General features: G+C 44.9%; 1 protein-coding gene across 3 annotated transcripts; it reads left to right on the top strand.

Moving 5' to 3' along the window:
- The first annotated feature begins 18,290 nt into the window (after positions 1 to 18,290).
- plekhh2 (pleckstrin homology domain containing, family H (with MyTH4 domain) member 2) lies at positions 18,291 to 70,096 on the top strand. 3 transcript variants are annotated; one of them, XR_005950380.1, is made up of 31 exons: positions 18,291 to 18,471; positions 24,880 to 25,013; positions 43,773 to 43,835; positions 45,602 to 45,751; positions 46,037 to 46,117; positions 47,043 to 47,124; positions 47,394 to 47,576; positions 48,362 to 49,266; positions 49,645 to 49,720; positions 50,086 to 50,180; positions 50,473 to 50,617; positions 51,934 to 52,070; positions 53,005 to 53,115; positions 54,082 to 54,168; positions 55,674 to 55,832; positions 56,367 to 56,447; positions 56,993 to 57,172; positions 57,405 to 57,513; positions 57,682 to 57,794; positions 58,455 to 58,634; positions 59,268 to 59,365; positions 60,877 to 61,054; positions 62,318 to 62,473; positions 62,968 to 63,065; positions 64,590 to 64,731; positions 65,203 to 65,348; positions 65,605 to 65,734; positions 66,097 to 66,183; positions 68,557 to 68,706; positions 69,263 to 69,640; positions 70,043 to 70,096. XR_005950380.1 is itself a non-coding variant. In XM_041251429.1 (30 exons), exons 2-30 carry the CDS (start codon positions 24,891 to 24,893, stop codon positions 69,446 to 69,448), a joined length of 4,434 nt encoding a protein of 1,477 aa, XP_041107363.1. In that variant the 5' UTR covers positions 18,291 to 18,471; positions 24,880 to 24,890; the 3' UTR covers positions 69,449 to 69,703. The 3 variants fall into 3 exon arrangements, 1 of the variants encoding a protein (XP_041107363.1); XR_005950379.1 differs by having other exon boundaries at positions 46,034 to 46,117; XM_041251429.1 differs by lacking the exon at positions 70,043 to 70,096 and having other exon boundaries at positions 46,034 to 46,117; positions 69,263 to 69,703.
- The last annotated feature ends 1,993 nt before the right edge of the window (positions 70,097 to 72,089 follow it).

The raw sequence follows: 72,089 nt of genomic DNA, 5'->3' as shown, positions 1-72,089 counted from the left end.
CCCTGTAGTTCCTGACTGTGCAGGTCTGTCTACATTGCTGCTGGAGAATACAGTGCTGGCCAGGGTCCACTCCCACAGCCCAGTGTCTGCTAACACCATCTATTAGAAGCCATCTCACCTGGAAGCCCAGTGCTGAGGGGGCAGATTGCTGAGCAGGTCATAGGCCAGTCTTTTGATCGCCTCAAAGCCACATGTGATGCACTCCAGCACAGCCTGAACTCGGGCAGGACTTAGGGTCTCCCCCAGCTGGAACAGGGAGTCACTGGGGCCTGCTCCCAGCATACAGAAAAGAAAGCCTCGCAATCAAACTGCAGCGTTACTTACTAACAGTCATTGCATCACAATGTCAAGCTTATGACTATAAAGTAAAAATCAAGATTTAGAAAAACACACAATACTGTATCGCTCCAGCATAGCAAATCTCTTTGCAAGTTCCTTAGTATTCTGCTACAGATTTTATTTTTGCATTGAATCGGTGAAGTCCATTTATGCTGCTGCCACATCCCTGTGCACCTGACATCACCTTAAGTTTCAGGTGGGGTCCTAATATCTTGCACTGGGAGTAGCTGCAGCAGTTTTAAAAAAGGCTTGATCTTACACATTGTTTAGAATATGCCATGTGTTTTACATGTGCAGTGCTGCCACCAGCAGGAAGAAATCTTCTTAAGCAAATGTATTTCCAATAAAGGCAGGATAGAATTATCTGGTGTGTTACTTTATCTGGTCAGTTTAATGTTTTCCTAACGAAGGTTGCTTTAATGTTTTCCTAACGAAAGGTTATATATCTATATATATATATATATATTATATATATCTATACTATATATCATACAGTGTAGACGTGTGGCGGACACCAGGTAACAAAATACGTAACCCTATCGTTGTTATTTCAGAGTGGAGTGGGCTGTACTGTTGTTGTATATATATATATAGATATCTAAAATATAAAATGCACTTAGAGAGTCTCACCACTCCTGACACCCTGGTCATTGTTATTCTCACACACCCAGCATGAACAACACAGTAATGTTTTGATCAGCACATCAGCAGAGTCTCACACACCCAGACATGAACAACACAGGGAATCAGCACTGCTAGAGAGTCTCACACACCCAGACATGAACAACACAGGGAATCAGCACTGCTAGAGAGTCTCACACACCCAGACATGAACAACACAGGGAATCAGCACTGCTAGAGAGTCTCACACACCCAGACATGAACAACACAGGGAATCAGCACTGCTAGAGAGTCTCACACACCCAGACATGAACAACACAGGGAATCAGCACTGCTAGAGAGTCTCACACACCCAGACATGAACAACACAGGGAATCAGCACAGCTAGAGAGTCTCACACACCCAGACATGAACAACACAGGAGATCAGCACTGCTAGAGAGTCTCACACACCCAGACATGAACAACACAGGGAATCAGCACTGCTAGAGAGTCTCACACACCCAGACATGAACAACACAGGGAATCAGCACTGCTAGAGAGTCTCACACACCCAGACATGAACAACACAGGAGATCAGCACAGCTAGAGAGTCTCACACACCCAGACATGAACAACACAGGGAATCAGCACTGCTAGAGAGTCTCACACACCCAGCACATGAACAACACAGGGAATCAGCACAGCTAGAGAGTCTCACACACCCAGACATGAACAACACAGGAGATCAGCACAGCTAGAGAGTCTCACACACCCAGACATGAACAACACAGGGAATCAGCACAGCTAGAGAGTCTCACACACCCAGACATGAACAACACAGGGAATCAGCACTGCTAGAGAGTCTCACACACCCAGCACATGAACAACACAGGGAATCAGCACTGCTAGAGAGTCTCACACACCCAGACATGAACAACACAGGAGATCAGCACTGCTAGAGAGTCTCACACACCCAGACATGAACAACACAGGGAATCAGCACAGCTAGAGAGTCTCACACACCCAGACATGAACAGGGAATCAGCACAGCTGAACAACACAGGAACAACACAGGAAATCAGCACTGCTAGAGAGTCTCACACACCCAGACATGAACAACACAGGGAATCAGCACTGCTAGAGAGTCTCACACACCCAGACATGAACAACACAGGAGATCAGCACTGCTAGAGAGTCTCACACACCCAGACATGAACAACACAGGAAATCAGCACAGCTAGAGAGTCTCACACACCCAGACATGAACAACACAGGAGATCAGCACTGCTAGAGAGTCTCACACACCCAGACATGAACAACACAGGGAATCAGCACTGCTAGAGAGTCTCACACACCCAGACATGAACAACACAGGGAATCAGCACTGCTAGAGAGTCTCACACACCCAGACATGAACAACACAGGAGATCAGCACTGCTAGAGAGTCTCACACACCCAGCACATGAACAACACAGGAGATCAGCACAGCTAGAGAGTCTCACACATCCAGCACATGAACAACACTGTGAAGCAGAGCCAGAAGCTCACACCAGCCCTGCACACAGTCCTGGGTTTCAGAACTTCCCTGTTCAAGTATACTACTGAAATGACCCAGTGGCAAGAGTTTGAGCAATTAGACTGATCACAGCACAAAGTGACACCTGAGTCTGTAGGGTTACTAAGGGTTACTCTCTGCTCCACCGGTGGGTTGCTCTATTCTAATCTCTTCTGAAGCAGCTTTTAGAATGACCTCTTCTGAACAGTCTGTGATAGGGGCACACTTTCGATTTCTAGTTCCGGAACTTTTAGAACAACGACTTTTAAACTGTTTATTATAGGGGAACACTCCGAGTTCTCATTCTGGAACTTTTAGAATTCAATTCAAACATCAGCTGCACCAGGAAGGTGGATTATTCACAGTAAAAGCTGGCTTGTAACACAATTCAAGAACTTAAGGTTTTACAGATCCTGCATGTTCTGTACTGCTAGCTGCACTGTGAGTTCACATATCCTGCATGCTGTACTGTACTGCTAGCTGTACTGTGAGTTCACATATCCTGCATGCTGTACTGTACTGCTAGCTGTACTGTGAGTTCACATATCCTACATGTACTGTACTGCTAGCTGTACTGTGAGTTCACATATCCTGCATGCTGTACTGTACTGCTAGCTGTACTGTGAGTTCACATATCCTACATGCTGTACTGTACTGCTAGCTGTACTGTGAGTTCACATATCCTACATGCTGTACTGTACTGATAGCTGTACTGTGAGTTCACATATCCTGCATGCTGTACTGTACTGCTAGCTGTACTGTGAGTTCACATATCCTGCATGCTGTACTGTACTGCTAGCTGTACTGTGAGTTCACATATCCTACATGCTGTACTGTACTGCTAGCTGTACTGTGAGTTCACATATCCTGCATGCTGTACTGTACTGCTAGCTGTACTGTGAGTTCACATATCCTACATGTACTGTACTGCTAGCTGTACTGTGAGTTCACATATCCTGCATGCTGTACTGTACTGCTAGATGTACTGTGAGTTCACATATCCTACATGCTGTACTGTACTGCTAGCTGTACTGTGAGTTCACATATCCTGCATGCTGTACTGTACTGCTAGATGTACTGTGAGTTCACATATCCTGGCCATGGCTCTTTTCAAGGGGTTTTTGGAAGCTGACATGCTGTACTGTCTCACTGCTAAGCTGCTGTACTGTGAGTTCAGGGGTCCTTTGGATGCAGCACACTGTACTGATAGCTGTACTGTGAGTTCACATATCCTGGCATGCTGTACTGTACTGATAGCTGTACTGTGAGTTCACATATCCTGGGGTTGCTGTACTGCTGATGCAGCACAGTACCTGGCCAGGGCTACTGTGAGTACCTGGCAGGGCTCTTTTCATTTTTGGAAGCTGATGCAGCACAGTACCTGGCCAGGGCTCTTTTCAAGGGGTTTTTGGAAGCTGATGCAGCACAGTACCTGGCCAGGGCTCTTTTCAGGGGGTTTTTGGAAGCTGATGCAGCACAGTACCTGGCCAGGGCTCTTTTCAGGGGGTTTTTGGAAGCTGATGCAGCACAGTACCTGGCCAGGGCTCTTTTCAAGGGGTTTTTGGAAGCTGATGCAGCACAGTACCTGGCCAGGGCTCTTTTCAAGGGGTTTTTGGAAGCTGATGCAGCACAGTACCTGGCAGGCCTCTTTTCAAGGGGTTTTTGGAAGCTGATGCAGCACAGTACAGGGCTCTTTTCAAGCTGATGCAGCACAGTACCTGGCCAGGGCTCTTTTCAAGGGGTTTTTGGAAGCTGATGCAGCACAGTACCTGGCCAGGGCTCTTTTCAAGTGGAGTTCAGCACAGTACCTAGGGCTCTTTTCAAGGGGTTTTTGGAAGCTGATGCAGCACAGTACCTGGCCAGGGCTCTTTTCAAGGGGTTTTTGGAAGCTGATGCAGCACAGTACCTGGCCAGGGCTCTTTTCAAGGGGTTTTTGGAAGCTGATGCAGCACAGTACCTGGCCAGGGCTCTTTTGTGAGTTTTTTTCAGGGGGTTTTTGGCTGATGCAGCACAGTACCTGGCCAGGGCTCTTTTCAAGGGGTTTTTGGAAGCTGATGCAGCACAGTACCTGGCTCTTTTCAAGGGGTTTTTGGAAGCTGATGCAGCACAGTACCTGGCCAGGGCTCTTTTCAAGGGGTTTTTGGAAGCTGATGCAGCACAGTACCTGGCAGGCTCTTTTCAAGGGGTTTTTGGAAGCTGATGCAGCACAGTACCTGGCCAGGGCTCTTTTCAAGGGGTTTTTGGAAGCTGATGCAGCACAGTACCTGGCCAGGGCTCTTTTCAAGGGGTTTTTGGAAGCTGATGCAGCACAGTACCTGGCCAGGGCTCTTTTCAAGGGGTTTTTGGAAGCTGATGCAGCACAGTACCTGGCCAGGGCTCTTTTCAAGGGGTTTTTGGAAGCTGATGCAGCACAGTACCTGGCCAGGGCTCTTTTCAGGGGGTTTTTGGAAGCTGATGCAGCACAGTACCTGGCTGGGGTTTTTGGAAGCTGATGCCACAGGGCTCTTTTCAAGGGGTTTTTGGAAGCTGATGCAGCACAGTACCTGGCCAGGGCTCTTTTCAAGGGGTTTTTGGAAGCTGATGCAGCACAGTACCTGGCCGGCTCTTTTCAAGGGGTTTTTGGAAGCTGATGCAGCACAGTACCTGGCCAGGGCTCTTTTCAAGGGGTTTTTGGAAGCTGATGCAGCACAGTACCTGGCCAGGGCTCTTTTCAAGGGGTTTTTGGAAGCTGATGCAGCACAGTACCTGGCCAGGGCTCTTTTCAAGGGGTTTTTGGAAGCTGATGCAGCACAGTACCTGGCCAGGGCTCTTTTCAAGGGGTTTTTGGAAGCTGATGCAGCACAGTACCTGGCCAGGGCTCTTTTCAAGGGGTTTTTGGAAGCTGATGCAGCACAGTACCTGGCCAGGGCTCTTTTCAAGGGGTTTTTGGAAGCTGATGCAGCACAGTACCTGGCCAGGGCTCTTTTCAAGGGGTTTTTGGAAGCTGATGCAGCACAGTACCTGGCCAGGGCTCTTTTCAAGGGGTTTTTGGAAGCTGATGCAGCACAGTACCTGGCCAGGGCTCTTTTCAAGGGGTTTTTGGAAGCTGATGCAGCACAGTACCTGGCCAGGGCTCTTTTCAAGGGGTTTTTGGAAGCTGATGCAGCACAGTACCTGGCCAGGGCTCTTTTCAAGGGGTTTTTGGAAGCTGATGCAGCACAGTACCTGGCCAGGGCTCTTTTCAAGGGGTTTTTGGAAGCTGATGCAGCACAGTACCTGGCCAGGGCTCTTTTCAAGGGGTTTTTGGAAGCTGATGCAGCACAGTACCTGGCCAGGGCTCTTTTCAAGGGGTTTTTGGAAGCTGATGCAGCACAGTACCTGGCCAGGGCTCTTTTCAAGGGGTTTTTGGAAGCTGATGCAGCACAGTACCTGGCCAGGGCTCTTTTCAAGGGGTTTTTGGAAGCTGATGCAGCACAGTACCTGGCCAGGGCTCTTTTCAAGGGGTTTTTGGAAGCTGATGCAGCACAGTACCTGGCCAGGGCTCTTTTCAAGGGGTTTTTGGAAGCTGATGCAGCACAGTACCTGGCCAGGGCTCTTTTCAAGGGGTTTTTGGAAGCTGATGCAGCACAGTACCTGGCCAGGGCTCTTTTCAAGGGGTTTTTGGAAGCTGATGCAGCACAGTACCTGGCCAGGGCTCTTTTCAAGGGGTTTTTGGAAGCTGATGCAGCACAGTACCTGGCCAGGGCTCTTTTCAAGGGGTTTTTGGAAGCTGATGCAGCACAGTACCTGGCCAGGGCTCTTTTCAAGGGGTTTTTGGAAGCTGATGCAGCACAGTACCTGGCCAGGGCTCTTTTCAAGGGGTTTTTGGAAGCTGATGCAGCACAGTACCTGGCCAGGGCTCTTTTCAAGGGGTTTTTGGAAGCTGATGCAGCACAGTACCTGGCCAGGGCTCTTTTCAAGGGGTTTTTGGAAGCTGATGCAGCACAGTACCTGGCCAGGGCTCTTTTCAAGGGGTTTTTGGAAGCTGATGCAGCACAGTACCTGGCCAGGGCTCTTTTCAAGGGGTTTTTGGAAGCTGATGCAGCACAGTACCTGGCCAGGGCTCTTTTCAAGGGGTTTTTGGAAGCTGATGCAGCACAGTACCTGGCCAGGGCTCTTTTCAAGGGGTTTTTGGAAGCTGATGCAGCACAGTACCTGGCCAGGGCTCTTTTCAAGGGGTTTTTGGAAGCTGATGCAGCACAGTACCTGGCCAGGGCTCTTTTCAAGGGGTTTTTGGAAGCTGATGCAGCACAGTACCTGGCCAGGGCTCTTTTCAAGGGGTTTTTGGAAGCTGATGCAGCACAGTACCTGGCCAGGGCTCTTTTCAAGGGGTTTTTGGAAGCTGATGCAGCACAGTACCTGGCCAGGGCTCTTTTCAAGGGGTTTTTGGAAGCTGATGCAGCACAGTACCTGGCCAGGGCTCTTTTCAAGGGGTTTTTGGAAGCTGATGCAGCACAGTACCTGGCCAGGGCTCTTTTCAAGGGGTTTTTGGAAGCTGATGCAGCACAGTACCTGGCCAGGGCTCTTTTCAAGGGGTTTTTGGAAGCTGATGCAGCACAGTACCTGGCCAGGGCTCTTTTCAAGGGGTTTTTGGAAGCTGATGCAGCACAGTACCTGGCCAGGGCTCTTTTCAAGGGGTTTTTGGAAGCTGATGCAGCACAGTACCTGGCCAGGGCTCTTTTCAAGGGGTTTTTGGAAGCTGATGCAGCACAGTACCTGGCCAGGGCTCTTTTCAAGGGGTTTTTGGAAGCTGATGCAGCACAGTACCTGGCCAGGGCTCTTTTCAAGGGGTTTTTGGAAGCTGATGCAGCACAGTACCTGGCCAGGGCTCTTTTCAAGGGGTTTTTGGAAGCTGATGCAGCACAGTACCTGGCCAGGGCTCTTTTCAAGGGGTTTTTGGAAGCTGATGCAGCACAGTACCTGGCCAGGGCTCTTTTCAAGGGGTTTTTGGAAGCTGATGCAGCACAGTACCTGGCCAGGGCTCTTTTCAAGGGGTTTTTGGAAGCTGATGCAGCACAGTACCTGGCCAGGGCTCTTTTCAAGGGGTTTTTGGAAGCTGATGCAGCACAGTACCTGGCCAGGGCTCTTTTCAAGGGGTTTTTGGAAGCTGATGCAGCACAGTACCTGGCCAGGGCTCTTTTCAAGGGGTTTTTGGAAGCTGATGCAGCACAGTACCTGGCCAGGGCTCTTTTCAAGGGGTTTTTGGAAGCTGATGCAGCACAGTACCTGGCCAGGGCTCTTTTCAAGGGGTTTTTGGAAGCTGATGCAGCACAGTACCTGGCCAGGGCTCTTTTCAAGGGGTTTTTGGAAGCTGATGCAGCACAGTACCTGGCCAGGGCTCTTTTCAAGGGGTTTTTGGAAGCTGATGCAGCACAGTACCTGGCCAGGGCTCTTTTCAAGGGGTTTTTGGAAGCTGATGCAGCACAGTACCTGGCCAGGGCTCTTTTCAAGGGGTTTTTGGAAGCTGATGCAGCACAGTACCTGGCCAGGGCTCTTTTCAAGGGGTTTTTGGAAGCTGATGCAGCACAGTACCTGGCCAGGGCTCTTTTCAAGGGGTTTTTGGAAGCTGATGCAGCACAGTACCTGGCCAGGGCTCTTTTCAAGGGGTTTTTGGAAGCTGATGCAGCACAGTACCTGGCCAGGGCTCTTTTCAAGGGGTTTTTGGAAGCTGATGCAGCACAGTACCTGGCCAGGGCTCTTTTCAAGGGGTTTTTGGAAGCTGATGCAGCACAGTACCTGGCCAGGGCTCTTTTCAAGGGGTTTTTGGAAGCTGATGCAGCACAGTACCTGGCCAGGGCTCTTTTCAAGGGGTTTTTGGAAGCTGATGGCAGCACAGTACCTGGCCAGGGCTCTTTTCAAGCACAGTACCTGGCCAGGGCTCTTTTCAAGGGGTTTTTGGAAGCTGATGCAGCACAGTACCTGGCCAGGGCTCTTTTCAAGGGGTTTTTGGAAGCTGATGCAGCACAGTACCTGGCCAGGGCTCTTTTCAAGGGGTTTTTGGAAGCTGATGCAGCACAGTACCTGGCCAGGGCTCTTTTCAAGGGGTTTTTGGAAGCTGATGCAGCACAGTACCTGGCCAGGGCTCTTTTCAAGGGGTTTTTGGAAGCTGATGCAGCACAGTACCTGGCCAGGGCTTTTTTCAAGGGGTTTTTGGAAGCTGATGCAGCACAGTACCTGGCCAGGGCTCTTTTCAAGGGGTTTTTGGAAGCTGATGCAGCACAGTACCTGGCCAGGGCTCTTTTCAAGGGGTTTTTGGAAGCTGATGCAGCACAGTACCTGGCCAGGGCTCTTTTCAAGGGGTTTTTGGAAGCTGATGCAGCACAGTACCTGGCCAGGGCTCTTTTCAAGGGGTTTTTGGAAGCCAGGGCTCTTTTCAAGGGGTTTTTGGAAGCTGATGCAGCACAGTACCTGGCCAGGGCTCTTTTCAAGGGGTTTTTGGAAGCTGATGCAGCACAGTACCTGGCCAGGGCTCTTTTCAAGGGGTTTTTGGAAGCTGATGCAGCACAGTACCTGGCCAGGGCTCTTTTCAAGGGGTTTTTGGAAGCTGATGCAGCACAGTACCTGGCCAGGGCTCTTTTCAAGGGGTTTTTGGAAGCTGATGCAGCAAGTACCTGGCCAGGGCTCTTTTCAAGGGGTTTACCTGGCCAGGGCTCTTTTCAAGGGGTTTTTGGAAGCTGATGCAGCACAGTACCTGGCCAGGGCTCTTTTCAAGGGGTTTTTGGAAGCTGATGCAGCACAGTACCTGGCCAGGGCTCTTTTCAAGGGGTTTTTGGAAGCTGATGCAGCACAGTACCTGGCCAGGGCTCTTTTCAAGGGGTTTTTGGAAGCTGATGCAGCACAGTACCTGGCCAGGGCTCTTTTCAAGGGGTTTTTGGAAGCTGATGCAGCACAGTACCTGGCCAGGGCTCTTTTCAAGGGGTTTTTGGAAGCTGATGCAGCACAGTACCTGGCCAGGGCTCTTTTCAAGGGGTTTTTGGAAGCTGATGCAGCACAGTACCTGGCCAGGGCTCTTTTCAAGGGGTTTTTGGAAGCTGATGCAGCACAGTACCTGGCCAGGGCTCTTTTCAAGGGGTTTTTGGAAGCTGATGCAGCACAGTACCTGGCCAGGGCTCTTTTCAAGGGGTTTTTGGAAGCTGATGCAGCACAGTACCTGGCCAGGGCTCTTTTCAAGGGGTTTTTGGAAGCTGATGCAGCACAGTACCTGGCCAGGGCTCTTTTCAAGGGGTTTTTGGAAGCTGATGCAGCACAGTACCTGGCCAGGGCTCTTTTCAAGGGGTTTTTGGAAGCTGATGCAGCACAGTACCTGGCCAGGGCTCTTTTCAAGGGGTTTTTGGAAGCTGATGCAGCACAGTACCTGGCCTCTTTTCAGGGCTCTTTTCAAGGGGCCAGGGCTTTTTTTGGAAGCTGATGCAGCACAGTACCTGGCCAGGGCTCTTTTCAGGGGGTGGAAGCTGATGCAGCACAGTACCTGGCCAGGGCTCTTTTCAAGGGGTTTTTGGAAGCTGATGCAGCACAGTACCTGGCCAGGGCTCTTTTCAAGGGGTTTTTGGAAGCTGATGCAGCACAGTACCTGGCCAGGGCTCTTTTCAAGGGGTTTTTGGAAGCTGATGCAGCACAGTACCTGGCCAGGGCTCTTTTCAAGGGGTTTTTGGAAGCTGATGCAGCACAGTACCTGGCCAGGGCTCTTTTCAAGGGGTTTTTGGAAGCTGATGCAGCACAGTACCTGGCCAGGGCTCTTTTCAAGGGGTTTTTGGAAGCTGATGCAGCACAGTACCTGGCCAGGGCTCTTTTCAAGGGGTTTTTGGAAGCTGATGCAGCACAGTACCTGGCCAGGGCTCTTTTCAAGGGGTTTTTGGAAGCTGATGCAGCACAGTACCTGGCCAGGGCTCTTTTCAAGGGGTTTTTGGAAGCTGATGCAGCACAGTACCTGGCCAGGGCTCTTTTCAAGGGGTTTTTGGAAGCTGATGCAGCACAGTACCTGGCCAGGGCTCTTTTCAAGGGGTTTTTGGAAGCTGATGCAGCACAGTACCTGGCCAGGGCTCTTTTCAAGGGGTTTTTGGAAGCTGATGCAGCACAGTACCTGGCCAGGGCTCTTTTCAAGGGGTTTTTGGAAGCTGATGCAGCACAGTACCTGGCCAGGGCTCTTTTCAAGGGGTTTTTGGAAGCTGATGCAGCACAGTACCTGGCCAGGGCTCTTTTCAAGGGGTTTTTGGAAGCTGATGCAGCACAGTACCTGGCCAGGGCTCTTTTCAAGGGGTTTTTGGAAGCTGATGCAGCACAGTACCTGGCCAGGGCTCTTTTCAAGGGGTTTTTGGAAGCTGATGCAGCACAGTACCTGGCCAGGGCTCTTTTCAAGGGGTTTTTGGAAGCTGATGCAGCACAGTACCTGGCCAGGGCTCTTTTCAAGGGGTTTTTGGAAGCTGATGCAGCACAGTACCTGGCCAGGGCTCTTTTCAAGGGGTTTTTGGAAGCTGATGCAGCACAGTACCTGGCCAGGGCTCTTTTCAAGGGGTTTTTGGAAGCTGATGCAGCACAGTACCTGGCCAGGGCTCTTTTCAAGGGGTTTTTGGAAGCTGATGCAGCACAGTACCTGGCCAGGGCTCTTTTCAAGGGGTTTTTGGAAGCTGATGCAGCACAGTACCTGGCCAGGGCTCTTTTCAAGGGGTTTTTGGAAGCTGATGCAGCACAGTACCTGGCCAGGGCTCTTTTCAAGGGGTTTTTGGAAGCTGATGCAGCACAGTACCTGGCCAGGGCTCTTTTCAAGGGGTTTTTGGAAGCTGATGCAGCACAGTACCTGGCCAGGGCTCTTTTCAAGGGGTTTTTGGAAGCTGATGCAGCACAGTACCTGGCCAGGGCTCTTTTCAAGGGGTTTTTGGAAGCTGATGCAGCACAGTACCTGGCCAGGGCTCTTTTCAAGGGGTTTTTGGAAGCTGATGCAGCACAGTACCTGGCCAGGGCTCTTTTCAAGGGGTTTTTGGAAGCTGATGCAGCACAGTACCTGGCCAGGGCTCTTTTCAAGGGGTTTTTGGAAGCTGATGCAGCACAGTACCTGGCCAGGGCTCTTTTCAAGGGGTTTTTGGAAGCTGATGCAGCACAGTACCTGGCCAGGGCTCTTTTCAAGGGGTTTTTGGAAGCTGATGCAGCACAGTACCTGGCCAGGGCTCTTTTCAAGGGGTTTTTGGAAGCTGATGCAGCACAGTACCTGGCCAGGGCTCTTTTCAAGGGGTTTTTGGAAGCTGATGCAGCACAGTACCTGGCCAGGGCTCTTTTCAAGGGGTTTTTGGAAGCTGATGCAGCACAGTACCTGGCCAGGGCTCTTTTCAAGGGGTTTTTGGAAGCTGATGCAGCACAGTACCTGGCCAGGGCTCTTTTCAAGGGGTTTTTGGAAGCTGATGCAGCACAGTACCTGGCCAGGGCTCTTTTCAAGGGGTTTTTGGAAGCTGATGCAGCACAGTACCTGGCCAGGGCTCTTTTCAAGGGGTTTTTGGAAGCTGATGCAGCACAGTACCTGGCCAGGGCTCTTTTCAAGGGGTTTTTGGAAGCTGATGCAGCACAGTACCTGGCCAGGGCTCTTTTCAAGGGGTTTTTGGAAGCTGATGCAGCACAGTACCTGGCCAGGGCTCTTTTCAAGGGGTTTTTGGAAGCTGATGCAGCACAGTACCTGGCCAGGGCTCTTTTCAAGGGGTTTTTGGAAGCTGATGCAGCACAGTACCTGGCCAGGGCTCTTTTCAAGGGGTTTTTGGAAGCTGATGCAGCACAGTACCTGGCCAGGGCTCTTTTCAAGGGGTTTTTGGAAGCTGATGCAGCACAGTACCTGGCCAGGGCTCTTTTCAAGGGGTTTTTGGAAGCTGATGCAGCACAGTACCTGGCCAGGGCTCTTTTCAAGGGGTTTTTGGAAGCTGATGCAGCACAGTACCTGGCCAGGGCTCTTTTCAAGGGGTTTTTGGAAGCTGATGCAGCACAGTACCTGGCCAGGGCTCTTTTCAAGGGGTTTTTGGAAGCTGATGCAGCACAGTACCTGGCCAGGGCTCTTTTCAAGGGGTTTTTGGAAGCTGATGCAGCACAGTACCTGGCCAGGGCTCTTTTCAAGGGGTTTTTGGAAGCTGATGCAGCACAGTACCTGGCCAGGGCTCTTTTCAAGGGGTTTTTGGAAGCTGATGCAGCACAGTACCTGGCCAGGGCTCTTTTCAAGGGGTTTTTGGAAGCTGATGCAGCACAGTACCTGGCCAGGGCTCTTTTCAAGGGGTTTTTGGAAGCTGATGCAGCACAGTACCTGGCCAGGGCTCTTTTCAAGGGGTTTTTGGAAGCTGATGCAGCACAGTACCTGGCCAGGGCTCTTTTCAAGGGGTTTTTGGAAGCTGATGCAGCACAGTACCTGGCCAGGGCTCTTTTCAAGGGGTTTTTGGAAGCTGATGCAGCACAGTACCTGGCCAGGGCTCTTTTCAAGGGGTTTTTGGAAGCTGATGCAGCACAGTACCTGGCCAGGGCTCTTTTCAAGGGGTTTTTGGAAGCTGATGCAGCACAGTACCTGGCCAGGGCTCTTTTCAAGGGGTTTTTGGAAGCTGATGCAGCACAGTACCTGGCCAGGGCTCTTTTCAAGGGGTTTTTGGAAGCTGATGCAGCACAGTACCTGGCCAGGGCTCTTTTCAAGGGGTTTTTGGAAGCTGATGCAGCACAGTACCTGGCCAGGGCTCTTTTCAAGGGGTTTTTGGAAGCTGATGCAGCACAGTACCTGGCCAGGGCTCTTTTCAAGGGGTTTTTGGAAGCTGATGCAGCACAGTACCTGGCCAGGGCTCTTTTCAAGGGGTTTTTGGAAGCTGATGCAGCACAGTACCTGGCCAGGGCTCTTTTCAAGGGGTTTTTGGAAGCTGATGCAGCACAGTACCTGGCCAGGGCTCTTTTCAAGGGGTTTTTGGAAGCTGATGCAGCACAGTACCTGGCCAGGGCTCTTTTCAAGGGGTTTTTGGAAGCTGATGCAGCACAGTACCTGGCCAGGGCTCTTTTCAAGGGGTTTTTGGAAGCTGATGCAGCACAGTACCTGGCCAGGGCTCTTTTCAAGGGGTTTTTGGAAGCTGATGCAGCACAGTACCTGGCCAGGGCTCTTTTCAAGGGGTTTTTGGAAGCTGATGCAGCACAGTACCTGGCCAGGGCTCTTTTCAAGGGGTTTTTGGAAGCTGATGCAGCACAGTACCTGGCCAGGGCTCTTTTCAAGGGGTTTTTGGAAGCTGATGCAGCACAGTACCTGGCCAGGGCTCTTTTCAAGGGGTTTTTGGAAGCTGATGCAGCACAGTACCTGGCCAGGGCTCTTTTCAAGGGGTTTTTGGAAGCTGATGCAGCACAGTACCTGGCCAGGGCTCTTTTCAAGGGGTTTTTGGAAGCTGATGCAGCACAGTACCTGGCCAGGGCTCTTTTCAAGGGGTTTTTGGAAGCTGATGCAGCACAGTACCTGGCCAGGGCTCTTTTCAAGGGGTTTTTGGAAGCTGATGCAGCACAGTACCTGGCCAGGGCTCTTTTCAAGGGGTTTTTGGAAGCTGATGCAGCACAGTACCTGGCCAGGGCTCTTTTCAAGGGGTTTTTGGAAGCTGATGCAGCACAGTACCTGGCCAGGGCTCTTTTCAAGGGGTTTTTGGAAGCTGATGCAGCACAGTACCTGGCCAGGGCTCTTTTCAAGGGGTTTTTGGAAGCTGATGCAGCACAGTACCTGGCCAGGGCTCTTTTCAAGGGGTTTTTGGAAGCTGATGCAGCACAGTACCTGGCCAGGGCTCTTTTCAAGGGGTTTTTGGAAGCTGATGCAGCACAGTACCTGGCCAGGGCTCTTTTCAAGGGGTTTTTGGAAGCTGATGCAGCACAGTACCTGGCCAGGGCTCTTTTCAAGGGGTTTTTGGAAGCTGATGCAGCACAGTACCTGGCCAGGGCTCTTTTCAAGGGGTTTTTGGAAGCTGATGCAGCACAGTACCTGGCCAGGGCTCTTTTCAAGGGGTTTTTGGAAGCTGATGCAGCACAGTACCTGGCCAGGGCTCTTTTCAAGGGGTTTTTGGAAGCTGATGCAGCACAGTACCTGGCCAGGGCTCTTTTCAAGGGGTTTTTGGAAGCTGATGCAGCACAGTACCTGGCCAGGGCTCTTTTCAAGGGGTTTTTGGAAGCTGATGCAGCACAGTACCTGGCCAGGGCTCTTTTCAAGGGGTTTTTGGAAGCTGATGCAGCACAGTACCTGGCCAGGGCTCTTTTCAAGGGGTTTTTGGAAGCTGATGCAGCACAGTACCTGGCCAGGGCTCTTTTCAAGGGGTTTTTGGAAGCTGATGCAGCACAGTACCTGGCCAGGGCTCTTTTCAAGGGGTTTTTGGAAGCTGATGCAGCACAGTACCTGGCCAGGGCTCTTTTCAAGGGGTTTTTGGAAGCTGATGCAGCACAGTACCTGGCCAGGGCTCTTTTCAAGGGGTTTTTGGAAGCTGATGCAGCACAGTACCTGGCCAGGGCTCTTTTCAAGGGGTTTTTGGAAGCTGATGCAGCACAGTACCTGGCCAGGGCTCTTTTCAAGGGGTTTTTGGAAGCTGATGCAGCACAGTACCTGGCCTCTTTTCAGGGCTCTTTTCAAGGGGTTTTTGGAAGCTGATGCAGCACAGTACCTGGCCAGGGCTCTTTTCAAGGGGTTTTTGGAAGCTGATGCAGCACAGTACCTGGCCAGGGCTCTTTTCAAGGGGTTTTTGGAAGCTGATGCAGCACAGTACCTGGCCAGGGCTCTTTTCAAGGGGTTTTTGGAAGCTGATGCAGCACAGTACCTGGCCAGGGCTCTTTTCAAGGGGTTTTTGGAAGCTGATGCAGCACAGTACCTGGCCAGGGCTCTTTTCAAGGGGTTTTTGGAAGCTGATGCAGCACAGTACCTGGCCAGGGCTCTTTTCAAGGGGTTTTTGGAAGCTGATGCAGCACAGTACCTGGCCAGGGCTCTTTTCAAGGGGTTTTTGGAAGCTGATGCAGCACAGTACCTGGCCAGGGCTCTTTTCAAGGGGTTTTTGGAAGCTGATGCAGCACAGTACCTGGCCAGGGCTCTTTTCAAGGGGTTTTTGGAAGCTGATGCAGCACAGTACCTGGCAGTCTCTTTTCAAGGGGTTTTTTGGACAGTGAGAAGTAGATCCATGCTAATCTCTCAAGGCAGCCATGTCTCCTTTTAATCCATCTCCTCGAGCAGGGCGCCCTTCTAAAATCAGAAGCCCACAACGTTACCTACATGCATGGAGACTGACATGAAACACTTACACAGCGCTCACTCCTGATCTCAAGGGGATTCATATGGAGATTATAGGCAGGACTTACGAAATAACGTTTATAGGCTGGATTCAGAAATCCAATTAGATAGCCCAATATTATCTAAAGCTGGGTCATAATGGAATAGCCATAATGAGACAAAAAGTTTTGGGAGCATAATTGAAGTATCCTGCATTTTGAAAGAAGAAAAAACAAGGTTTAATTAGAACCATTTGAAGGTTTCTTAAGCATTCAAGTTCTTTCTCATTGTGTAACATTACAGTACCATGGAATTCTGCAGTAAATTAAGGGCTGGAAAAAAATCCTCCCTGATCTTAAACGGGACTCAGTTGACCCAAACCAGGGAGCGAAATATAACCCCTACTAACTATGCCTGCAACCATGTCCCTTTGCAACCACTGGGTGTACTTTGAAACATGACCACCAGGGGGTGTGCAGCTGCAATTCCCCTGAAGCTGTGTTTCATATGGAGATTTTCAATGTACTAACTCACAGGTGCCACAGGGTACCAGAGGGGGCACTCATTACAGCGGTGCACCCGCAGCGGTCATTCAGTTTTTAGCAGTCTTTCAGGAGAATCAGACCATGTGGTTGCACAGTTACTAAGCCTGGTAACTCTTCATTCAAGCAGACACAATTATATAAAAGGACCAGTGCATAACACCCACATTTTGAAGGAGGACACCAATAACCAAAATGAGACAGATGGGTTAAGAACAATTGCAGTTAAATAATGATAGATAGCTGTGATGATTAAACACAAAACTGGAGGTCCTTCACTTTTCAAAAAATAAACTCAAGTTTTTCATGGGGGATTTAAAAAAAAACCCTATCCCTGAAGGACAGTTTGATGAACAAATCCTGCAACGCGGCAGAGTGAGGGAAGAACATTAAGCATGAGCGAGACCCTAAGGGCTCGGGAGGGCTATTTATAGTCAGGTCAATCTGCACTTAGCTCTGTGTTCAAGCTCTAGCAGGAGAAGGAATTGAGTACTTAGGCTGTAGTGTGTTTTACTGGAAACAGTAAAACACTGGGAGCCATTCCCCAACACAGGTGTGTAACACGAGGATCTGGAAACAGTAAAACACTGGGAGCCATTCCCCATCACAGGTGTGTAACACGAGGATCTGGAAACAGTAAAACACTGGGAGCCATTCCCCATCACAGGTGTGTAACACGAGGATCTGGAAACAGTAAAACACTGGGAGCCACTCCCCATCACAGGTGTGTAACACGAGGATCTGGAAACAGTAAAACACTGGGAGCCAATCACAGGTGTGTAACAAGGATCTGGAAACAGTAAAACACTGGGAGCCACTCCCCATCACAGGTGTGTAACACGAGGATCTGGAAACAGTAAAACACTGGGAGCCAATCACAGGTGTGTAACAAGGATCTGGAAACAGTAAAACACTGGGAGCCATTCCCCATCACAGGTGTGTAACACGAGGATCTGGAAACAGTAAAACACTGGGAGCCACTCCCCATCACAGGTGTGTAACAGGAGGATCTGGAAACAGTAAAACACTGGGAGCCACTCCCCATCACAGGTGTGTAACAGGAGGATCTGGAAACAGTAAAACACTGGGAGCCACTCCCCATCACAGGTGTGTAACAGGAGGATCTGGAAACAGTAAAAATAAGAGACAATTTCCAGAGAATGTGAGAGACCAGAAGAGAGGGAAACCTGGTTCTAAGCCTTTGAGAAACAGCACTGCGTAATAAAACCAAGCAGCGACACTGTCCAGATCCTTCTTTATCAGCTGTATCAGCTGGAGACACTCCTGCAGGACACGGGCCAGCTGCTGTGCGAGGAAATATAACACAACACTGGAGTCAGGAGCTAAGCAGATAACGAATACTGCCTTCAGAGGAAAAGACTCCTGTGAAACACACATGCAAGTGCACTTTAAAATATCTTATTCAAGCTTTTCAGTGATGGATCTGACAGTTTACTGAAAACATATCACTCACAAAAGCACATAACTCAGCCTATACACACAGAAACAGACACGCACCAGCATACACAATACCTGTGTTTTATTAAACTAATAGTTAATTTCGGATTCAAACGTTGCAAAGTCAAACTTTTCCTAAACGGTTTTCATTCTTGCAAACGTGTATTATGCAACCCCTTAGAAAAATATCTATACAAAAAACAAACAAACATACGGTTAACCACCCGCCTAGTTTTGCTAATTTAGATTTTATGCGTTTTAAAATGACTGTAACTTAAAAAGAAATGAAAGCGTTCGCCGCATACTTCCCTACAGTGCGGTACTCTAACGCCAATTCCGGGTATTGGAAACCCTCCTTCTAAATATATTCATGCGCCCACTGCACCCAGTCTCCCCGCCCCCTCCATACTAGACCCTCTCTTATTCGCCTTTCCCAACCTCAGTCTTACAGTGCCCCTCCTCCTGGTAATCTGCAGAGCCACGCCTTGCACTGCGGTGATAGGACAGACGGGAGTGTGTTGGCACGCCCCTTCACAGCCACCCCAGTTCCGAAGTGAGACACATTGCTGAAATTGGAAACTTTGGGAAAAGTGTGGAATTCCTACCCGTTCTGTTTTACAATGGGAATGACAGAATGAGAATAGGAGAAAAACATGAAAGAAGGGACTGAGCTCAAATACAATATCTTTTTTGGATTATCTGCGTGCAGAACTCTGTAATTCGTATTATTTACTGGTAAGTTACATAGCATTTACACTAAAGCCTGCGATGAGCTTCTTTGAGTAATCAGGCGTGAAAAAAACAACTAGCTCTCTATTCCTTCGCCTTCCAGATGTTGTGTGTGTGCGTGTCTTTTTTGGGTTTTTTTGTTTGTTTTTTTTTTGTTTTTTTTTTGGTGAAGTATTTTGTTTTTACATTATTTTGACCCTAGTTTGGTAAACCAAACAATGGATAAAACTAGTAAAAGTCAAAGTATAAAAATGAAATACACATAATAAATAAATATAATTCGTTTGTCTGGTATTGGTAAGAGGTGAGGGAGAAAAAAAGAAAAAGATCTATCTATCTATCTATCTATCTATCTATCTATCTATCTATATATACATATATATATATATATATATATATATATATATATATATATATTATATAATTATTTATATATATATAATTCATAATATAATATATATATATATATATATATATATATATATATATATATATATATATTTAAACAACTGAAATGATGCTGTGTGTATATTCTGTACGGTGCTGCAGCAAAACCTATATTCTCTAATTGCAGCCTCCTGTGAAAAAAAACAAACAAAACTAATTCTAATGCATGCGCTCGACGTTTTAGTTTTGTGACGTTTTAGTTCGGCTGTGTATTCTTGTGTAATATTTATTAATAATTCTGTAAACAACGTATTAATTACGGTATGACATTATCAAATATGTATCCATAAAATAATAATTTTAAAAAGTTACTTTTAATAATGTACCTTTAATTTTAAGCTTCGAACACATGTATAGCACATATTATTAATATAACTAATATTTATAATTATGTCATACGTACTGCCAGGTGACAGCCCAACAGGGTATAGATCTCCAGGGTAGTTTGCCCCGTGTCCAGTCATAGTTGTGAACCTGAAATGAAGATCGGAAAAGTGAAGGCAGTGGTGTCTTGTGATTAAAGTGGTGGGCGTGACCGCAGCGGATTACAGGCGACTACTTTCTCAGGGATCAAGAGGAGCAGTGTTAGCATCTCATCCTCTGTTTAATTGTTTAATTATTCATTAGTTCTCAGAACATGCAATTCTATTAAATAAACGTGATGCAATTTAGAAAGACGTGATTAAACTGAACAGATTAAATGTACATCTCAGCACAGTACAGTATCTAGAAAATCGAGTAATACCATCTGCTAAAAGCATGCCACAAAAAACAGAGATGCAATTATTGGTCTGACAGAATTACAGACAGAGAGGCTTGTGTTCATTTTAGAAACAAATCACGTGATGATGCTTTGTAAATTTGACGTGCCAGATCTTTTTCTGCTGGAGTGAATCATTGAGGGAGAAATGATATTTAATGAGCTCACTTCTGAGATGAAACCAGGATCTGTCTATCGTCTATCGTGTTTAAATAACAGTTATATCAATATTTATTCCTTATCGAAATAACCATACAGTGCTGTTTTGTTTTACTGCAGTGTAAATGCTGTTTCAGTGAATGAATGAATGAATTTCTTTATTAAAACCAGGCAATGTAAACAGTTGAGTAGCAGTTCTTGTTTACAGGGCTGACCTGGCTCTGATTACGTGCACTGGGTGTTACCAGGGCTGGTGTCAGCTTTAAACTAGTATAAAAATGTCTACTTCTGAACATTCTAGCAATTCTCTAAAACTAAACTTTAGGAGCTCAGCCCCTAAATTCATTCAGCATCTCATTCATATGCCTTGTTGTTGGAATATTCTGTAGTGCTTGATTAATAGGGAGCACTGCTGTAGCAACACACAGAGCGCTGAATTACACTGTCTTCGTCGTGCTTGTTGGTATCTTGGTATTAGCTTACTAAAGCTAGTGTAGTTCTTGTGATCTAAAAAAGTGCATCGAAACAGCAACAGACAGCAGCAGAAGAACGAGGCAGCTATCTGGTTATAATGGATGACAGCAGCCCTTGGTATTCAGTTGATATGAAAGACAACTACAATATAAACACGCATGATACAAAGCATAAGGCGTCTGGACTGTGGAGTGGAGATCTGCAGCTGCACTAAATGTCATTACAACTGCTTACTAAAAAACATTTTTGGGAGTTGCTTGTGAATGTAGGCTGGACCGCTGTATAGTCCATCTTGTACAGCATCCCAGTGCCATTCCTAGAATCACAAGTCCGCCCACAGTGCCCACCCCACTCCTATAACATTCACAGCCCGGCTCTATGAGAGCATGTCCTATTGGACTAGTGAAGCTGCTCATTCAATCTGCCAGTGAGGTCCTTGCTTACACACCACATTGTACATTTAAAGCTGCCTTCCTTCCCTGCTGTACTGAAACAGCAGACCTGGGGCAATTACAATTACACTCGCAATCACAATTACGTTTACAGAAGAACTGGAGTGCAGTGTGCTCCAGTGGTTAAAGAAAGGGGCTTGTTACCAGGAGGTTCCAGGTTAAATCCCAGCCACTGACTCCCTGTGTGTGACCCTGAGCAAGTCACTTCACCTCCTTGCGTTCCGTCCTTTGGATGAGATGTTAAACTGAGGTCCTATGTGAGTGACTTTGCAGCAGCAGTAGTGATGCATATTTCACCCCCTGGCCTCTGTAAGTCGCTTTGGATAAAAGTGTCTGCTAAATAATACTTACAATTACAGTGCTATTTTATACAGTTACAATTGTGCTGCAGGGATTGCAATTCTAATTACAAATATACCAAAAAAATAACACAAACAACTCCCCACATTAACATGCTTACTCTATTTATTTTAAATAACCAGCAATAATAAACATGTGTGAATAGGACTAAGAGTCTGGATCTAGTGTTGGACAATTCTGTCATTTCTGCCTCAGGTAAAAGTAGTAAAAACTTGCATGTTCCCTCTACGGACAATGAAAAAGATGAAACCATTTATCTGTGACAGAGAGACTGTGCTACTGTTCTGAATGCCCTTGTAGCATCTCGACTCCACTATGGCAATGCCCTATATGTGGGTCTGCCTCAGTGTTGAACCAGACTGCTCCAGGGCATTCAGATTCTTGATTGGTCAATCCCATCGGGATCTAACTTCCTAAAATTGATTGGGTTTACATTGGCTCTCAATTGAGCTTCGTGCACAATTCAGATTACTATGCTTAATTCACAAAACACTGTGTCAGCAACTTCCTCGCTATCTGAATGAGAAACTGCAGGTTTCTAATCGTATTAGCAGTCTGAGGTCCTTGCACACCAATGCTTGGAGTTGTTGTGATTTAAAATACTGAATTTGAGATTTTCTCTTGTGTGGGCTGTGCTATGCCAGTCCTTTTGTAAAAGCAGCCCTGAAGGCTTTGTCTCTGAGGCTATCCTCGCACCTGGGCGCCACTGGTTAGTTTATTAAATACTCTTCTCCAGGGAGCACTCAAACCCACTCCCTCCCCCTTCCACTGTGTGACATTAACCAGCTGTAGAGAGCCTTATCTCTGCTCAGAGGAGTGCATAGCAGGCTGCTGTGTGGGGTCACTGTCTGAGGTAAATACACAGGGAGCAGTAATCATTGAAGTGCAGGCTGTGGATCTGCTTTAATTTACAGCACAGCTGCTGAGACAAAGGAGCTCACCTCTCTGGAGCTATGTCTTGAGTTTTAAGAAACAAAAGCGACCCAGTTCAGGGGTACAGCTCCACTTCAGGGGTACCGTACCCTCGCTGTGGGCTTTGTTTCTTTTCTCCCATGCAGATTTAGTCATTGCAGGAGAATCCTATCTTTAGAAACTTCTAGGACAGGACAGCCCCATATATATATATATATATATATATATATATATATATATATATATATATATATATATATATATATATATATAAACACAGTCATAAGTTGGAGACACAAGCATTTGACAGATTCTTCACAGACCAAGCAAAACATGCACGGAACACGGGTTTCTGCAAGAATATTGTTAGGCATCTCTGTCACAGTCTGCAGACTACAAAGTATAAACATCTCACCCAAAACCAAGCTGCAAAATAAAAAAGCCACACACACACACACACATACACACACAGACAGTGAGCTGTGGGTTACTTTGCAGATAGAGATAGAACATTGAGAATAGTGTATGTAGCAGTACACTATATAGAACATGGCTTGCTCTCCTCACCTAGAATAGTGTAGAGCAGTAAAGATGTAGCTTTTCGAATCCAGAGCAGTCAAAGCTTTGTTCTGTGCCAAAGAGGAGTAAAACTGATTAAAAATATATGCATATTGTTTTATTTTAATAATTGACTGCTGTTGTCATGGTTGCCTTTGCCATCTTTGTATCCTGTCTGCTTGTGTTGCTTTCACAGATGTAAGCTCTAATTTGATTGGCTGTACACATAATGGATGTTATCTGACGTTTGTGCCTGGAAAGTCCTTGTACTGTGATTGGGTGTACCGGGCGAAATGCACCCAATCATAGAGCTGATCATAGAGCAAATTCCAATGCAGTTCATTAAAGGGCATTTCAAATTCCGCCATGATTCTAGCGGTATCCCTTAGAATCCCTATATGGGTATCTGTCTGCAGGGTGCCGTGAAATGAAGTCCAGCGGTGTGTAACCTTTTTAACCCAACAGAACTTTGATTGATCAACAGGCAGATTCCAGAGCCTGGGAGCCTGCACAACAAAAGGCAGAGCTCTCAGCTTGCGACCGTATGAAGGAGATTGCAGCAGGGAACTGAAGGAGGGTGTTAACAGAGCAGCTCATTTCAGAACACAGGGGCCAAGCTGTGTATAGCCTTTTCAGTCCATTGAAGAATATCCTTGAGTACTTTAGTACTTCAGACATGAGAGGTGATGACTTGTGTGAACCCAAGTGTGGAAAGCCCTTTAAATGACACATGGAGAAAGATGGGGTGCAAAGGAAAATGGGTTTTATTATTTACAAGCCACAAAGTGCAACAAAAGGTTCATAAGTAAACAAAACAATAATGGTGCACTGTGACTTTAAATGCAGTGAAATACTTACAATTTGCAGTTTTGATTCACGGACCCCAGAGCGTGTCAGCGTTGCATAGGCTGTCAGGGCTCACTGCTTCACATGCTTCAGTGCACAGTGCAGCGCTGGCATGCTGCTTCTACACAACACATCTTGAGGAGTCTTTTCAGAAGTATGTGGTACTATTCTGTAATAGTTGATAAGCATGGCAGATAATGATCAGAGCAGAAACAACGGAGAATTTTGTAGAACACACCTAAAAGGTGGGACATTGAATACAGGGCTCTAAGGCATGCATGTCACTCACCTTCCCTGTGGTTTCAGCAAATAAACTGAGATCCTCAGCCATGTGTGTTGAGTGGAGCTCTGGAAAAGGTTTTTTTTCCTCAGAAAATTAACTAGAAATAAAAAGCGGAATGCTCAGCAGATCATTGTCATGGGGCTGAATAATCAAATGGGTTTTAAACCATGGAAGATTGTTTACCATCGTTTATAGGATGTGGCATAACACACTGTGGCAGGATGGCAGACTGAAAGCCATGCCAGTGCACGTGTGTGTGGGGAATGTTGGGTTGGCAGGGAGGGAGTTAAATTTCTCCCTGTCAAAACACGTGGGAATGTGTCTGGAAAGTTAATGTGTTAGAAAGTTAATGTTGGGGTTGGAGAGGGTATGTGTTGCTATGCTGTCTCATCTTGTATTGTGAGTTTTTGTAGACCTTTTGTTTTGGCCCCATTGCCTTTTATTTTTTTAATGTGTTTTTGTTTGTTGTCTGTTCCGTGTTTGTAAATAAAGTGCTGATTTGAAACTGCAGCTTCTGTGTTCTGAGTCTCTCTCCATCTTCTGGGTCAGGCTGCTACCCTGTGACACACATACACTAGATTTAATTAAAATGTATCTACACTGAATTGTCCTTATTTTTTTCTCACAGGAAAAAAAAAAAACTACAGTTGCAATTCTAAAAATTCTACAAAAGGCATACCAGCACCAAATGTTTGAGTTGTTTATTTCTGGTTTAACGACTTTATGGAGTGTATTTTATTTTCCAAAACAATCAAGCTAATGGCAAGTTTCACGAGGAACACGAAGGCTGTAACAACGCAATAACGTCCCGATACAACACTATCCACAATACACACGTCGCAATATGGTACGTGTTATTGTCTCGATGGACTTTATATTATGGGTAAAAAAATCAAATGATCATTGATCTATTTTGTGAAAAGACCACAAATCAATTAAGCAGGGAGCATGTGTATTCATACCAGCTATTAATCACATTTTCTAATTCAAGAATCTTTTTGTGAAGTTGTGCATGTCATCCACTTGGTCACTTCTGATAATAAACATGATACACATGTCTATTACAACTGATGTTAAGAAAGTATCGATGCACAGTGATTCGTTCCTCCCCCATGTGTGCATGTATAACGGAACCATTTCTCAACGACAATTGTTCCTCGCAGCTGCAGTCAGCATGGCGGAGGGCTTGGAAGCAGCGAGTCCTGTTGACTGGAAGGAGAGGTGCACCACCCTGGAGACCCAGCTCCTCAAGTTCAGGATCCAGGCCAGCAAGATCCGCGAGCTGCTTGCTGAAAAGGTAAATACTCATGGAACCCAGGTAACTCCCATCTTTATTAACTCTACCATCAGACTGCTGCAAATCACAACATAGTACTGATAATGACACATAATCGTGTACAAGTATGCAAGTTTAACCTTCAGTGTGCTTGTGTTGGTCCTCTACAGTATTTGAACAGTAGACTTGCACCTGTAGAAAGCTGGGGGAGGGAGGGCCATAATCCTGCACGTCAGTGAGGTCACACAAGCAGAGGTGCCTCGAGGTGCCACCTAAACCACCCCCAAAACCACCCTGGAGTCCAGGGCAGCCCTGAGATTTTATTGATCACTTATTAGTATAGATTGAGTGTGAGATCCCTGATGGACAATTCCTGGGTGAGTGGTGAAGATAATGGGGAAGTCGTGTACAATACTGTGCATGGCTTGTACTGTCGGAATATGTCCTGCATTCTAAAGCATGGTCGAGCTTAGTATAAGCAAAGTAAAGCATGCAGGAATAAGTAGTCTACGGGAATGAATCCTCTTTTACTGTAGTTTATTTCCCTTTAAAAGAAGCATACAGACGGAAAGCGTACAGACTCTGTGTAATGCTTTTCAATGTAGGCTGTTAGGAGTCTGAGCTTTCACTTGTTCCCCATGTCTCTGTCAGAGTGTTGCTCAGCTGTAGCCCAGTTGAGTGACCTAGTTTCAAGTCGTTACTCTGGAGGGAGGCAATTAGAGGTTAATGCAAACAGAGCGATGACCTCATCAGTGCAGGAAAGGAAGAGCCTCCAGATCGCTATCCAGTAAGAGACCAGTTCACGTTCTGTAATCAACATCCTGGCAATTTACTGCTTGTTAAGCGGCTCCAACGCCAAACCTTCTGCCCCTGGAGAAATCAGCTGCAGTTTACAGTTTCAGCAAGGAAAGCTGTTCTATTCTCCTGTACCATGCTACAGACCACAGGGGATGGATATCACTAGGGACAGGGGTATAGTGAAGAGTCTCCTACTGTATGTATTTACGGGATCTACTTGAGGCCTTGACTGTGTCACAGAAAGCCATATCCCGGGAGCAACACTGTTGGTTGTCCAGTGCATGGTTTCAGAAGTAAGTCAGTGTATGAAACACAGTGTAATTTAGTAAAGACAGTAGCTAAAATGTGCTCAGGCTAGTGCGCAAGATGAAAATAACCTGCTGTAACAAAAGAAACACCTACCTCCACTTTGTATCCCTTTACGTGATTATCGGATCATTACCAGATTGTATTAATTCACCCCTAGAAACATCACTGCAGGTACTGCAGTTCAGGGTCTTCCTACTGCATGACATTGTGGAAATATATCATTGCAGAAGTGCAAAAGGTACTTTGAAAATACTTCCCTAAGACGGCAACAGTTAATGTGAATGCTCCAAGGACACATTAGGCTTCTGTGCAGTAGGAGTTAATCCATCTGGGGAGGAAGGCAGTTTGCATGCATGCCTTCTCAATTCTTATTTCTTTGAGGCCTCTTACATGCAGTTCAAAAAGTGTGTAAGTGTGTGTGTGTGTGTGTGTGTGTGTGTGTGTGTGTAAATAAACCAGAGACAGCTTCCAGGTACAGTAGAGAAGGATCCTATTCGGTATTGACTTCTCCTGTACCAAAGACACCCATACAGTATTATGATAGCATGTATTTGTTTATGTTTTGTTTTTAGTTTTGTTGCAATTAAATAACAAAAATGTTCCGATGTTCTTGTAGGTTTTTCAATCCTGCACTTCCGGAAGAGGCATTGAAAACACGTCACGTGAGTGACAGGAAAAGGAGCAGCAGTGCTGCACGAACCGATTATCCGATTACCTGATTATCCGATTACCCGATTATCCGATTACCCGATTATTCGATTACCCGATTATCTGATTACCCAATTATCCGATTACCCGATTATCCGATTACCCGGTTATCCAATTACCTGATTATCTGATTATCCGATTACCCGATTATCTGATTATCCTATTGCCCGATTATCTGCTTACCCAATTGTCCGATTATCTGATTACCCAATTATCCGATTGCCCGATTATCCGATTACCCGGTTATCCAATTACCTGATTATCTGATTATCCGATTACCCGATTATCTGATTATCCTATTGCCCGATTATCTGCTTACCCAATTGTCCGATTATCTGATTACCCAATTATCCGATTGCCCGATTATCCGATTACCCGGTTATCCAATTACCTGATTATCTGATTATCCGATTACCCAATTATCTGATTATCCTATTGCCCGATTATCTGCTTACCCAATTGTCCGATTATCTGATTACCCAATTATCCGATTACTCGATTATCTGATTATCCGATTACCCGTTTATCCGATGATCCGATTATCTGATTATCCGATTGCCCGATTATCTGCTTACCCAATTGTTCGATTATCTGATTATCCAATTATCCAATTATCTGATAATCCCTTATCTTGAGTGCATTTTTATCTTCAAAGTAAGTAAAATGACCGGTATGGAACTCATTTAATATTTAAATGATGGCAGTATTTCAATTTGCCATGGCTTCGACCAGTTGACTAGCCCCCCACTGTGCTTTAAAGAACCTTAGATGTCAGATGCACTGTACTGTACATCCACTTCTGCCTCATTTTATGAACTTCTCCCTCCTGCAGTTCACTGATTTAGAAATTGAAAAGAGAGCCGATCACAGCGGATCCTCAAATTAAGCTTTGGATCTAATAAATAAGACAAGGGTGTTATTCTTGGGCAGAGTTTCGACATTGGCCTGGTGTTTGTGCTCCATGCCTGTCCTGTGCCCTTGTGGACTCGACGGGGAAAGCTCTTCATCAGCCTTGCAATTGTGATACACCACATGGCTCAATCCACTCCCAGGGCCCTGAGAACCAGGGAATCAGAGCCTGCAGGATTAGCGGATTGGAATATTTGAATGATGTAATTGTGATGAATCACGTGGCTCTGCTCCACTCCCAGGGCCCTGAGAACCAGGGAATCAAAGCCTGCAGGATTAGCAGATTGGAATATTTGAATGATGTAATTGTAATGAATCACGTGGCTGTGGTCCACTCCCAGGGCCCTGAGAACCAGGGAATCAGAGCCTGCAGGATTAGCGGATTGGAATATTTGAATGATGTAATTGTGATGAATCACGTGGCTCTGCTCCACTCCCAGGGCCCTGAGAACCAGGGAATCAAAGCCTGCAGGATTAGCGGACTGGAATATTTGAATGATGTAATTGTAATGAATCACGTGGCTGTGCTCCACTCCCAGGGCCCTGAGAACCGGGGAATCAGAGCCTGCAGGATTAGCGGGTTGGAGTATTTGAGTGATTTTGGATGGTTTCATTTCTATTACCTCTACATGACGTGCATTGGTGCAGATGGATGGATGTTGAGTGAGATTCCCCTTTAAGACTCCACCAATACACCTCAATTATGGTGTCCTGAACAACCTCTTGAGTAGAGAGACAGGCACTAGGATCAGATTATGTGGTGTTTCCTTTGTGATACAGCCGTGCTCCAGATAAGCTTTTGGGTCTGGAAGTAACTTACCCTCTAATTTTAACATTGAGAGAGTAAAATGTATTTTCAGGGGGTAAAATGCAACATTACCTTGAAGTCATGAGTAATCTCGATAAATACTGAACACACATGGTAATGAGGTAGACATTAAAAGAAGAGCTTTCCATTTTAACTGCAGTGTTACTTTGAACTAATGTACAACCCAGGGTTTTCAATTAGTTTTAAGGTATGTGGCACTTACAAGGTAGTAGGGGGCACCGATCTCATCGAGGCACATAGCGCTGATGGGGGGAGAGTGTGTGTGTGGGGGTGGGGGTATTTAAAAAAAAACAGATTAAAGTGGTGCATTCTGGTGCAATGTATGGATGGTTTAAGCATGTGCTAGACTAGTAGTGGTCTGCCTGTAGTGTCTGACAGAGTACTCCATCAGTGCAATAAAGGAGTTTTATTTCAGCACTGCTCACAAAAAAGAAAGAGCAACAAGAAAAAAAAATATTTTGGAGCATCAAGGCCCCTGCAGTAAAGACTGGCTGAAAATGTGTGTGGAATTGGTGATGGCACCTTTCATTGTGTCCAGTTGTAATAAGTAAACGGCATGCTGCAGCTCCCATGCTCAGCATTAGTCAAGTCCTGATCTGACAGCATGACTAAATTTAGTGAATATGTACCGTAGCCTTTTTGCTTCCTTTTTTTAATTATTTAATGCAGCTTTTGGTGCATTACAGTCCTTCATTAAACTGATTTTCTTTATGTTAAGTTTTCAGGGCGTTTTGTTAATGCACGTGTGCAACACACAAACCATAAGTGCATTTTTATTTTTCACTGTTCTTGTTCTAAATTTCTAGAATGCACTGTTCATTTTAAAAAAATTTTTACACAACAGTACTCACACAAGTTTGGTCACCATCAGATGCATGAAACTGGGGATACCATATTCTGCAGGTGTTGACAATATACAGCACCTCTCTGCTGTTAAGCATTTGTATATCAGGTGACAAGTTCAGCTGATATCCCATCATGCCTTTCTTCTTAAAGGCATACAGCCTCTATATATGAACCCCAACTATCTCTGACAAGCACCTGTGAGCACAGATTTCTATGATATGTATATATACTGTATATATATATTTTGGTGCATATGTATAGTATAGCTATTATGGACTATATATCACCTTACAGTACAATAATACAACAACAAATAGACCGAATAGGGGCTCCCGAATGGCGCATCCAGTAAAGTCAGCGGAGGGGTGGTAGCGGTGGAGCCTAAAAATAATTGCTAAACTGGGGAGAAAACAATAAAAATAACTGCCGACTAGTAAATAAAAAAAAGGACTTAATGATAATACCCCAAAATAATCTTCAACTTTTTTTATTTTTTATAAAGTAGCTGGCATAAATATAGGGTTAGGCGATGCACTGCGTCAGTCACCGACTTATTCTGAAAACCATGACAACCAAGCATGTGTTCTACAAGGCTCTATATCGGCTCAGTGCATTTTTTTTCAAGGTATCACACTGACTCTGCAAACCTTACTTCTGTTTTAACATTACACTCTTAAACTCAGTGAACATGTTCAAACTTCATTATCAAGCCACACAGATAAATAAAATAAGGAAATGCATTAATAAGTTATAAAACAGTTAATTTAATATTATAGGCACATTTTTTAGCGGTCGCCTCTGATGATGGCTCCAGTTGGATTTGCAGCTGGACTGGGCGTGGTGTTTACACTTCAACCTGTGTAGCTTCTAATTTTTCTTATTCTTACTGTGATAGGCTGCAAAGACAACAGGGCTAGCCAGAGATTGGATCATGTTAGTTGGGTTGTTTTTTCTTGCATAGGCTGCGTTCAATAAGCAGAGTGCTTTTTTGTGACGCTACGAGGCGGATGTTAGGTCTTATTGAATGGTATGTTAGCGAACGTTTTGAAAAATGGCGGAAGTTGCAGTGGGGTTAGTTTCTGGAAGATAGACAGCATCATGCCTACATGACAGTATACTCAGCAATGAATATTGCAGCGTTAGAGGCTGTGAGAACAGTGAACTCAAACAGTCCAGTGAGGACAGAAAATTCTGATGAGAATGCTCTGATATAGCCTACTATACCGCTGCTGCATTTAAAGCTTATTTTCAGATGGAGCGAGCAACATTCGAGGTCGTCGATGTCATGTTGTTTTATTTTAATAACACTAATAATAATTGTAATATTTATAATAATGATAATGAAGTTAATGTCACTCTCCCACTTTTTAAAAAAAGAAATGTTATAATTGCAGGGTAGCAAAACTATGAGAATAGCATTTACCATTCCTATCTTTAGTTACGTAATAAAAATACTACAGTATGTGACATAATAATACAGTATGTAATACAATAATACAGTATGTAATACAATAATACAGTATGTAATACAATAATACAGTATGTAAGTTTATATTTATTTACAATAACATTTATAAATGTCTGCAGCCATTACAAAACATAAGGCTGTTTACCTCTTGTACATGTGGAAATGTCCGAAAAATTTCAGAAGAGATACTGATCATGAAGAGTGCTTAAATAAGGGAATTTCAGAAGAGATACTGACCACGAAGAGTGCTTAAATAAGGGAATTTCAGAAGAGATACTGATCATGAAGAGTGCTTAAATAAGGGAATTTCAGAAGAGATACTGATCATGAAGAGTGCTTAAATAAGGGAATTTCAGAAGAGATACTGATCATGAAGAGTGCTTAAATAAGGGAATTTCAGAAGAGATACTGATCATGAAGAGTGCTTAAATAAGGGAATTTCAGAAGAGATACTGATCATGAAGAGTGCTTAAATAAGGGAATTTCAGAAGAGATACTGATCATGAAGAGTGCTTAAATAAGGGAATTTCAGAAGAGATACTGATCACGAAGAGTGCTTAAATAAGGGAATTTCAGAAGAGATACTGATCAGGAAGAGTGCTTAAATAAGGGAATTTCAGAAGAGATACTGATCATGAAGAGTGCTTAAATAAGGGAATTTCAGAAGAGATACTGATCATGAAGAGTGCTTAAATAAGGGAATTTCAGAAGAGATACTGATCATGAAGAGTGCTTAAATAAGGGAATTTCAGAAGAGATACTGATCATGAAGAGTGCTTAAATAAGGGAATTTCAGAAGAGATACTGATCACGAAGAGTGCTTAAATAAGGGAATTTCAGAAGAGATACTGATCACGAAGAGTGCTTAAATAAGGGAATTTCAGAAGAGATACTGATCATGAAGAGTGCTTAAATAAGGGAATTTCAGAAGAGATACTGATCATGAAGAGTGCTTAAATAAGGGAATTTCAGAAGAGATACTGATCATGAAGAGTGCTTAAATAAGGGAATTTCAGAAGAGATACTGATCATGAAGAGTGCTTAAATAAGGGAATTTCAGAAGAGATACTGATCATGAAGAGTGCTTAAATAAGGGAATTTCAGAAGAGATACTGATCATGAAGAGTGCTTAAATAAGGGAATTTCAGAAGAGATACTGATCACGAAGAGTGCTTAAATAAGGGAATTTCAGAAGAGATACTGATCACGAAGAGTGCTTAAATAAGGGAATTTCAGAAGAGATACTGATCACGAAGAGTGCTTAAATAAGGGAATTTCAGAAGAGATACTGATCACGAAGAGTGCTTAAATAAGGGAATTTCAGAAGAGATACTGATCACGAAGAGTGCTTAAATAAGGGAATTTCAGAAGAGATACTGATCATGAAGAGTGCTTAAATAAGGGAATTTCAGAAGAGATACTGATCATGGAGGTTGTTAAATAGGGGAATTTCAGAAAAAACACTGATCAATTTGTTAAATAAGGGAATTTCAGAAGAGATACTGATCATGAATTATGTTAAATAAGCGAATTTCATGAAGGTTGTTAAATAGGGGAATTTCTCTTCGTCCAAAAGAGATTAAAAGCCCACAGTATGTGGTTTAAAGCTTTGTTTGTGTCTCAGAGCGGAAGCCAGTGGATCAAAGCTGAAAGTGATTTTAAATGAGTGCTGTTCATTTCCATGGGTAGTGTAAACCCCCAGGAGGGGGAAGGCCAAGCAAAGTGAAAGGCTTGAAACACGACAATCAGAGCCCTGCCTGGGGTACAAGTTCTCTCATTCCTAAACAGAATGTGAAAGCCCAGGCAGCATCGCAGATGGGGCAGCACAGGAAATGAACACAAATAAATGAGTAGCCTGCATTTATCCATTTTTGGCAAGGCTGCTGTATTTTCTGGATAGCGCATCAGCAGTTTTTTTTCTCCAAACGGCAGGAAAGCCTGTGACATTTCGGTGAACTAGGATAAATTCCCCAGCTCTGAGACGTCTCAAGTTTAACTGGAAATCTCAGCTAACAGTATTGGGCTATAAAGAGCTATAGAGTCATATAGTCTGTTAGCAGCAAACTACAGTAGGTTCAAATAGCCTGATTGGAGTTTGTGGTGAAAGCATGGGATTTAAGGATTGGAGTACTGTGGTCACTATCTCACTGGTGTGCCCCTAGGGTTCAACTCTTAAAAACAAACAGCTTCAAACAAAACATGTATTGTTGCATAACAGCAATAATGGCATTACCTTACCTGCTAGATATTTTGCTTTGAGTCCTGTTTCATTTAAGCACCACCATCATATTTATGCTTTTACAGACACCAGTTCACTAAAGAAACTGAACTATAAGATGAGTTTGTTTTCATAGAGAGCTGTTGGGTGCTATTTTAACAGTCTAAACAGCAGTTTATTTGGATTTGTTACCTTTTGCTCTGTAGGCTCCCTTATTTTTCCCCATGGTCAAATTTTATTTCATACATCATACTAAGTAATAGCTAAACCCGCATTGAATTATGTGTTTTGTTTTATAGTTTGCCCTGTTCTCATAAAGTTCCCATTCTGATTTAGTGCACATTGATGTGGATTATAATGAGGATGCTTATTAGAAGAGACTGAAAACAGTGGCCTGTGTGATTTCTATGTAGTGTTTATTCTCCTCTGCAGCAGAAAATCCCCTCATTGCAATTAGAACGGGGTGAGATCATCAAAATATATGTGAGTTCCACAAGGCAGTTGCAGGGATTTTACCCCCTGAGTCATACCTCAGAATTGAATTGGCATCTGGCACTGACATTTAAAACAACTGGAGTTGCATGGGAAAAAAAGACGTGCTACTTTGTTTTTGAGTGGTAAGCGTTATTCCTCAACTCAAATTGAGGTGATGATGAATAATTATGCATGCTCCCTCAAATTACCATTTAACTAAATCACAAATGCTATTTAAAGGATGAATGCCAAAAAGGTGTTGGTAAGAGAGTCTTCGAAGTGTTAGGGTTAGGGTTAGGGTTAGGGTTAGGGTTAGGGTTAGGTTCAGGGTCAGGGTCAGGGTTAGGGTTATGGCTAGGGCTAGTGTTAGAGTTAGGGCTAGGGTCAGGGTTAGTGCTTGGGTTAGGGTTAGGGCTATGGCTAGGGTTAGGGTTAGGGTTAGGGTTAGGGTTAGGGTTAGGGTTAGGGTCAAGGTTAGGGTCAGGGTTAGGGTTAGTGTAAAGGTTCACTGACGACTCTGCTTTGGGTGTGATTTGTTTCTGAGCTCAACCTGCAGGACTGTCTCATCATCAGAATCCATTCCACTGGCCAGTGTAGATTGCAGGAGTGTTTTCCAAAAATCCATCTTTATGTCTCAAGTAATGAAGAGGAGACCTGTCCTGGACAATGACTCAATAGTTAGTTTTTTAAGCAATCATATTGTGTTTAAGTGCTGTGTACATGGATATAAATTTTAGAATTTGGCATGTTTATCTCTGAGTTCATTGTACTTAAAAACAAACAAACATTGGTTTTCTACAGCATTGCTTTATATAAAATACCTTTGTGTAATATTTATATAATACCTTGAAATGTGTTTACTTTGTTTTTTTTTCTCTGCTTCCCGAACAAATCAAGAAATGTTTTGCTTTTTTACTTTGCTCTCTTCTGTGATAGTCAGCCCAGTTACTGTGTTAATGAATGGTTTTTTACTTTGCTCTCTTCTGTGATAGTCAGCCCAGTTACTGTGTTAATGAATGTTTTTTTACTTTGCTCTCTTCTGTGATAGTCAGCCCAGTTACTGTGTTAATGAATGGTTTTTTACTTTGCTCTCTTCTGTGATAGTCAGCCCAGTTACTGTGTTAATGAATGGTTTTTTACTTTGCTCTCTTCTGTGATAGTCAGCCCAGTTACTGTGTTAATGAATGGTTTTTTACTTTGCTCTCTTCTGTGATAGTCAGCCCAGTTACTGTGTTAATGAATGGTTTTTTACTTTGCTCTCTTCTGTGATAGTCAGCCCAGTTATTGTGTTAATGAATGGTTTTTTACTTTGCTCTCTTCTGTGATAGTCAGCCCAGTTACTGTGTTAATGAATGGTTTTTTACTTTGCTCTCTTCTGTGATAGTCAGCCCAGTTCCCATGTTAATGAATGAGTTTTTTTTTTTTCAGAGTAAACAAATTCCATTTTATACCATACAATACAGAAATTAAAAGCTGTAGTGAACCATGACATAACCTACAGTAACAGAGTCTGATGTAATGTTTCAAAAATTGGAAGTGTCAGAAGTCTGTCTGAGTTTATTAACATTAGTTTTATAAGATTGACAGTTTGTTTTTCCTTTCACAAAATATAATGCAAAATGCATTTTGTTGAAAATACTAATATTATAGATATATATATATATATATATATATATATATATATATATCTAATATTTATATATATTATATATCAAGGCTTTGTTTTTATGCAGTCATAAAACAGCTCGTTCTTGAACAAACCCTAGTTTTTATGGTACCAATTTCTTTGAAGGAAGGAGCTACAAAGAGACTCTCCAGAGTGTATTTTCTCTGTCAGCTCTGATTTGAAAGTAAACCCTAATTTGTAAATGCGGTATCAAACCTCAGATACTTCAAAAACATTTGCTTCCAATTTAGTTTATTGGTTGTTGCCTGGCTTTGGTTTACATTCGGACAGCTGGTAACCCTTGCATTTCCAGTTGCATTTTCAGACAGATCCGCAGTGAGCTGTCAGAGGTCGGCTATCTCTGAGAGGTGAGGTGTTAGTGCTACAAGGTCCCTTGTCAATCTCTTGAAGGGTCAGCTTGGTGCTGCCCTCCTGCTGACCCCTGAGCCGCTGCCAGCACCACAGAGATAAAGAATGTGAACAGAGTGTGAAGAAGCTCTGTGGGGCTGGGAGTAGGGCACATCATCCATGATTCCACTGTGCTTTCACTGAAGCAATAGAACTGAGACAGTCTGGCAGTTGACAGCGCTGGGAAGCCATACAGTAGTGTGCACATTCATTAGAACACCTCAAGAGTGGTCATTCACATCCGTCATGCAAACCTCTGAGTGTGAGAATTTCAATTTTCCAGTCAGTAATAACAATAGGCACATGTGTGAAAATGTTAGTCCACTTTGTGCTTTAATTCGGCATCTTAAACAACTTATAAAAAGGCTTGTGGCTATGTGTTCCCTTTCTTTTAGTATTTTAAATTAATTTTATGTGTGGCAAATTGGTTTGTAGAGCACAGGTGTTGCAGTGATTAGAAACTACAACAGCTCAAGCGGTGAAAACTAAACTTTATTAATTGCTTTAAATAATAACAGTGACTATGCACAATTATGTGTAAGTCAATAAAACCACATGGTTCAGTCCCAAGATAATGATAACAATAGACACACACTTTTAAACACACACCCACAATCACAAGTCCAATAGTGAGTACTCCTTGGTGCAAGTGGTGAATTATACAGCAACAGTGAAACATTAGTGCAGTGTAGTCCGGGTTAGATGCTGGCTGATTAAAAACAGCTCCTGGATTTCCATCTTCTATTAATTATAAAGGTGACAATGATGAGGCAGACAGATACAATGCAAAACACTCACGGTTTCCTTTGTACTCCTCCCAGTCGTTTCCATATAAAAGAGGAACAGATCGCTCGGCCACACACCCTGATATACCCTCAGTCACGCCCCCTTTGGTGGCGAATGCAATCACATCTCCTCCAATCCATGACTGACACATCGCCACTGCAATAAGGCGCTGACTTCTAGTATTGTGGCTTCACCCCCTTTTTGGCTGGACGACTTCCGACTGCCCCTGGGATGAACTGTCAAACCATCCAGTCCAGGGCACACTGTTCCTGTTATACCGTGTCAGGTCAGGAGCAGATTGCTGACTCGGATTAATTAGTGGCATATCAATGGCATATTAAAGTAATCAATTTTCTCAATTTTCAGTTCCAGTGGCTTCATTTCATCTGCAGAGCAAATCAAAACTACAGAAGCAATGGGGTGATCTAATACATGTACACACTGCTGAACTACAGAAGCAATGGGGTGATCAAATACATGTGCACACTGCTGAACTACAGAAGCAATGGGGTGTGTAATACATAATACATGTGCACACTGCTGAACTACAGAAGCAATGGGGTGATCTAATACATGTGCACACTGCTGAACTACAGAAGCAATGGGGTGATCTAATACATGTGCACACTGCTGAACTACAGAAGCAATGGGGTGTTCTAATACATGTGCACACTGCTGAACTACAGAAGCAATAGGGTGATCTAATACATGTGCACACTGCTGAACTACAGAAGCAATGGAACTGAATATGTTGCAAGCTGCATTGTATTGAAATGTGTTCTTCAATATATTTCTGCTCCCTGTGGGTCAATGTAGGTCTTACAAGGGCACATAAGGACCTTTTTTCTATTGTGTTACATGTTCCTATGTGTTGCTACAACTGTTTATGTAAGGTGTGTGTATTGTTTTATTTATTATTTTTTGTTTACATTGTGATCACTTTTTAAAACTTTTAAATTGCATTCCCTGCCTCAAAATGGCTTCCCATGCATCCACATGGACCTCGTAGAACTACATTTCCCATCATCCTCCTGCTCACTGGTAAATCCATCTCAGTTACATATGTGAGCAGGAGGATGATGGGAAATGTAGTTTTTTGTGTTTTTATAAAACACAGCGTTGTTGTAATGTTTTGAATTGATTTGCCAGTTGAAACGATTTAGCTTTGCAACTGTTTTCTTCTCATGCGCAGACTTACTTTGGCTAAAAAATAAACATGCTCTGGCACAAAGGTATTTCACGGAGACAGCTGTGAAACCTCTGTAGATTTCTTGTTGACCACAATTTGAATACTATGGGTGTGCTAATACTCGTACTCATATTTATAATTGCCTTTAAGAAGTATTTATAGGCAGGTATTAAATAAATCCGCACACCCCTGTAACATACACACATTCTCTTGACTCAGTGTGTGTGTGTATTTCTGAGAGAGGGAGGGAGTCTTGATCTGAGCCTCGCCTAGTCACAGAGGGAGGCATTGTGCATCTCTGCTGTGGAGGAGAGGTTTTGCAGGAATCTCTGGAATGGGGCAGAGAGGAATGAATCCAGCTGCAATTGGATCAGTGTGGGCTGGCCAGGAAGGCAGGCTTCACCCGCACCAGGCAGGCGCTCTTCTATTCACAGCAGGGGTGCTATTCTGTTCAGCGCTTGCTTAAAACTGAAAATACCACTGGGGTACCACTATACAGAAATACCAGCATACTACCCTCAAGGAACCCTAGCACAGCCCCTTAAACTTTGATTGCTAAGAACAGTAATTAAGATTTAGGTACATTATGTATATTAAGAACACTGTTAGGTGCAATATATATATATACAATAAAGGAAAGGCCTCTACCCATAATGTATCTCTAACTCAGGAGAGGACACCACGTGTGGTAAAACCCCTTAACTTCCAATTCACAGCTGATGTAATATCATTTTTAAACAGCATGCCTCTGGTCTTCTTGTCCTAATTTCTTGTTGTTCACATTGCTCTATTCACCTCTCCCTCTGCCAAAGCTTTCCGGGCTGCAGGAAAGCCATATGATACCAGATGCCAGTATTTCCTTCAAAATGTTATCTGTACCAGTATATTAAACACAGCAGGGATCTATTTGCAGAGCTGTAATGCATATGGGACTTTACAGAATGCATCACAACGGACTGCGAAGAAACAGTTTCAGGGTGTTAATGGGTGCTGTGTCCTTGCGGCTGGAGCCACCTTAAATGGGTATTTAGTTCATATAATACGTCCATAAATCATACTTGGAATGATTTTGTTAGCTGCAGCCCCTTTAAGCACACAAACCTGGTCGTCATCACAGTTGTTTTCTGTCTGATGAAGTCCTGCACTGGCACAGAGAGTCCAGAACTATAAAAGAATGTAGCAGGCGGACACCAAGGAGCACATTGAGTGCAGAACAGACCGTGATTTATGGGAGGTTGCACGCCTAAAAATAACTGTATAAGTATACATTTATAATTGCACTTCAGCTGCTTGTCACTAAGTAAAAAACATACAGTATGTATATATCTTGAAGTCTGCTATACCTTGCACAGCATCACCCCCATCAGTTGTATGATGTCAATAGACCTCCTCCAAGCTTACACAGCATTGGAAGATCTGAGAAAAAGACACAGTACTGCAGGTCCAGGAGGTTACAGCAGCTTTGTACTGGGGCTCATTAGGGAGCTAATAGCAGCAGAGCATGACCTGTCCTGCACTGCCCTGTCTGGCCGGCCAGCCCCACACACTCACACAGCCGAGTTTGTCAGTGATCCAGTGCACTCTGCTCGCTGCACCATTCCTTTACACACTTCCTCCAAATCATTTTGAATTAGAGCTTGTAAAATAATTATTCTGCTGCCTGTTTGTTTCACATAGTGTGTGCGTGAGACTACTGGGGTCCTGGAGACAGATCTGACAAATATGTTTATTGATTTGAGGGGTAAGCCTCAGTGTTTATCCATAGACCCTGGCCCTGCTGTTGGGTTTTGGGAACACACACAGATATGTACAGTGATTGTTGATCTGTAAAAGGTTTACTCTGAAGGAACCCTAACTGATTAATGTTATATTGAATGTACTGGAGCTCTCTTCCGTCGCGCTTTGTGTGCCGTCCTGCCGTTGACTCGCTCTATTGTCACACATAGTATTCTGTTGAGGGTATGTCCCATTCCTATATTATGTAGTCATTGTTTTGTTATGGCCGCCCTTTGTTGGTTTAAAGGCTTCGGCACACAAACATACTTTTTGTTACTGTTTTTCATTTTGTTATTTTTGCACCCGAACGCTTTGCATTCCGACATAATTCACCCTAGCGGCGTTCCCTGGCGTGGGTGGCTGTCAACGATATGACGTAACAGCGGCGCCAGAAAGGTTCCAGTATGGCAGCGGCCTGCATTTCCAGCTGACCCAGAAATCTGAAAAAAAATTTGAAATACTGGCCAAACGCTTGAAAAAAAAAAAAAAATGGCGCAGCGAGATGCATTTGTTATGTGTACAGAGCCATTAGAGAGCCTTGCTATTTTGAGTACAGTTTCCCTTTAAAGAGCCAGACACACGCATGGTGGTGCCAGCGATGAGTATTTAAAGAAATATAACCAAGGCTTTTCATGCCTCTTGTTAGCGTCATCAGCATTGTTACTGCTCCCCTATTGATTTACTGTTGAGATTATGTTAGCTCTTCACTTGTTTTCTTGTTTGACATTAATTGAGGGTTTAACATATTTTGAATCCCACTCTGTAGATAAACTGTTGCATGTAGGTCACATGGTCTGATTGCAGCTGGATCTCTGACAGTGAGTGTACCAAGTCAGGTACCAGGAAGCAGGGGCAGCAGTCTGTCATGTGGAGCGCTGTATTGTTAATACAGTCAGTTCTAATTATTGTACTTTAAATATTTGCATATGTCACAGTGTTGCTATTATAGATTTGTCCCATGTCGGTGAGATGAGATGAGGTTAAAAGCTCTGTAACCACGAATACAGACGAGTCCAGCTCTTTTGCATTGTGGTTAAGATGCTCTCTTGCGGTGTGCCTGTTTATTCCAAAATACAGTTTAATAAGAGCCGAAAGGAAAGGAGATGGTGTTTTGTAAGTGCAGACAGCGATCTGTAGTAGTGTTTTCAGAATCCGGTGTGGGGCCAGTCTGCAGCAGTCTTTCCATGAAAGCAGCGTTTCCCTGCCTGCATTGCATCATGTGTTCAGAACCCTGCCAGCGATTCCTGTGTCTCAGAGTGGAAAACAGCATTTCAGTTTTCAAAGGGCCTGTGGGGAATTACCCAACCTGGCAGTCATCATTCCTGTTAAACTAATGCAGCTGATTTAGCTCCGTTAGCACGACCTGCATCATTCTTATTCCAGCAAAACAACTTGGCACCTCCATTACCAGGGCAGCTGGATAATATGATTGCATTATTGAGCAGAGGGAGCAAAGACAGCAACACACTACACTCCTCCCGTCCCAGCCCCCAGGCCTTGGGATTGCCAGTGCTGGCTCAGTGTGGCAGGGTGCAGTGCTGCCCCAATACCCCCCCCCCCCATCGCTGTGGAGTGGAGAAGCTGTGCATGCAGTCAGCTGCTGAATTGGATCTTACAGTGCATCCCCTTATAAAAGTTTCCCTCTGTATTTTTGCACAGTATTTGTGCAGTTTTCCAATGCTTTCTCCTTGGTTATACTATGTATTTATCATAGTTTATCCTGGTATTAATATGCTTTATTGTACCCTGCAGTGCTTTGCAATGCTTCCCTATGTTTTACCTTGTTTGCACTGTGTTTTATCGCACTCTGCTATGCTTTTATTCTGGTAAACATCAGCTAATTATAACTTCCTAAGCTAAAGCAGAGCCTACAGATGTTATTTTTAAATGATGAAGTCCCTTGCAATATGAATGTACATAATAACTTACAGTATATCTAATAACCTCCTGCTGCTACACATTATAGTTTGTTCATAGAGCTGGGATGTAGCAAGCAGGCTCAAGGGAGGGGGAAGTTGGTGGTGTTTTTCTCATACTGAAAGTGCATCTCACGCACTGTGTTGGTGTGTTTTACAAAGAAACATTGCTAACTGCAACAAATTACAATGTGTTTGTCATAGACAAAGCATCATCACAACACATGCCAGGTGTGCATTACACAGTGTATTGAGGATATTTGCCATTGAGAATGCAGTGCATGTAATACTGTACAGATTTACCATTGAGAATGCAGTGCATGTAATACTGTACAGATTTACCATTGAGAATGCAGTGTATGTAACACTGTACAGATTTACCATTGAGAATGTAGTGCATGTAATACTGTACATATTTACCATTGAGAATGCAGTGTATGTGACACTGTACAGATTTACCATTGAGAATGTAGTGCATGTAATACTGTACATATTTACCATTGAGAATGCAGTGTATGTAATACTGTACATATTTACCATTGAGAATGCAGTGTATGTGACACTGTACAGATTTACCAATGAGAATGCAGTGCATGTAATACTGTACATATTTACCATTGAGAATGCAGTGTATGTAACACTGTACAGATTTACCAATGAGAATGCAGTGCATGTAATACTGTACAGATTTACCAATGAGAATGTAGTGCATGTAATACTGTACAGATTTACCATTGAGAATGCAGTGTATGTAACACTGTACAGATTTACCATTGAGAATGTAGTGCATGTAATACTGTACAGATTTACCATTGAGAATACAGTGCATGTAATACTGTACAGATTTACCATTGAGAATGCAGTGTATGTAACACTGTACAGATTTACCAATGAGAATGCAGTGCATGTAATACTGTACATATTTACCAATGAGAATGCAGTGTATGTAACACTGTACAGATTTACCAATGAGAATGCAGTGCATGTAATACTGTACAGATTTACCATTGAGAATGTAGTGCATGTAATACTGTACAGATTTACCAATGAGAATGCAGTGTATGTAATACTGTACATATTTACCATTGAGAATACAGTGCATGTAATACTGTACAGATTTACCAATGAGAATGCAGTGCATGTAATACTGTACATATTTACCATTGAGAATGCAGTGTATGTAATACTGTACATATTTACCATTGAGAATACAGTGCATGTAATACTGTACAGATTTACCAATGAGAATGCAGTGTATGTAATACTGTACATATTTACCATTGAGAATACAGTGCATGTAATACTGTACAGATTTACCAATGAGAATGCAGTGCATGTAATACTGTACAGATTTACCATTGAGAATGCAGTGTATGTAACACTGTACAGATTTACCATTGAGAATGCAGTGCATGTAATACTGTACAGATTTACCAATGAGAATGCAGTGCATGTAATACTGTACAGATTTACCAATGAGAATGCAGTGTATGTAACACTGTACAGATTTACCAATGAGAATGCAGTGCATGTAATACTGTACAGATTTACCATTGAGAATGCAGTGTATGTAATACTGTACATATTTACCATTGAGAATACAGTGCATGTAATACTGTACAGATTTACCAATGAGAATGCAGTGCATGTAATACTGTACAGATTTACCATTGAGAATGCAGTGTATGTAACACTGTACAGATTTACCATTGAGAATGCAGTGTATGTAATACTGTACAGATTTACCAATGAGAATGCAGTGCATGTAATACTGTACAGATTTACCATTGAGAATACAGTGCATGTAATACTGTACAGATTTACCAATGAGAATGCAGTGCATGTAATACTGTACAGATTTACCATTGAGAATGCAGTGTATGTAACACTGTACAGATTTACCATTGAGAATGCAGTGTATGTAACACTGTACAGGAGATCCCATTGACTGTGCTATACTGCATACTGTAGGCTGAGACACACACACACACACACACACACACTGCAATGCTGTAATGTGTATTGTAATTAGTAGTTAATGTTTACATCTGTATAAACTGCAGGAGTTTGAGTCTTATTGTCTTGCAGCTGTCAGCCCACAACTGTAAGGTAATAGGACTGCACGTGCTTGCTGTAGTTAATAAACACAAGTGATTTCACGATCACGTTCACAACCTTGTCTGAAAAAGTTTGTTATTAAAATGTGCTGAAATAATTTTAACAAATTATATATTTTTAAAAAGTCCACCCATCTGTACGTAATATAGTTGTAATCTTATATGAAGGTTCTAAAACATGAATAAAAAACTTGAGCTTCACTCTTGTGGTTTATTGAATTTTCAGAAGCTCTTGGTTGAATGACAGCTTTATTAGGTACAGTCGGGTGTGTATAATCCTGTATGTACTGTGAAGAGGGTGACAGTGTGTTGCCTGTGTGTATAAAGGATTTGCACAGTGACGTGTCTGTTTGCTCTCTGCAGATGCAGCAGCTGGAGAGGCAGGTTCTGGATGCTGATCGAAGAGCTGAGAAGGCCAGTCAGCAGGTACGCAGTGCAGGACCTTCCCCCAGCAAAAATGGTAGATGTACTGTTACTGATTGAGTAGGGTAGGTTTCACCTGGGATTTGGCACAAACTAGCTTTCATATAACTGCCCACGTTCAGAAATATAACAGCAAGCAAATGTGCAGTTCAATATCTCAGTTGAGTCCAGAGTAACCCAGGACACCTCGCTTCCTCATTCAGTTTGTGGTTCGTGATTATTAGTGGCATCAAACTTGATCCTAGAATCCTAATTCAGAAAGGAGACATCCACTTAGTAGTAGAAAATAACAATTTATTGATTGCGAAGGATATGCCTGATGGACACATGAACAAACGGCAAACAGTTATGCCTGACATAAACATGATAACCGACAGATACTGTACATAATACATTCACATTACAATTTGGCCCATGGAGCTCAATAGCTGAACCCCCTGCTGGCTAAGATGAATGCAATACAGTGATTAAGAATGGCTCGGCCAGCAGGCAGGATAAGTGACACTTGGTGCCACCTTCCCCTAGACAAGGCACGCTGCCAGGTGGAGGAAGGGAGGAGGAAGACCAAACAAAGAAACTACAGGTTTGTGAGCAGAGAGACCTATTTAACTGGTTAAACTGGTAACGTATGAGATTGATGGGTGGAGTCTCCTTTCGGAAAGACAACAAGTTTCCAATGTTCACAATAGTAAAGCTGGATTTAAATCATTTTAACTTTAGTTTAAATTCGTAACACAGGTTATTTAAAAAAAAACAACATTAAAACAAAACAAACACACAAATAAATAAATAAATAAATACGAATTTCCCATAGGAAATGCATAGTAAAGCATTGTAAAGAATAGCAAGATATGGTAAAGCACATTAAAAACATAGGGAACAATATGGTAAAACTGGAAAAATAGCATGCAAAAATACTGTGGTAAGCGTTCATAAAGGAGTACAAAGCTGTTTTTATTATTATTATTTGCATTATTGTAGTGTTTTCGATTGTATCAGACCATGGTTTTGTTGTGTTCTATCCAGCAGTTTTTCAGTCAGTCCTGTTGATGGGTGTCTCTGTCTGGTTGGGTGACAGCTAGCCGATTAGGAGCTGGGTGTTGGAATGGTGTTCCCTGGCAGGGCCCGTGTTTTCACAGCCACACAGAGAAACCTACTGGTGCTGCTACACAATATAGATACAGAATTAGAGTGTTGAGTGCAGATTCAAACAGTAACCATTTCAGTGCAGAAGGGTTATTCAAGGGCCAGCTCTGATTTACAGTGTATTTTTACTTCTACATCTGATTCTCTGGTGTCTGGTATCAGAACCTCCCCCTCTCCCCTGGCTCAGTGCTGATTCTCTGGTGTTTGGTATCAGAGGCCACCCCCCCTGGCTCAGTGCTGATTCTCTGGTGTTTGGTATCAGAGGCCACCCCCCCTGGCTCAGTGATGATTCTCTGGTGTTTGGTATCAGAGGTCCCCCCCCGGCTCAGTGCTGATTCTCTGGTATTTGGTATCAGACGCCCCCCCCCAGCTCAGTGCTGATTCTCAGGTGTTTGGTATCAGAGGCACCCCCTGGCTCAGTGCTGATTCTCAGGTGTTTGGTATCAGAGGCCACCCCCTGGCTCAGTGCTGATTCTCAGGTGTTTGGTATCAGAGGCCACCCCCCCCCCCCCCCCCGCGGAGAGTGCTGATTCTCTGGTGTTTGGTATCAGAGGCCCCCCCCGGCTCAGTGCTGATTCTCTGGTGGCTGGTATCAGGGGATGATTCTTGGTCCACTCTGCCAGGTCCAGGTGATGGAGGAGAAGCTGAAGGCAGCCAACATTCAAACCAGTGAGTCTGAGACCCGGCTGTATAAGAGGAGCCAGGACCTGGAGACCCTGGTGCAGGAGAAGGATGACATCATCCAGGGGCTGGAGCAGCAGCTGGATGAGCAGGTGCACCACAGAGGACCAGGGCAACCTGCTTACTTACCCTTGTAACAGCATCCCATAGCAAAAGCACAGCACAGGGCAATACAGCACAGTGAAAGCATGATGAAGCATAGGCAAGCACTGTAAAGCCAGAGTAAACCATGGAAAATGCATGGTATATCCATGGGAAGAGCATGTGAAACTGCTAAACTACCGTGCAAAATTACAGTGGTACATTTTTTTAAGGGTAATAAAGAGGGTTCGGTTGGAGGGTTTGTGAAGCTAACTGATTCTGCTTTATTTCAGAAGCAAATCAGATTCCAAGAAGCCAAGATCATAGAGGAGAAAGCAGCAAAAATCAAGGAGTGGGTGACACTGAAGCTACGTGAGGTACAGTAGGGTCCCAGCCAGTAAGGGACAGAGGAATCTGTTCTGGGGTAATGTGGTGACACTGAAGCTGCGTGAGGTACAGTAGGGTCCCAGCCAGTAAGGGACAGAGGAATCTGTTCTGGGGTAATGTGGTGACACTGAAGCTACGTGAGGTACAGTAGGGTCCCAGCCAGTAAGGGACAGAGGAATCTGTTCTGGGGTAATGTGGTGACACTGAAGCTGCGTGAGGTACAGTAGGGTCCCAGCCAGTAAGGGACAGAGGAATCTGTTCTGGGGTAATGTGGTGACACTGAAGCTGCGTGAGGTACAGTAGGGTCCCAGCCAGTAAGGGACAGAGGAATCTGTTCTGGGGTAATGTGGTGACACTGAAGCTACGTGAGGTACAGTAGGGTCCCAGCCAATAAGGGACAGAGGAATCTGTTCTGGGGTAATGGGGTGACACTGAAGCTGCATGAGGTACAGTAGGGTCCCAGCCAGTAAGGGACAGAGGAATCTGTTCTGGGGTAATGGGGTGACACTGAAGCTGCATGAGGTACTGTAGGGTCCCAGCCAGTAAGGGACAGAGGGATCTGTTTTAAGATAATGGCGTGGAAATCAGGATCGGAATCAGAGCTCTTTATATGTAAATGCCAGGAGATCTGTTCTGGGGTAATGGCGTGGGAATCAGGATCGGAATCAGAGCTCTTTATATGTAAATGCCAGGGGATCTGTTCTGGGGTAGTGGCGTGGGAATCTGGATCGGAATCAGAGCTCTTTATATGTAAATGCCAGGAGATCTGTTCTGGGGTAATGGCGTGGGAATCAGGATCGGAATCAGAGCTCTTTTTATGTAATTGACATTTATATGAAAAAGGAAAGAAACACCCAGTAAAATAACCAAACCCCATTTAGGGGCTTTTAAATAGTCTTACATTGTCCCCACCAGCTGGAGCTCGAGAACGAGAACTTGCGCTCAATCAACCAGCGGCAGACTGAGGAGATGGAGACGCTCCAGAGGCAGCTTCGGGGTAAGCAAGCCGGGTCAGGGGAGGAGGACTATACAGTAACTATAGAGCAGAACCAGAGCAGGGGGGGAAATAAGACTCCTATTGCATAGCAGTTTCACCCATTCCAGGTTTTACTATGAGCTTGACTAGCTGCGGTGTATAGGCAACAAGCTCAGGTGTGTCTGATTAAACTATTAAAACCAGGGATGGATCACTCTGCTGTGCAATACGAGTCTTATTTCCGCCCCTGCAGAGTAAGCAGCTTCACTCGCCTTGTTCTATTGTTCCAGAGGCAGAGGTGAAGAAGTCTCACTCTGTGACCCCCAAGCCTGGGGAAGCTCAGAGGCTCAGCAGCCTGACGTTCGGCTGCTTCCAGGTCAGAGCCAAAAACCCCCAGGTCATGACTGGACCAGAACAAGGGCACCGGGCCACCAATCAGGAGACTACAGGGTCAGAGGGGAGCATGGCAGCAGGTAATCTAGTGTAATCTAGTGAAATATTGTGTAATCTAGTGTAATCTAGTATAATCTTTGGGTTCGGGTGTCTTGAAGAAAATACTCTTATTTGACAACTGAATGTAGAGTAATTGTGTTTGTCTGCTGGCATTGTGATCGACATTATCTTAGTATATACCAGCACTACCTCTAGGAATATAGATAAGGTAAGTATAGGATGATACAGAGGATATACAGAGACAAATAGCTAATGAGTGACAAGGCATTGGAATTTTACTGGTATTTGAATAGTAGACATGTACTAGTGTGTATATGTGAGAGAGATTTACATTATAACATTCTCATATTTAGTTGGAGTGTAACGATTCATCGTGTAGCGATCTTTGCATGATATATCGCATTGGAACAGAAGTATGTATCGTTTGTATCATGATACAGGACCAAAAGCACAACAGAGCTAATTGTAGATCACCAGGTGGTTCTTCAATGCAGAGTAACTCATTTCATTTTTATCTTTTAGCAAAATAGTCCATCATTAAATGATCACTTGATCTTATTCTGCAATCTAAAAGTAGCTGATCAGGACCACCACATGTACCTTGATGCATATCGTATTGCGACCTGCATATCACAATGCGCATCAAGAGCAGGATTTCACATGGGTTGTATCAGTAATCCTATCACACACAGATGTTTTGACTTGTGCTTCGTCACAAAAAGAAATATCTGTTCTATAGCATGAGATAACATATAGATAGTGATGAACATTGACAGTGATGAAGCTAATCTTTGTTTTGTTTCAGGGAAAGAAGCCAGTAAAGAGTCAGAATCTCAGGGGGGTCGAGACAGCAACAAAAGCCAGAGACCTGTACTGGCCAGCGCGAGCGAGAAAGTGAGAAGACAGGGCCAGGGGGACGAGGCAGCCCGCGGGGGAGCTCTGAGTGAGAGCAGCTCTGATGAGGAGGATGAGGAGGGGGAGAGGGGGCGGGAGAGACTCAAGTGTCGCTGTGTGTCCTCTGCACTCTCTAGACCTTCCTCTGACGGGTGCTACAGCCGGGCTGGGAGCGAGACTTACCTGACCGCCTCGGACGACAGCAGCTCTCTGTTTGACGAGGACATGCAGCTGGCTGACACCAAAGGGGTGAACCAGCTCCCACAGATAGACCACCTGAGAGATGGCACGTCTGTGGGCTGCCTGGGGAAGAAGAGGCTGGAGCAGGACAGCTTCTCGGAGGAGCTGAGTAAGAAGTTCCAGTCCCAGCTACTCGACTCGTCCTCCTCCTCCAGCGAAGCGAACACTCCCAGCCCCATTCTGACCCCCGCGCTCACACCCAAACACCCCATCCTGGAGACCAGCCCCCTCTCCCTCCCACACTCCCCAAGCAGGCTGCCCCAGCCCAGGCTGCGCACCCCCACCGTGTTCAGCATCAGCGTGGCCCTGGCCAAGAAGCACCTAAGCCAGCCACAGCTCAGCTCCGACCGGCTGTTTGGCTGCAACCGCAACGCCATCAGCATGGTGCGGCCGCTTTGGCAGCAGGATGACATGCAGCTGGAGGAGCGAGCCCAGCCGGGGGGCTCCGAGCCCGGCCTGGATGAGGGGGTCTTCTCCTATGACTCCTCCGAGGAGCTGGAGGGAGGGGCAGAGCTCCTGGGGAGAGCACAGGGCAGCAAGCCGCCCACCCCGCCTCTGCACAGGTTTCCTTCCTGGGTGAGTGCAGTCCTTTTCACTCATTGAACTGTCAAGATACACCCTCCTGTAAATGTTCAATAACACTTCTCAGAGAGACTTCAAGCAATCATTTTACTGTAATTCAAACAATTCTGTTATTAACAGCTGAGTTAAACAAAGAGGCTTTAAGACTCAATACTCTTTCAGTGCCTCACCGAATGTGACAGAGCATTCAAGAGCAGAGGTCAGCCCTTACTGTGAATGTGCAGCCTAGTTTTTATTTCCTTGTCCATGTCAGACAAAACAAGTTCATGTTAGAATATCTAAGGTAAAATAAGGACAGAGATCTGAGAGAATAAGCCAGCATGCCAGTGCAACACGCCTGCAATGGAGTAGCCTTTTGTCTTTTCAATGCAGGAAAGCAGAATTTACGCGGTAGCCAAATCTGGGATCAGACTGTCTGAAGCCACATGTTCTGAGCTTGCCAATAAAAGTAAGTAATCCCCTGTCACGTTATAGGGCATGTAAGCTCTAAATCATCAAAGCAATATGGCCAGACCTGAGAGTTTTATTTTATTTAAAGTAGGGGTGCTCAGTATTGGTTATAGACTAACCCTTTGAGGTGGTGGGGGTGTCTATTAATGTAAAATGTTTTTCTTAAGTTTTTTTTTTTTTACTGCTGTTGTTTTTTAAAAGATCAGAGGGGTTGATATTGTTAAAGGAGTACTGAGATGTAAGTTGGGGGAATGCTGAATCCCCATTAAGAGTAGTTGGGTCCCTGGAGGTTTGGAACAGGCTGAACTGTAGTTAAAACACAATTCAATGTGTTATCGTTCATCATGACTCTCGATCTTTCAGGCTCTGGGTCTCTCTCGTCGTACTCCACCTCTGGGTTGTACACCTCTCTGATATACAAGAACATGACCACTCCAGTCTACACCACACTCAAAGGGGTAAGAGCTCTGACAGCAAACTACATTGACTGCTTTACCTTTTCTGCTCTGGATACCCTTGCAGTTGAGGCTGGTTTCCAGGCTTTAGTTCTATTCCAGATATAAAACCAGCCTTATCTTTTTTAATGTAGAACTGCTGAAGGGGAAATGTTAAACAGAAAGCCTGGTTTGGCAACACTAATATAAAACTAGCTTCATGCTGTGGTGGGAGCCAGTCACTTCTTCTCCACTGGATTCTACATTGTGAAACATGTTGTATTGAAAGCTGGCAGTCCTTGCTTGTGTGTTTCAGAAAGCCACCCAGTTGAGCAGCAGCCCATTCTCTGACGAGTCGTCGGGCTCCGAGGAGGAGGAGAGCTCCTGCTCCAGCACCAGGACCTCCGGCTCAGACTCCAGGAAGGGCAGCGGGACAGGGAGCCCCCGCGCAATCAAGAGAGGTGAGGGCTCTTCAGCAGGGAGAGAGCATTGCACTGGGGCTAGACTCCACAGCAGAGAGGGAGCACTGCACTGGGGCTAGACTCCACAGCAGAGAGGGAGCACTGCACTGGGGCTAGACTCCACTGCAGAGAGGGAGCACTGCACTGGGGCTAGACTCCACAGCAGAGAGGGAGCACTGCACTGGGGCTAGACTCCACAGCAGGGAGGGAGCACTGCACTGGGGCTAGACTCCACAGCAGGGAGGGAGCACTGCACTGGGGCTAGACTCCACAGCAGAGAGGGAGCACTGCACTGGGGCTAGACTCCACAGCAGAGAGGGAGCACTGAACTGGGGCTAGACTCCACAGCAGAGAGGGAGCACTGCACTGGGGCTAGACTCCACAGCAGGGAGGGAGCACTGCACTGGGGCTAGACTCCACAGCAGGGAGGGAGCACTGCACTGGGGCTAGACTCCACAGCAGAGAGGGAGCACTGCACTGGGGCTAGACTCCACAGCAGAGAGGGAGCACTGCACTGGGGCTAGACTCCACAGCAGAGAGGGAGCACTGCACTGGGGCTAGACTCCACAGCAGAGAGGGAGCACTGCACTGGGGCTAGACTCCACAGCAGGGAGGGAGCACTGCACTGGGGCTAGACTCCACAGCAGGGAGGGAGCACTGCACTGGGGCTAGACTCCACAGCAGAGAGGGAGCACTGCACTGGGGCTAGACTCCACAGCAGAGAGGGAGCACTGAACTGGGGCTAGACTCCACAGCAGAGAGGGAGCACTGCACTGGGGCTAGACTCCACAGCAGGGAGGGAGCACTGCACTGGGTCTAGACTCCACAGCAGGGAGAGAGCACTGCACTGGGTCTAGACTCCACAGCAGAGAGGGAGCACTGCACTGGGTCTAGACTCCACACCAGAGAGGGAGCACTGCACTGGGGCTAGACTCCACAGCAGAGAGGGAGCACTGCACTGGGGCTAGACTCTGCGGCAGGGAGGGAGCACTGCACTGGGGCAAGGAGCGAGATAAAGACCAGCAGGGTGTACAGGCACTGAGAGTAGAGAAAGAGAGACCAGGGAGGGGAGGGCACTGAGAGGAATAGAGATAGAGAGAGACCAGGGAGGGGAGGGCACTGAGAGGAGTAGAGATAGAGAGAGACCAGGGAGAGTAGGGCACTGAGAGGAGCAGAGAAATACGGACACATTTATTCAATGCTTGAGAAATTAAATATGGCCCAGAACCCACTATTCTTTAGTAAAGACACTTATAAAGACTTTTCTCTTAAACCCATTCTCTACTGCACGTGTGTGTGTGTGTTTGTGGTGTCAGGGGTGTCCATGTCATCAATGACCTCAGAGAGCGACTATGCCATCCCTCCTGACGCCTACTCCACCGACACGGAATTCTCGGAGCCAGAGCAGAAACTGCCCAAGACCTGCTCCTCCTCCAGCGACAACGGCAAGAACGTAAGTCCCTCCCAGATCTGTGTGTGAGGCTGGCTCCTGTGTATACAGCTCTGTGTGTGAGGCTGGCTCCTGTGTATACAGCTCTGTTTGTGAGGCTGGGCCCTGTGTATACAGCTCTGTGTGTGAGGCTGGCTCCTGTGTATACAGCTCTGTGTGTGAGGCTGGCTCCTGTGTATACAGCTCAGTGTGTGAGGCTGGCTCCTGTGTATACAGCTCTGTGTGTGAGGCTGGCTCCTGTGTATACAGCTCTGTGTGTGAGGCTGGCTCCTGTGTATACAGCTCAGTGTGTGAGGCTGGCTCCTTTGTATACAGCTCTGTGTGTGAGGCTGGCTCCTGTGTATACAGCTCTGTGTGTGAGGCTGGGTCCTGTGTATACAGCTCAGTGTGTGAGGCTGGCTCCTGTGTATACAGCTCTGTGTGTGAGGCTGGCTCCTGTGTATACAGCTCTGTGTGTGAGGCTGGCTCCTGTGTATACAGCTCAGTGTGTGAGGCTGGCTCCTGTGTATACAGCTCTGTGTGTGAGGCTGGCTCCTGTGTATACAGCTCTGTGTGTGAGGCTGGGTCCTGTGTATACAGCTGTGTGTGTGAGGCTAGCTCCTGTGTATACATCTCTGTGTGTGAGTTTAATAAGACACACCGGATTGTTACATATACACTGCGGATAATCAAGGTCATAGTGAAACCTGGAATTGGTGAAACGTCTGTGCAATATGAGTGTTAATTCACAATAAACAGTGTGATCTATATGATCTCTATGGTAAGAGTGAACACTACTTGATTATTGCAACCTCTTAAGGGTATGCATTTCCAGAACTTGTTCACTCAGTGTTTCAGACTGTTACATGCAGTAAGTTTATGAAAGCAAGCACACTAAGTCCAGTTTGTCCATAATCCATATTACTTTAAATTATTTTAAATTAACATTCTTTTTCAGGAGACTTTGGAAAAATCTGGCTACTTGTTGAAGATGGGAGGGAAAGTGAAGACCTGGAAAAGACGCTGGTTTGTCCTGAAAGGAGGTGAACTGCTGTACTACAAGTCACCAGTAAGCTGATTGGTGCCTTAGCTATTGATACCAGATAACTGTGGGTCCCCACATAGTTCAGCATGTTATATTTGCACAGTCCTTTTGGTGTAGAAAAGTGGGTGCTACTTGAAACAGTAAGGTACTGTAACTGTTTAAAGAGGTGTGAAGGGAAGCATAAAACCTAAATGTCTTATATGGTATAAAGTGTGTTTATCATGGTTTATCTATAGGCAGGACTAAGAGTCACACTCAAGTTTAAGGGTTGCATTAACCAAGGCCTGGTGAATCTGAAGTGATGGGTTTGGTGTGTCCTGGTGATTGCAGAGTGGTGGGTTTGGTGTGTCCTGGTGAATCTGAAGTGATGGGTTTGGTGTGTCCTGGTGAATCTGAAGCGATGGGTTTGGCGTGTCCTGGTGAATGTGAAGTGATGGGTTTGGTGTGTCCTGGTGAATCTGAAGTGATGGGTTTGGTGTGTCCTGGTGAATGCAGAGTGATGGGTTTGGTGTGTCCTGATAAATGTGAAGTGATGGGTTTGGTGTGTCCTGGTGAATCTGAAGTGATGGGTTTGGTGTGTCCTGGTGAATGCAGAGTGATGGGTTTGGTGTGTCCTGGTGAATCTGAAGTGATGGGTTTGGTGTGTCCTGGTGAATCTGAAGTGATGGGTTTGGTGTGTCCTGGTGAATGTGAAGTGATGAGTTTGGTGTGTCCTGGTGATTGCAGAGTGGTGGGTTTGGTGTGTCTTGGTGAATCTGAAGTGATGGGTTTAGTGTGTCCTGGTGAATCTGAAGTGGTGGGTTTGGTGTGTCCTGGTGAATTTGAAGTGATGGGTTTGGTGTGTCCTGGTGAATGTAGAACGGTGGGTTTGATGTGTCCTGGTGAATCTGAAATGATGGGTTTGGTGTGTCCTGGTGAATCTGAAGTGATGGGTTTGGTGTGTCCTGGTGAATCTGATATACAGTATCTGTTCTTGTTTTTTGTCGCTAGAGTGATGTAATCAGAAAGCCACAGGGGCAGATTGAGCTGAGCGCCTCCAGCAGCATAGTCCGGGGGGACGGGAAGCAAACCATTCAGGTAAGAAGACAGGCAGGCAGGAGGAAGTGTGCACTACACGTTTGCATAAACAATATGCCCACACGCTGCCCCCACTTGGCCTCAGTGCCAGTCCTTCTGTGCCAGATCATGTCCCTGACATCGCTACCAGGGCCGCTGCCAGGTCTACTGCACCGTTGTTAATCCTCACTTTGTATGTCCTGTCTAAAGCCATTTCCCCATCTGCTACAAAATGTTTTTTTTCATCACAGGACTCGTTGGAAAAGTGGTTTAATCCAATCCCGGTTTTAGTACAAGTTTAACAAGACACACCTGAGCTTGTGACATATACACTGGAGCTAATAAAGCATGTGTTAAAACCTGGAATGTGTGAAACTGCTATGCAATAGGAGTCTCATTTCCATCCCTGCATAGGCAGCAGACTGAGATCAAACCACTTTGAATTGGTATTGTGCCAGCCTGTGACAGAGACAGAATGATTCTTGGTGATAACTCTCTCTCCCGACCTGTGAGGACGCAGTGTAAATGGAACAGAGTGTCCAGGACTGGATGGCCTGACAGTTCATTCTCAGTGTTAGGTAGAAGTCGGCCATCTAGAAAGGGGGCACAGCTGTGGTACATTAAGTCATCGCCCAGAGAGAAAGCGATGTGGCAACCGCAGATTGGAGGAGAAACAGCTGCACTCGCTAACCAAGTGGGCGTGACTGAAGGTACAAATAGGGGTCGTGGCTAGGTGATCTGTTCCTTTGTTTATGGTTAAGAGAACCGCTGAAGGATGAGTGTAAAATAACCGTGAGTGTTTTGTTTGTTTGTGTCGTCAAATTGTACTGCTTGTTATTTATTAGACGGCTAATATAATCTGGAGCTGTCGCTCAAAGCCAGCACAAGCCCGGACAGCACTGCACCATTGCTCACAGATTAAAATTGGGTTATACCACAAGCACTACAGCACTCACTTTGGATGTGTTTTGAGTGTGTGTTTAACTGTGCCTATTATTTTGGGACTGCAACCCGTTGTTTATTGAACTGTGCAATACACATCGTTGTGTATTGCCAGCCCTCCATTTCTTTACTGTTGTCATCAGACTTTGGATTATAAATAAACCTCCATTTCACCAGTATTTTGTTGTTTGTCATTGTTTTGAGCAGCTGCATCACCCCTACACCTGCACACTGCAAACCACTTTGCCACCCAGCCCCAGTTAGGATTGCTGCTGTCTGGCAGAACTTCAGTCCTCTAACTCTGATAGAGGATCCTGACTTAATTTATAAATGGGGTGTGTACAAAATTGTGAGAAATACAGCATTGGAGATCTTTCAGTTCTGTGTGATGTCTATTTGCAGACTAGTTAGTCCCAGTTTGATATTGGAGTAGCAGGCGATTGACAGGCTCAGGGGGTTAATGACAGCAGAATAACAGTTTAATGAATCTCAAACGGTCTGTAAATATTTCCTGAGTGTAAACCATGTGAAAGGTCCCTGTTGGCAATGTTCCTCTTGCTAACTCACACATTCTGCCCCAGTAGATGATCAGTGAGAAGCGAATCTATTACCTGACTGCTGATTCCCCCAATATCTTGGAGGAGTGGATCCACGTGCTGCAGAACGTACTGCGAGTGCAGGCCGCCAGCCCGCTCTTCACACAGCCCGAGGCCAAGCCGGCCATGAAGGGGCTGCTCACCAAGGTACAGGAGGGGATGGGAGGGGACGGGAGAGGACAGGAGGGGACGGGAGAGTATATGAGGGTACAGGATTGGATGGGAGGTGATAGGAGTGGGCGGGAGGGGACAGTAGGGTATACGAGGTGATGGCAGGGTAGAACAGGGGACCGGAGGGTATGGGAGGTGAATGGAGAGTACAGCCATGGACGAGAGGGGTTGGTAGGAGACAGGAAAGTACAGGAGGTTACAGGAGGGGATGAAAGGTTACAAGAGACTAGCGGATGGGATTAGAGGGGATAGCTTTTGATAAGAGTGGAAAGGTGGGTACCTGACATACAATTAGCTTGGTGCTGGACAGGCCAGCTGAATATATCCAGGCATACTTTCAGCTGCATAACAGTCATGAAAACATTTGTACAATTTAATTAATTTATATGTAGTTTTAAAGGAAGTCTCCCTGCTATAAGTGCATCAGATATGATTAAATAACTGCAGTGCACGTGTTGGAATCGAACCCCCTCTCTGAGTTCCTTGTCTGACTGTCCCTCCCTTCGGCAGGTGAAGCACGGATACTCCAAGCGGGTGTGGTGCGCACTCATTGGGAAAACGCTCTACTATTTCCGCAGTCAGGAAGACAAGGTACCGGCATCTTCAGTTTCTTCCATCAATCAGTCAATCAGACAAATTGAGACAAATTGAGTCAATTGAGAACAAATTCTCATTTACAAGGACAGCTTTCTCTTTAAATTGCTGGGCTAAGGAGTAACAGTATGCTTGTGTAGCATCAATAGATATGAATGTATAGCATAAACACATTGGCAATGTTTTAAAGCCTTTTTACTTGCTTCAGCGCAGGGCCTGCAGTATTTAGGGCAAAAGTCAGGACAGATCATTCATTTACACTGGTTTAAAACCTTCTGGTATCATACGTTATATAATAGCAAGCTATCCTGATTGCACACATAGGTAGTTGTCCTGTGTGGGGTGACAGCATGGTGGCAGTGCCGCTGCAGGGTTTCAGCACACATAGGTAGTTGTCCTGTGTGGGATGGCAGCATGGTGGCAGTGCCGCTGCAGGTTTCAGCACACATAGGTAGTTGTCCTGTGTGGGGTGACAGCATGGTGGCAGTGCCGCTACAGGTTTCAGCACACATGGTAAGGGTTGTCATCTCCTCCTCCCTCAGTTCCCGCTGGGTCGGATCAAGCTGTGGGAGGCCCGGGTGGAGGAGGTTGACCGGTCCTGTGACTCGGACGAAGACTACGAGACCAGCGGCTGCAGTCTGCTGTCCACTCACTACACCATCGCCATCCAGCCCAAGGAGCAGGGCCCCACCTACCTCCTCATCGGCTCCAAACACGAGAAGGTGAGAGAGAGCCCAGCACTGTGCATAGGGCAGCTGAGTGACAGCAGAGAATCCACACATTCAACACTATAAGTAATGCACTCACTGTACAGTACACTATCCACTCACCATGTGCCAAACATCTGGCAGCTGTTTGTCAAGTCGGGTCTTAAAGGATCCAAGTGTTTCTGCCTCAACAGCATGACTAGGCAGCTCATTCCTATGCTTCTGAAGTCTGCTGTGTTTGGTGCAGGACACCTGGCTATACCACCTGACTGTTGCTGCGGGCAGCACGACTGTTGCAGTGGGCACAGAGTTCGAGCAGCTAGTGGGGAAGCTGCTCAATGTGGAGGGAGACACTGGTAAGCCCTCCGTGACGATGGGAGAGAGAGAGAGTGTGTGTGTGTGTGTGTGTGTGTGTGAGGCTGTGTGTGTGTGTGTGTGTGTGTGTGTGTGTCTGTGTGTTAGGTTGCTGTTTGTGTGTGTGTGTTCTGCTGCTGCTGTCCTCATTGTGTCACTCTCCTACACAGGCTCTCAGATCTGGAGACACCCCACCCTGTGTTATAGTAAAGAGGGCATCACCTCCCCTCTCACCACCCTGCCCTCGGAGGCACTGCAGACCGAGGCTATTAAACTCTTCAAGGTAACGTCCCACTTCACCTCCCTCTGACCTCCCCTCCTCCCACTCACCCCCCTCACCCCTCACAATCTCCTCACCCCTGACCTCCCTCTCACCTCCCCTTTATCCACTCACCCTCTTTACCCCTCACACCCCCCTCACCCCACTGAACTCCCTCTCACCTCCCCTTCATCCACTCACCCTCTTTACCCCTCACACCCCCCTCACCCCACTCAACTCCCTCTCACCTCCCCTTCACCCACTCACCCCTCACACTCTCCTCACCCCACTAAACCCCTCTCACCTCCCCTTCACCCACTCACCCCCTCACTCCTCACAATCTCCTCACCCCTGACCTCCCTCTCACCTCCTCTTTATCCACTCACCTCCTTCACCCCTCACACCCCAATTCACCTCCCTCTCACCCCTTTACCCACTCACCCACATTCACTCCTCACAAACCCCACTCAACCCCCACCACTCTTTCCTTCACTTAAGACTAAGGCCATCAAGCACTTCAAGGTATAGTCCCCTGTCGCCTCCCCCTGATTTTCTTAGGAGCCGACCATCATCGATTTACGGAAAATGGTTTTAGAGCACCTACGCCTGTAGGGAAAAAAATTAAAATCCCCCCTTTACCTGACCATGCAGCGAGGTTTCTGATTGGTGGAGTGTTTCTTTCAGACATGCCAGCTATTCATCAACGTTACGATCGACGCCCCTGCCATTGACTACCACGTGTCCCTGGCACAGAGTGCCCTGCAGGTGTGCCTCACCCACCCCGAGCTGCAGAACGAGATCTACTGCCAGCTCATCAAGCAAAGCTGCAAGAGGCAGCCCCCGGGCCAGGCCGGGCCCATGCAGGTAGCCCCTCACTGCAGATCAGGGCAAAATGCCACTGCAGAGTTGCAGGAGCAGCGACATTAGTACCTGCACACCAGCAATTTAGTCTCGCAGCTTTCAGAGTTTAGGCATTACAGATTAGGTTTTAAATATATTGATATAAATAATTAATTCGGCAGTACAAGCTGTTTCAGGCTTTATTGTTGCTTAATTATCCACACAATTAACACTTATTAAAACCATATGCTTGCATTCACTTCTGCTACAATCACGTTTTCAGCATGTGAAGATTGTTTATTATAAAGGTAGTGTGAAATGGCTCTAAGTCTGTGCCCTACAGGAAATGTCAAATAACACTCAACTAATTAAGATCATACTGTAGTTGCATTCCATTTATGGTCTTATCTCTGAATAAACCATAGCCTATAGTCTATATCAGTTAATTCAATGATTTAATCGCTTAACTCATTGTCAACACTAACATCCAATGGCCATATGACTGAATAGTGGGGTGGCAAGTGCTAACGCAGAGTAAGTACCCGGGGAGGTTACTGCTCGCTTTACATTTCAGAATTTGAAAGCTTTTGAATGTATTTCTCAGTGTCCTTCTTGCCTGTTGTGTGCATGATGTGGTTGTGTGTGTTTCTTCCGCAGGGCTGGCAGCTGCTCGCTCTCTGTGTGGGGCTCTTCCTGCCTCAGCACCCCTTCCTGTGGCTCCTGAAACTGCACCTCAAGAGGCACGGGGACTCCAGGTAAAACAGGAGCACTCTCAGGAGCACACATAGGGCAGGACCCTGCCTGCTCTCAGGAGCACACACAGGGCAGCTAGAGATGTGTGTTTGCACACTGTATAATGGCAGTACTTCCATGAATACCAAAGAGTCCTTCGATGATGAATAAATCATGCTAAATTATAGGCAGTATCAGTGTGTGTTTCGCGTATTTTATCAATCATTTGATTTTATTACACATTCCTCAGCCTGTCAGGACTATGCTGTACCAGTACAGGGATAGTAATAAGACTCCTGTGGCACAGCAGTTTCCCCCATTCCAGGTTTTACTATGAGCTTAATTAGTCGTATTGTATAGTTAACACACTCAAGTGTGTCTTACTAAACTCATAGTAAAACCTTGAATGGATCAAAGTGCGATGCAATGGGAGTCTTATTTCCATTGTTAATCAATACAGTTCACTTACAGTGTATCATTACTCTCCTAAGATATAGCATATTTGTGCTTTATTATCTCCCCAGCACAATTGGTCCAGAAAATTAAACCGAAAATCAACAGAAATAAAATAAAATGTTGGCTACAGCTTGTATAAATACCATCTGATAATGTGCTAATGACAATTTAAAGAGAACAAAAGACAGGCGCACCTTCAGGTGTAGTCCAGTGAGACCACCTGTGTCATAACTCTAAGAAAAGCTGGGAGGGATCATTTGGAAGACTGAAAAAGAGAAATGAGGAATACAGCGATCAGGAGAGAGGGAATCTTATATGAAATGTTGTTTCTGATGCAGTGTTTCAGGACGGAGATTGGGAAGTAAGTTAATCTTGTATGACATGCTGTTTCTGGTGCAGTGTTTCAGGACAGAGATTGGGAAGTATGTTAATCTTGTATGAAATGCTGTTTCTGGTGCAGTGTTTCAGGACAGAGATTGGGAAGTATGTTAATCTTGTATGAAATGCTGTTTCTGGTGCGGTGTTTTAGGACAGAGATTGGGAAGTATGTTAATCTTGTATGAAATGCTGTTTCTGGTGCGGTGTTTCAGGACGGAGATTGGGAAGTACGTTAATCTTGTATGAAATGCTGTTTCTGGTGCAGTGTTTCAGGACAGAGATTGGGAAGTACGTTAATCTTGTATGAAATGCTGTTTCTGGTGCAGTGTTTCAGGACAGAGATTGGGAAGTACGTTAATCTTGTATGAAATGCTGTTTCTGGTGCGGTGTTTCAGGACAGAGATTGGGAAGTACGTTAATCTTGTATGAAATGCTGTTTCTGGTGCAGTGTTTCAGGACAGAGATTGGGAAGTACGTTAATCTTGTATGAAATGCTGTTTCTGGTGCAGTGTTTTAGGACGGAGATTGGGAAGTACGTTAATCTTGTATGAAATGCTGTTTCTGGTGCGGTGTTTCAGGACAGAGATTGGGAAGTATGTTAATCTTGTATGAAATGCTGTTTCTGGTGCGGTGTTTCAGGACAGAGATTGGGAAGTATGTTAATCTTGTATGAAATGCTGTTTCTGGTGCGGTGTTTCAGGACAGAGGTTGGGAAGTACGTTATCTACTGCCAGCGCTGTGTGGAGCGTACTCAGCAGAAGGGGGAGCGCAAGGCCAAGCCGTCACGCATGGAGATCCTGTCCATCCTGCTGAGGAACCCCTACCATCACTCCCTGCCCTTCAGCATCCCCGTGCACTTCCTCAACAACACCTACCAGGTACATAATTCGGCCAGCAGAGAATCACAATTCCATTATTTCTTTGTTTGGATCAAGTTCTCCACATGTGAGGGTCACTGTTGTTGACTGGGCTAATTTACCATACCAATAGCTGCTTTGACTTGTGTGGATGGCTGTTCTTCAGTGTCTAAGAAAAGCAGCAATCATTACAAATCCACACAGCTGTTTCTCCACTAGTGTGTACACCCCAATACATTTAAGTGTAGTCGTGCTGTGAAAGATACCTGAGACAAGTCAAATGTACCAGAATGCATTGGGGTGTGAGTTGAAAAGCCTGAACTGTCACCAACTGTTCTAGTGTACATGGAGTCATATGGTAACCCTGTACATTAGTAACAGTCTTCTAAGATGTCTGCAGTGACGGTGTTGTATTTGCTGACATGCTGTCTTGCTGTAGTTTGCAGTGAGTGCTGTAGTTTGCAGTGATGGTGTTGTATTTGCTGACGTGCTGTCTTGCTGTAGTTTGCAGTGATGTTGTTGTATTAGCTGACATGCTGTCTTGCTGTAGTTTGCAGTGACGGTGTTGTATTTGCTGACATGCTGTCTTGCTGTAGTTTGCAGTGATGGTGTTGTATTTGCTGACGTGCTTTCTTGCTGTTGTTTGCAGTGATGTTGTTGTATTAGCTGACATGCTGTCTTGCTGTAGTTTGCAGTGACGGTGTTGTATTTGCTGACATGCTGTCTTGCTGTAGTTTGCAGTGATGGTGTTGTATTTGCTGACATGCTGTCTTGCTGTAGTTTGCAGTGATGGTGTTGTATTTGCTGACATGCTGTCTTGCTGTAGTTTGCAGTGAGAGTGTTGTATTTGCTGACGTGCTTTCTTGCTGTAGTTTGCAGTGATGGTGTTGTATTAGCTGACATGCTGTCTTGCTGTAGTTTGCAGTGATGGTGTTGTATTTGCTGACATGCTGTCTTGCTGTAGTTTGCAGTGATGGTGTTGTATTTGCTGACGTGCTTTCTTGCTGTTGTTTGCAGTGATGGTGTTGTATTAGCTGACATGCTGTCTTGCTGTAGTTTGCAGTGAGAGTGTTGTATTTGCTGACGTGCTTTCTTGCTGTAGTTTGCAGTGATGGTGTTGTATTAGCTGACATGCTGTCTTGCTGTAGTTTGCCGTGATGGTGTTGTATTTGCTGACATGCTGTCTTGCTGTAGTTTGCAGTGATGGTGTTGTATTAGCTGACATGCTGTCACTGTAGTTTGCAGTGACGGTGTTGTACTTGCTGACATGTTGTCTTGCTGCAGGTGGTGGGGTTCGATGCCAGCACCACAGTGGAGGAGTTCCTGAGCACACTGAACCAAGACACTGGCATGAGGAGACCCACACAGTCTGGCTTCGCTCTCTTTACTGACGACCCCTCCGGCAGGGATCAGGAGCACTGTCTGCAGGGCAGCATCAAGGTAACGCCAGCAGCTGTACAGAGCAAAGAGCACTGACTGCAAGCAAACACACCATGCAGCTGTGTCTACCTACCGACAAACACCACAACAGCAAATTCATTTAGTTCAGTGCTGTGAACATCAGAACTCTGCCCGAGCGATTCACAGCTTAAATTGAATCAGGTCATTAGGGCAAGACTAAGCAGGGCATTTCCACTGCACCACCCTGGCTCCCCAGTCAGATACAGCATTTTGCAAAGTGCCCGTTACTGCAGTAAACTATGGTACAGTAAAAGCATATTGAAGTGCATGAAAGCATTGTAGACATTGTTCAAAACTATTTTTATGGACAGAGGTAGAAGGGATTAAAGGAGGAGGGAGTCAGACCATTCGTTCTTTCCACAGAAAAAAAAAATATTTTTGGAAAAAGTAAATCTTGTTGTGTTTTACTGTTTTCATTTGCATCCAGAGAAAATCACCCTGTTTCAAACTTTTTGGCACATGTTTCTCCCCAGATCTGCGATATCATCTCTAAATGGGAGCAGGCCTCCAAAGAGCAGCATTCGGGCAAGTTCGAGAGCACAAGGACAGTGCGGCTCACCTACAAAAACAGGTACAGCTCAGCCTGCTGCCTCACAGAGCTGCACTGCAGGTCAATACCACAGTGGTGTGTATTAATGATCTAAACAGAGTCAGACCAATACCTCAATACACAGAGTCTGTATTAATGATCAAAACAGAGTCAGATTCCTCAATACACAGAGTCTGTATTAATGATCAAAACAGAGTCAGATTCCTCAATACACAGAGTCTTAATTAATGATCAAAACAGAGTCAGATTCCTCAATACACAGAGTCTGTATTAATGATCAAAACAGAGTCAGATTCCTCAATACACAGAGTCTGTATTAATGATCAAAACAGAGTCAGATTCCTCAATACACAGAGTCTGTATTAATGATCAAAACAGAGTCAGATTCCTCAATACACAGAGTCTGTATTAATGATCAAAACAGAGTCAGATTCCTCAATACACAGAGTCTGTATTAATGATCAAAACAGAGTCAGATTCCTCAATACACAGAGTCTGTATTAATGATCAAAACAGAGTCAGATTCCTCATTACACAGTCTGTATTAATGATCTAAACAGAGTCAGATTCCTCAATACACAGAGTCTGTATTAATGATCTAAACAGAGTCAGATTCCTCAATACACAGAGTATGTATTAATGATCAAAACAGAGTCAGATTCCTCAATACACAGAGTCTGTATTAATGATCTAAACATAGTCAGATTCCTCAATACACAGAGTCTGTATTAATGATAAAAACAGAGTCAGATTCCTCAATACACAGAGTCTGTATTAATGATCAAAACAGAGTCAGATTCCTCAATACACAGAGTCTGTATTAATGATCTAAACAGAGTCAGATTCCTCAATACACAGAGTCTGTATTAATGATCTAAACAGAGTCAGATTCCTCAATACACAGAGTCTGTATTAATGATCAAAACAGAGTCAGATACCTCAATACACAGAGTCTGTATTGATGATCTAAACAGAGTCAGATTCCTCAATACACAGAGTCTGTATTAATGATAAAAACAGAGTCAGATTCCTCAATACACAGAGTCTGTATTAATGATCTAAACAGAGTCAGATTCCTCAATACACAGAGTCTGTATTAATGATCTAAACAGAGTCAGATTCCTCAATACACAGAGTCTGTATTAATGATCAAAACAGAGTCAGATTCCTCATTACACAGAGTCTGTATTAATGATCTAAACATAGTCAGATTCCTCAATACACAGAGTCTGTATTAATGATCTAAACATAGTCAGATTCCTCAATACACAGAGTCTGTATTAATGATCTAAACAGAGTCAGATCACAGTACCAGCACTGTATTAATCCAGTTGGGTTGTTCCCCCAGGGGTTGATTTATTGACCCACCTATTACCATACAGGGCTTGGATTGAACAGATCAGGGATGTTAATAAGACCCATTGCATTGCAGTTTGATCCACTCCTGATTTTACTCTGAGCTTGTTACCTAAACACAGCAGCTAATCTCTATTTCTCTCACTTTCTCCCCCCCCCCCTTCTCTCCCTCTCCCTGTCTCTCCCTAGGTTGTATTTCTCTGTGCAGGCTCGTGGAGAGACTGACCGGGAGAGGCTGCTGCTCATGTACCAGACCAGCGAGGAGATCCTTCAGGGACAGTTCCCTGTCAACAAGGAGCTGGCTCTGGAGATGGCAGCGCTGCTGGCACAGGTACTCTACCACTGAGCCAAAGGGTTGCAGCAGTACAGGTTTAATCTTCGACCACAGCATGCTTGATCTTGCTTTTGCAATGTCTCGCTATACCATCTTGTTATTATCATGATGATCTATGCCTCACACATTGTTTACAATAAATGGGAGGTCTAATTAAAGAAGTACAGTATTAATAAAGTAGTAACTGTGTTCATATAAAGGATTTCCAATAATTCTGTTGTAGGAATGTCTAATTCGCTACACATTCCTAATGTTACTTTACTGCTCCATGCATTTCTGCATGCTTATTTATGATTGCATCCAATATCATGATTTACAATACGTACAACTGTTCCTCAATGCTATCCCATCATTTTGGTACATGTAGGCTATTTTTATTCCTGTGGGTTACTAATACTATATCTTTCCATCTGCTTTGGATATTTCTAATTTTTCAATGCAAAGCGATCACGTGATTCCTCTGTCCAGGTGGAGTTCGGAGACTTTGAGCGGCCGTTCTCCACACCGGCAGGTCAGGTGACTGCCCAGTCCAAATCCAACCAGAGTCTGAAGCAGGTTCTGGAGAGATTCTACCCCAAGCAGTACCGGCAGGGCTGCTCCGAGGACCAGCTCAGGTAACTCAGGCTGGTCAATTGTAGTGCAGTGCCATTCAGTCACTGTGCCCTCTTCACAAGCCACTCCCCTCTGCTCAGTGTGTACCCTCTCTCTCTCTCTCTCTCTCTCTCTCTCTCTCTCTCTCTCTCTCTCTCTCTCTCTCTCTCTCTCTCTCTCTCACAAGCCACTCCCCTCTGCTCAGTGTGTACCCTCTCTCTCTCTCTCTCACAAGCCACTCCCCTCTGCTCAGTGTGTACCCCTCGCTCTGTCTCACAGGCAGCTCCTGCAGAGGCTGTCAGCGAGGTGGATGTCTCTGAGGGGCCGCACCGCCTCAGACTGCATTCGGATCTACCTGACCGTGGCCAGGAAGTGGCCTTTCTTCGGGGCTCGACTCTTTGAAGCAAAGGTACGGTGCAAGGCAAATAGGTACTTGTGAAAATAACCCTTGGATATTTATTGCTTGTGAAAATAACCCTTGGATATTTATTGCTTGTGAAAATAACCCTTGGATATTTATGCCAGGAGAGTATAAAAGTGGTGAATTGCAAATCACAAACAAGAATTTTGTACAACACATTAGATGTGGAGCTTTGCTCAATAGCTATGTAATTAAGTATAGTTTTTTTCTTTATAATGCAGTAGTCATGAGCTAGGGGAATACCCCTTTATAAAAGTTGGTATAAAAGGCTGCTTTATAACCAGACAGCACTGCAGTTCAGAATTGTCCATTAAGTGTTGTGTGATGTGCCATCTTATGTGTCTCTCTAGCCCATCACCCCCTCACCCTTCCAGGATGCTCCGGTATGGCTGGCAGTGCACAAGGACGGGATCAGTGTGCTGGAGTACAGCTCCATGGTGAGAACCTAATCTCAATCCGCTTAATCCCAATCCACTTCATCTCACTCCACTTCATCCCAATCCACTTAATCTCAATCCACTTCATCTCACTCTACTTCATCCCAATCCACTTCATCTCAATCCAGTTAATCTCAATCCACTTCATCTTAATACACTTAACCTCAATACACACCTCCCAATCATCTTCCTCTCAATCCACTTCATCTCAATACACACCTCCCAAACCACTTCATCTTAATCCACTTCATCCCCACTTCACCCTCTCAATCCAGTACATACCAATCCACTCCATCCCAATCCACTTCATCTCAATCCATTTCATTACAACCCACTTCATCCCAATCCACTTAATCTCACTCCACTTCATCCCAATCCACTTCATCTCAATCCACTTCATCTCAATACACACCTCCCAAACCATTCCATCTCAATACACTTCATCTCAATACACACCTCCCAAACCACTTCATCTCAATACACTTCATCTCAATCCACTTCACCTCAATCCACTTCCTCTCAATACACTTCATCTCAATACACACCTCCCAACCATCATCTCAATACACTTCATCTCAATACACACCTCCCAAACCACTTCATCTCAATACACTTCATCTCAATCCACTTCACCTCAATACACTTCCTCTCAATACACACCTCCCAATCCACTTCATCTCAATACACACCTCCCAATCATCATCTCAATCCACTTCATCTCAATACACACCTCCCAATCCACTTCCTCTCAATCCACTCCACCTCAATACACACCTCCCAATCCATTTAATCCAAATACACTCATCTTAATCCACTTCATCCCCACTTCATCTCAATCCAGTACATACCAATCCACTCCATCCCAATCCACTTAATCTCAACCCATTTCATTACAACCCACTTCATCTCAATCCACTTCATCCCAATCCACTTCATCTCAATCCAGTACATACCAATCCTCTCCATCCCAATCCACTTCATCTCAATCCACTCCATCCCAATCCACTTCATCTCAAGCCACTTCATCCCAATCCACTTCATCTCAATCCAGTACATACCAATCCACTCCATCCCAATCCACTTCATCTCAATCCACTTCATCCCAATCCACTTCATCTCAATCCAGTACATACCAATCCTTTCCATCCCAATCCACTTCATCTCAATCCATTTCATTACAACCCACTTCATCTCAGTCCACTTCATCCCAATCCACTTCATCCTCTCAATCCAGTACATACCAATCCACTCCATCCCAATCCACTTCATCTCAATCCACTTCATCCCAATCCACTTCATCTCAATCCAGTACATACCAATCCTCTCCATCCCAATCCACTTCATCTCAATCCATTTCATTACAACCCACTTCATCCCAATCCACTTAATCTCATTCCACTCCATCCCAATCCACTTCATCTCAAGCCACTTCATCCCAATCCACTTCATCTCAATCCAGTACATACCAATCCACTCCATCCCAATCCACTTCATCTCAATCCACTTCATCCCAATCCACTTCATCTCAATCCAGTACATACCAATCCTCTCCATCCCAATCCACTTCATCTCAATCCATTTCATTACAACCCACTTCATCTCAGTCCACTTCATCCCAATCCACTTCATCCCAATCCACTTCATCTCAATCCACTTCATCTCAATCCACTTCATCTCAATCCACTTCATCCCAATCCACTTCATCTCAATCCAGTACATACCAATCCTCTCCATCCCAATCCACTTCATCTCAATCCATTTCATTACAACCCCCTTCATCTCAACCCAGTTCTGTTTCATTAGCAGCATTATCACTGGTCCTCTTTCTTGTGCTGAAGATCAGTACCTTTCATTGCAACTCTTTGATTGTTATTACTTTATAAAGTATAGCCTTATAAAAGCCCCCCATAGTAAAATCATAGCAGAGTGTAATAAAGCACAGTAAAAGAGTGGTAATGCAAAGTTAAGCACTGTAAAGCCCAGCTGGGTATGGAAGACTATGGTAAATGCATAGTATAACCATGGGTAAAGCTGGAGAAAACTTAGCATGTAAACTTTTCTAAATGTATGTTTCAAGTACAGTGTTATTAATTCATGGTTCCTAATCACTTCCTATGTTGTAGTTCAAGGTCACTCCAATGGTCTCACCTCAGTCACACCATGTGACCTAAAGCACAGGTACCAGGATGCAGCAGTATTTTTTCATCTGTAACATTGTATCCGAAACATTTGCACATTAAAATTAAAAGCGAAGAACCAAAATGAGAGGGATAATGTTGGTAACACTAAGAGAGCTAAGATCCACTTTCTTGCCCTGGCCTCACACTGGTTAAATGAAGGTTCATCAGTAATAAAGGATTCCTCTCAATATAGAGGCTGCTGGTGTCGTATGGGCCCAGGAACCTGATGACGTTCGGAGGCTGCCGCGATGACTTCATGCTGGTGGTGGCTAAGTCCAGTGGCAACGGGCACCCCAAGGACAAGCCCACAGAGAAGCACCTGTTTGCAATGCCCAAGCCCAAGGTGGGTGCACTGAGGCTGGGGTCAGACACATAGAGATGGGGTCGTTATATGATGGGCTGCTTGGGAATTGGGACAGAGATGAAGGGTTATTAAAACTCTACAGCTACATACCAACATTTTGTGATTGGAGAGCTCTATCTTTACCTTCAATCCTCTCACCTACTTCACTGTTTCATAAAATTGCAGTGTTTCTTTTTACCGATCATTATCATTATCAAGGGCCCCCCTTTTTTTGTCGCAGATCTTTTGGTTTGCTTGTGTCTTCCTGATATCTAATCACTTCCTGCAATAACAGGGCCTGATTGCAGCTAAACCATTGGCATGAGTAAATGATTTTATATCAGGAAGCAGCAGCCATCTTCTTTAACAGTGTCTGTGAAACATCTGCTTGTTACAAAATGAAGTATAATCAAAGGAACTTCAACCAGAATAAAAATCAATGATAATATTGCAATCTAAGAAACAAGGTTTTAAACCTTTGCGGTTTTAAACCTTTCACTCCTTTGAGCTCTTGCACTGCTGGTTTTAATATTTTGTTAATTTTTAATTTATTCAGATTCTAGAGATGACCCTGCTGATTGCCAGCTACATCAACAGTGTCCACCAGCAGAAAGCCGCTGCCCATCACCTCTCAGCCCCGGCCATGCTCTCCGCTCAGCTGGCCGGACCCAAGAGCAGGGAGATGGGAAGCCAGCCACTGCTGTCCTCCAACAGACCCACCAAGGGACCCACCCTTCTGTGAGCCCAGGCACCCTGAACCAGTGAGCTCGCTCCGCTGCTGGCTAGCGAGAGCAACAGCTTCCAAACCGCAAGCCATCAGAGTCTCATTGAGCAAGGGGCCTATTCTACTATGAGATGATGGGCTCCCCCTGCTGGCTGACCCAGTGTGGTGCATCTGGAACCAATTTAAAGCTTTAGCTCACAGTTTAGAGCAGTGGTTCCCAAACCGGTCCTGGGGACCCCCTGTGCCTGCTGTTCCCAAACCGGTCCTGGGGACCCCCTGTGCCTGCTGTTCCCAAACCGGTCCTGGGGACCCCCTGTGCCTACTGTCAATTATTTAACTAGACCCTTAATTAAACTGATCATTTCCTGAATTAGACCTTATTAATTGTTTTCAGCTCTCAACAGTGGCATATTTCAAGTTAGCTGTAACATTGTATAAGTAACTTAAACTCTGCAGCTGTTTAAGTGCTGAAAACAATTAAATTAAGCAAATTAATTTAACAAATGATCAGTTCAATGAAGGGTCTAGTTAAGTAATTGAGAGCTCAGTTGGAATGAAAACCAGCAGACACAGGGGGTCCCCAGGACCAGGGTTGGGAACCGGCAGACACAGGGGGTCCCCAGGACCGGGGTTGGGAACCAGCAGAGACAGGGGGTCCCCAGGACCAGGGTTGGGAACCAGCAGAGACAGGGTTCCCCAGGACTGGGGTTGGGAACCAGCAGAGACAGGGGGTCCCCAGGACCGGGGTTGAGAACCACTGGTTTACCTTCCCAAAACCCTTCAGGGCCATGCCAGTACATGTTAAAGGGATCCTGTATATTGTTCACATTTTAATCATTCATTTCTTACCTGCTTGCTTACATCATTATTTGCTCTGTTTACTAAGTGTTCCAGCAAAAACTGCTTCTGAAAGGACTCTGCAAGGCTGATTGTGAGGAAACATATCAGTGTTGCACAAGCCTCAGTGTACAATGCTCCACCCATTGGCCTTCGTGCACAGCACAAGTAAGTAAGCATGGCAAAATATGATCTAAGCAGAAACAACAGTAGTGAATCATACAGAACACACATACGCGAATAGGATATGAAATATTGGAAAGCACGCTGATGATATAACTTTCCCTGTATGGTAATGATAGCTCGTTCTTAATGATGTTTCAGCACAACCTTTTATAAGCACTGGAAAGCAATATAGGTTTGAAATGCATGTTAGACCACATTGGGGGAAGATTAGGTTCAATTAAATACATGCATATATCAGTACATGCTGCTGTTAAGATTGTCTCCTATGCTGGGGTACTTGTGAACCAGCCACTCAAGAGCCCTGTAAAGATGTCTTCATATTACCAGCTACTGGAAATATTAACTACTAGAACTTCAAAGTGTTTTTAATATAATATAAAAATTGTAGTAGGCAAAAAAATAATTCAGGATAATGTAAATGACTGGTTTGTAAAAGGGTTTAAACTGGATGGCCCTATTTACACAATTGTGTATGTGGTATATCTGATTTCCCAAATGGGTAAATGTTCACTTCCTTATGAGTGCTGGTCCTTAAACAGCTATCTAACTGTAAACCAGCATGTTTTTGCTGAAACTCCCCATTATAAACCATCAGGATGTAAAGTATTCTTGCCTGCCCTAGTAAAGACACCACCATGTGGCGTGGCAGGTAAGTCATGCAATCAGGAGCTTGCTGGTTCAAATCCTGGTTGTGGACAGGCAGGAAAACTGGCAGGGGTTAGTTCACCTGTTTGCATGTCAGTGACACCTAGTGGTCAGGTGCTAGACTAGGCCAGGATGTCTTGTATTCAGTGTTGTGAAAACCTCTGCTGTAGTGGCAGTTACCGACCCATTGCTCTGTCCTTTGCTCTGTACAGTATACGTACCGTTATTATGTGTGTTCCAAAGGAGACTGTGTGGTCCAGTGGTTAAAGAAACAGCCTTGTAACCAGCAGGTCCCCTGTTCAAATCCCAGCTCAGCCACTGACTCATTGTGTGACCCTAAGCAAGTCACTTAACCTCCTTGTACTTTATCTTTTGAGTGAGATGTTGTTGTAAGTGACTCTGCAGCTGATGCATAGTTCACACACTCTAGTCTTGTATCTTGTAAAGCGCTTTGTGATGGTGGTCTACTATGAAAGGTGCTTTATAAAAATAAAGATTATTATTATTATTTCGGGGAAAAACAGGACAATCTTTTCCTAGATTGCCAAACGCTACATCATGTCCTGTCTGTGACTTGTTGATTTCCGCTTCCAACTTTTCTTGTGCTAATCGACCCCTGCCGCCCGCCACCCCTCAGACATATTATTATTATTATTATTATTATTATTATTATTATTATTATTATTATTATTATTATTTATTATAATAAACTGGAGATGTACAAATCTTTAAAGAAATGAATGTAACTCATACATTAACTTGACCAATAGTGTGTTAATATCAGGTACTGGTATAAGCTCTTAATCACAAACACTGAATTTACAAAAGAACAATCTGTGGGTGACAGGGGGTGGGCAGTCCTCACAGAGGCTCAAAACAGCTGCTGTGTACTTGGCATGCCCCCTGTTCAATTGAGATCCTGCCCTGCCACCACAATTATGTCCAGTTTTAAACTAAAATATAATTCTTGTTTCGTGCTCATCGGACCTGG

This window comes from Polyodon spathula, chromosome 5 (genome assembly GCF_017654505.1).
Source record: "Polyodon spathula isolate WHYD16114869_AA chromosome 5, ASM1765450v1, whole genome shotgun sequence".
Lineage (NCBI taxonomy): Eukaryota > Metazoa > Chordata > Actinopteri > Acipenseriformes > Polyodontidae > Polyodon > Polyodon spathula.
This window is presented reverse-complemented; position numbering and strand designations above follow the sequence as displayed.

Bases quoted from the DNA above. Each gene is read 5' to 3' on its own strand.
- plekhh2 (XM_041251429.1), top strand. From the start codon at position 24,891: ATGGCGGAGGGCTTGGAAGCAGCGAGTCCTGTTGACTGGAAGGAGAGG. The intron at 47,125-47,393 runs GTAAGCAAGCCG...CTATTGTTCCAG, and splicing joins GCTCCAGAGGCAGCTTCGGG to AGGCAGAGGTGAAGAAGTCT. The intron at 47,577-48,361 runs GTAATCTAGTGT...GTTTTGTTTCAG, and splicing joins AGAGGGGAGCATGGCAGCAG to GGAAAGAAGCCAGTAAAGAG.